Source organism: Scyliorhinus torazame, chromosome 17 (genome assembly GCF_047496885.1).
Source record: "Scyliorhinus torazame isolate Kashiwa2021f chromosome 17, sScyTor2.1, whole genome shotgun sequence".
NCBI classification, from domain to species: Eukaryota; Metazoa; Chordata; class Chondrichthyes; order Carcharhiniformes; family Scyliorhinidae; genus Scyliorhinus; species Scyliorhinus torazame.
The window spans coordinates 142,944,426-143,016,514 of NC_092723.1; the positions used below are offsets into that span (position 1 = coordinate 142,944,426).

The window sequence follows — 72,089 nt, forward strand, 5'->3', positions numbered from 1 at the left end:
AAAAGAAAAAGGAGGCATTTGTCAGGGCTAAAAGGCTGGGAACAGACGAAGCCTGTGTGGAATATAAGGAAAGTAGGAAGAAACTTAAGCAAGGAGTCCGGAGGGCTAGAAGGGGTCACGAAAAGTCATTGGCAAATAGGGTTAAGAAAAATCCCAAGTCTTTTTACACGTACATAAAAAGCAAGTGGGTAGCCATGGAAAGGGTTGGCCCACTGAAGGATAGGCAAGGGAATCTATGTGTGGAGCCAGAGGAAATGGGCGAGGTACTAAATGAATACTTTGCATCAGTATTCACCAAAAAGAAGGAATTGGTAGATGTTCAGTCTGGAGAAGGGTGTGTAGATAGCCTGGGTCACATTGAGATCCAAAAAGACGAGGTGTTGGGCGTCTTAAAAAATATTAAGGTAGATAAGTCCCCAGGGTCTGATGGGATCTACCCCATAATACTGAAGGAGGCTGGAGAGGAAATTGCTGAGGCCTTGACAGAAATCTTTGGATCCCATCAGGTGATGTCCCGGAGGACTGGAGAATAGCCAATGTTGTTCCTCTATTTAAGAAGGGTAGCAAGGATAATCCAGGGAACTACAGGCTGGTGAGCCTTACTTCAGTGGTAGGGAAATTACTGGAGAGAATTCTTTGAGACAGGATCTACTCCCATTTGGAAGCAAATGGACGTATTAGTGAGAGGCAGCATGGTTTTGTGAAGGGGAGGTTGTGTTTCACTAACTTGATAGAGTTTTTCGAGGAGGTCACAAAGATGATTGGTGCAGATAGGGTAGTGGATGTTGTCAATATGGACTTCAGTAAGGCCTTTGACAAGGTCCCTCATGGTAGACTAGTACAAAAGGTGAAGTCACACGGGATCAGGGGTGAGCTGGCAAGGTGGATACAGAACTGGCTAGGTCATAGAAGGCAGAGAGTAGCAATGGAAGGATGCTTTTATAATTGGAGGGCTGTGACCAGTGGTGTTCCGCAGGGATCAGTGCTGGGACCTTTGCTGTTTGTAGTATATATAAATGATTTGGAGGAAAATGTAACTGGTCTGATTAGTAAGTTTGCAGACGACACAAAGGTTAGTGGAATTGCGGATAGCGATGAGGACTGTCAGAGGATACAGCAGGATTTAGATTGTTTGGAGACTTGGGCGGAGAGATGGCAGATGGAGTTTAATCCAGACAAATGTGAGGTAATGCATTTTGGAAGGTCTAATGCAGGTAGGGAATATACAGTGAATGGTAGAACCCTCAAGAGTATTGAAAGTCAGAGAGATCTAGGAGTACAGGTCCACAGGTTACTGAAAGGGGCAACACAGGTGGAGAAGGTAGTCAAGAAGGCATACGGCATGCATGCCTTCATTGGCCGGGGCATTGAGTATAAGAATTGGCAAGTCATGTTGCAGCTATATAGAACCTTAGTTCGGCCACACTTGGAGTATAGTGTTCAATTCTGGTCGCCACACTACCAGAAGGATGTGGAGGCTTTAGAGAGGGTGCAGAAGAGATTTACCAGAATGTTGCCTGGTATGGAGGGCATTAGCTATGAGGAGCAGTTGAATAAACTCGGTTTGTTCTCACTGGAACGACGGAGGTTGAGGGCCGACCTGATAGAGGTCTACAATATTATCAGGGGCATAGACAGAGTGGATAGTCAGAGGCTTTTCCCCAGGGTAGAAGGGTCAATTACTAGGGGGCATTGGTTTAAGGTGAGAGGGGCAACGTTTAGTGTAGATGTACGAGGCAAGTTTTTTACACAGAAGGTAGTGGGTGCCTGGAACTCGTTACCGGAGGAGGTGTTGGAAGCAGGGACGATAGTGACATTTAATGGGCATCTTGACAAATACATGAATAGGATGGGAATAGAGGGATACGGACCCAGGAAGTGTAGAAGATTGTAGTTTAGTCGGGCAGGATGGTCGGCACGGGCTTGGATGGCCGAAGGGCCTGTTCCTGTGCTGTACATTTCTTTGTTCTTTGTTCTTTGTTCTTATCCACCCTTTATGAGCATTTATATCTCTCGAGCGGGAACATGGTGTGCATGCCATGCGTAGCTTTGTATCATGGCCAACAGACGCACAGAACTTCCTTTAATCTCCCACTCTGACTATGAGGCCCACAGAGCACTAGAACTTCTGTTAATTTCTCATCCTGACCTCTTGGCATATAACTGTCTTTCACTCAGCTCTCTGGCTCTTTAATGATTGACCACAAGACTGTTTCCCTCCTTCCCCCCCTTCCCCACCCCCATGAGTCTCTGCAGACTGATTCTTCTTGTGCAAGCCTTCACTCTGCACACACCATTCAAGAGTCTCTGTGAAAACCTCCCCTCTTGTTTCACACTAAATGCTCCACCACCCCCTCCTGTTGCACTGTAGAGCCTGTGAGGATCTCTTCCCTTTCATGCAAATCAAATCCCATCCACTCCTTTCTGCATTCGATCTCCAACCCTTTTAAACGCAAGATCACTTTTCGAATCTAAATGCAGCACAAGATCTGCTCTTAAAAATTTGACTTATCTAAAAACCCCAAAATAACACTCACCTATTCCTCGTGTGACACCCATGCTTGCACATTATCAGTGAGTGCTGTGAAGTCTGGATCATACTTTGAGATGGTCAGTCACATACAGTCCATCAGATGGGCATTTGTGAGGCAAGTGTGATACTTGGACTTGATGCTTTTCATCACAGAGGTATGTGGAGCCAAAGTAGGCCTCACCTACAATGCACAGGATGTCAAAAGAGGGAATTTCTCTCTGTCTACAGGTCCCCAAAAGTCGTTGTCCCTTGACCTAGCTTTCAGACCTCTGTCATTTTGCATGGTGATGATTTCCATGTCAAGTCCACTGCTTGGTTCAAGCACCTGATGAAATTGCGCTGTCAGTTCTCCAATGTCCACTTGAAGAAAAGGATTTGAGACAAACGTAATGATTTGTTCCATCTTGTCTAACTCCTGAAATTGTCTGTTGAATTCCTCTTCCGATTTGTTCAGGTGGTGACGAAATTTGTTTGGATGGAACTCTTTCCATTTGACCTGTTGTTGGATTTTCTCCAGATTTGGGAAGTGCTCAGTAATTTTGCTCCTTAACTGAGAGGACCACAAGCCTAATTTCAATTTGGACACATTCACGGCTGTCGACGAAGTATGGCGGCGCTGGACGCTGTCCGTACGCCCTCTCTCTCTCTCAGCAGCCACCGCGCCAGGTTCACGATTTGTGAGAGCACACATGGACCGCGCCGTTGGGAACTCGGCCCATCGGAGGCGGAGCATCGCGGCTGGCCCCACTAATGATATGCGAACGGTGTTGCAACTACGCGCGGCATGCGTCACATTGACAGCGTTTTCGAGGTTGCGGAGCACCGGGATTCAGCGTCGAACTGGCGCCTGCCGCGATTTCAGCGTCGGGGCCTATTCTTCACCCGATCGCACGCCCCGATTTCAGCGTCGGCTAACGGAGAATCCCGCCCCTCATTTCTTCATTGAAGATAGGTGACAATTTCAGGAATCAGTTCGAAAAATATCTGGAGGACCTTTCCTTGACTTAAGCACCTCACATCTGCATGAGGGATTAGTTCACCGTAGGTGGCATCAAGCTCGTGAAGTAACGATTTGAGCAAGCGATGTGGCACGATTGAACTGCCGAACTTGATAACAACTGTCATTGCATGAGAAATGTCAATAGCCCTTGCTCGCTAGCACTTGTTTGACAAAGGAGGGGAATTCAGGAACATTTCTGTGAAGTGCAACAAAGCCTCCATTGACACCCAGCATTGACGGCTTACCATCGGTTGTGCTTGAAACCAAATGCTGGGTTCTCCGGGGCTATATCCGGAGGATCCGTTTTACGTGGGAAAAATCGGCGCGACCCCAGCACCGATCTCCCGACCGGTGAGGGGCTAGCAACCACGCCACGTAAAACGCACAGACTTCCTGATATAAACGCGGAGAATTGCCGGGTCCGTGGCCGCGCATGCACACAGCGACAACCTGCAGCGGTCGCGCCATACAATATGGTGCCAGCCGCACGTGGACCCTACCTGCCAGATAGTACCCCCCTAGACACCCTCTCACCACCCCTGGCCACCCCCCACCAGTCTCCCCAGCCCCCACAGAAGTGCCCAGCCAACAGCACGGCTCCCGTCTGACTGTGGTGGCATTGGGCACAGTCCGCGGCCGCCACGCTGGGTTCACAACCACTGAAAGCACTCGTGCCCCACGCGGTCGGGAACTCGGCCCATCAAGGGCGGAGCATCGGGGGAGGGCCTTCAGGTAACATCCTGAGACCATACCAACGGCATGCGGCGTACTCCTCGATGATGCTGTTTTGGAGGGGACGGAGCATCCAAAAACAGGCGGCGCCCCCGATTCGGTTGTAAAAAGGGATTCTCCGCACAATCGCCAATCATGAAATCAGCATCGGCAAACGGAGAATCAGGCCCCAGGTTCTTCATCGCAATGTTTTGCTCAATCACATGCCTTTTGAATTTGTTGTAGACATCCTCGCCTCTTCTCTTTGAGTGACAAAGAAGTGGGATAGCCCTCCTTTGTTGCTGAGTCTTTGAATGTCTTGCAAATTAAAATAGTCAGCTGGACCGTATCCGTCAAGTCTACTGATTCATCAAACTGCAATGGGAAACGGTCAAAGTCTGATAGGTCCTAGTATATTTGCTGAGACATGTTCTTGGACAACAAGTCCACCCTTCTGGCGACTGTTAACACGCCAAGCGACATGCTCTTGATGGCTGTCATCATTTCATCTTTGCTGTTCAAGTTTTTAAACAACGTGTCAACAACACCCATCATCGCCTCCTTGATAATTTTGCCATTGGCGAATGGTTTCTTATGTTTTGCCAGCAGATGGCAAATGCAAAAGAAGCCTCTTTACTCACCTTGCCTTTCGTTACAGGTTTTGAAAAGAGTGAATGTTGAGCTTTACCTCCCCAACTTTCTTCATCCGAGTTGTGCTGTTTAAAGGGAAATTTTCTTGAAATTTTGCATGCAATGTCTTGTGATGCCATTCAAAATTACCTCCTTTACAACATAGAACATAGAACATTACAGCGCAGTACAGGCCCTTCGGCCCTCGATGTTGTGCCGACCTGTGAAACCACTCTAAAGCCCATCTACACTATTCCCTAATTGCCCATATGTCTATCCAATGACCATTTGAATGCCCTTAGTGTTGGCGAGGCCCTTACTGTTGCAGGCAGGGCATTCCACGCCCTTACTACTCTCTGAGTAAAGAACCTACCTCTGACATCTGCCCTATATCTATCTCCCTTCAATTTAAAGCTATGTCCCCTCGTGCTAGACATCACCATCTGAGGAAAAAGGCTCTCACTGTCCACCCTATCTAATCCTCTGATCATCTTTTATGCCTCAATTAAGACACCTCTTAACCTTCTTCTCTCTAACAAAAACAGCCTCAAGTCCCTCAGCCTTCCCTCATAAGACCTTCCCTCCATACCAGGCAACATCTGGTAAATCTCCTCTGCACCCTTTCCAATGCTTCCACATCCTTCCTATAATGCGGCGACCAGAATTGCACGCAATACTCCAAATGAGGCCGCACCAGAGTTTTGTACAGCTGCAACATGACCTCATGGCTCCAAAACTCAATCCCTCTACCAATAAACGCTAACACACCATACACCTTCTTAACAACCCTCTCAACTTTCAGGGATCTATGTACATGGACACCGAGATCTCTCTGCTCATCCACACTACCAAGAATCTTACCATTAGCCCAGTACTCTGTCTTCCTGTTATTCCTTCCAAAATGAATCACCTCACACTTTTCTGCATTAAACTCCATTTGCCACCTCTCAGTCCAGTGCTTATCTATGTCCCTCTGTAACTTGTAACATCCTTCCGCACTGTCCACAACTCCACACAACTTTAGTGTCATCTGCAAATTTACTCACCCATCCTTCTACGCCCTCCTCCAGGTCATTTATAAAAATGACAAACAGCAGTGGCCCCAAAGCAGATCCTTGTGGTTCACCACTAGGAACTGGACTCCAGTCTGAACATTTCCCATCAATCACCACTCTTTGTCTTCTTCCAGCTAGCCAATTTCTGATCCAAACTGCTAAATCACCCTGAATCCCATGCCTCCGTATTTTCTGCAGTAACTCTCGAGCACCCTAAATGAACCTTCATGTCTCATCTTTACATAAGCCTCCTTCTTCCTCTTGACAAGTGTTTCGACTGCTTTAGTAAACCACGGTTCCCTCGCTCGACCACTTCCTCCCTGCCTGACAGGTACATACTTATCAAGGATACGCAGTAGCTGTTCCTTGAACAAGCTCCACATTTCCATTGTGCCTATCCCCTGCAAGTTTTCCTCTCCATCCGATGCATCCTAAGTCTTGCCTTATCGCATCATAATTGCCTTTCCCCAAGATATAACTCTTGCCCTGCGGTATATACCTATCCCTTTCCATCACTAAAGTAAACGTAATCGAATTGTGGTCACTATCACCAAAGTGCTCACCTACCTCCAAATCTAACACCTGTCCTGGTTCATTACCCAGTACCAAATCCAATATGGCCTCGCCTCTCGTTGGCCTATCTACATACTGTGTCAGGAAACCCTCCTGCACACATTGGACAAAAACAGACCCATCTAAAGTACTCGAACTATAGCGTTTCCAGTCAATATTTGGAAAGTTAAAGTCCCCCATAACCACTACCCTGTTGCTTTCGCTCCTATCCAGAACCATCTTTGCAATCCTTTCCTCTACATCTCTGGAACTTTTTGGAGGCCTATAGAAAACTCCTAATAGGGTGACCTCTCCTTTCCTGTTTCTAACCTCAGCCCATACTACCTCAGTAGACGAGTCCTCATCAAACATCCTTTCTGCCACCGTAATACTGTCCTTGACTAACAATGCCACCCCTCCCCCTCTTTTACCACCTTCCCTGAGCTTACTGAAATATCTAAACCCCGGCACCTGCAACAACCATTCCTGTCCCTGCTCTATCCATGTCTCCGAAATGGCCACAACATCGAAGTCCCAGGTACCAACCAAGTTCATCCGGATGCTCCTGGCATTGAAGAAGACACACTTTAAACCACCTTCCTGCCTGCTGGTACACTCCTGCAACTTTGAAACCTTACTCATGACCTCACGACTCTCAACCTCCTGTATGCTGGAGCTACAATTCAAGTTCCCAAGCCCCTGCTGAACTAGTTTAACCCCCCCAAAGAGCATTAGCAAATTTCCCCCCCAGGATATTGGTACCCCTTTGGTCTAGGTGTAGACCATCCCGTTTGTAGAGGTCCCACCGACCCCAGAATGAGCCCCAATTATCCAGAAATCTGAAACCCTCCCTCCTGCACCATTCCTGTAGCCACGTGTTCAACTCCTCTCTCCCTATTCCCCGTCTCGCTAGCACGTGGCACGGGTAACAACCCAGAGATAATAACTCTGTTTGTCCTAGATCTAAGTTTCCACCCTAGCTCCCTGAATTCCTGCCTTACATCCCTATCCCTTTTCCTACCTCTGTCTTTGGTACCTTTGTGGACCACGATTTGGGGCTGCTCCCAACTCCCCCCTACTCAAGGCTTCAATCTGTTGGCAAATGAGACAAATAGTCTTGCCTTTGACATTATTCAAAACACATTTGTTTTTCCATTCCTGGTGAAAATGATAGGTTTTTGCCTTCTTGGAGGCCTCTGACTCCTCGCTCATCATTTTATCTTCAACCGGCTTATTCCAAGTTTTGGTGCCTGCACATATCTCTTTGCCGGAGTCCTGCATATTTTTGACGTTGTTTCGCTCATTATTACGAGAAATCCTGAGTCTTGTACAATTGGGTGCAGTTTGGTAGGCAATGGCAATCAATAATTCGAGACCCCAGGATCGACCTGCTGATTGTAATTGACTATTTGAGACCACTGCCCTTTTGTGCCTGCATTCTGCTGCTATGTGTCAGGCTCCAGCTTCCCCTCCAAGCCACAACCCTCAAGATCCCCTCAGAGCTACACATCATTCTGACTTGGAATTATATTGCCATTCCTTCAATGTCATTGGATCAAAATCCTGAAATTCCATTTCTAACAGCACAGTGGGTGTCTCTGCAACAGATAGACTGCAGTGGTTGAAGAAGATTGCTCACCGCCATCTTCTCAAGGGCAATTGGGGATGCGCAATGAATTCTGGCCTTGCCAGTGACACTCACGTCCATGAAGGAATTAAAAGAATTGGCCTGAATTTTCAGGATGGCGAGCACTCAGCACCGGCCATCCTGAGAGTCGGACGGGAATGTGTCCTGTTGACACGGACATGCCCGCTGCCATTTTACACTTTGTTCCCTTAACCGGCTCTGCTCTACAGTGGGCAATCTCAGCATCTCCCATCTCTCCACAGACCCAGCCACTCTGGTAAAATCATGTTTGTTTTGATGTACCCTGCAGCTTTGTCATCTCATTGGTTTTAATATAGACTCGGGACTGCTTCAAGGACATCAACCAAACTTTCCTTGAATCCACACTTGGGTTGCCAGGCAACAAAATGCAACAACTCAATAATGTGAGTGGAACAGTGGCGAACTTGATATCACACTGAAAGCAAAGCACATATCCATTGTAACGATCCAATTGTGTTATTTTATTGTGAAACTCGGGCTAAAGCCCATGGTGCAGGTACCTTCTGAGATTAGTACAAAAGTTGAGGTAAATCATTGACATCAGGCTTGGACTCACAGCCTGGTAGTTTGGAAGAGCAATGGTAGATTGAGGGCTACCATCGATTTCAGGTCTTGAATAACCGAACAGGCGCTGGAGTGTGGCGACTAAAGGGTTTTTCACAGTAACTTCATTGCAACGTTAATATAAGCCTACCTCTGACACTAATAAAGATTATTATTATAATGAGCTTAAATCGGAGATGGTTTGGCTGATTCTTGATTGCAGTTTGCAAAAGCAGTCAACCTGCTTTGAATGAAGGGGAAGAAACAGGGTGGTGCACAGTGTGTGTGATATCAAGGCCCAAATGATTTAATGTCAGCTTGGCATTTTCCATTCTGCGTCTCGGACAGTCATTGAAGCCTGACTTGGTATCTGCTTGACTTACTGTCTGAGTCTTTTATTTTTGGTTTCAGATTCCCAGCACTAGCCACTGTTTGGTCTAATGCTTTTTAAAAAAAATTCCAATTCAGGGCAATTTAGCGAGGTCAATCCACCTATCCCGCACATCTTTGGGTTCTGGGGGTGAGACAGGGAGAATGTGCAAACTTCACATGGAAAGTGACCCGGGTCCGGGATCGAGCCCAGGTCCTCGGGGCCTTGAGGCAGCAGCGCGAACCACTGCGCCACCGTGCCGCCCCCTGTTTGCTCTAATGATATTGTGGGTCTTGCTAACACACTGGTAACTGACAGGTTCATTCGCTTGTCTTTCATTCGTATTTTGGAAACAGTGTCTGTGTGATATAATTCTGCTCTGCAGAACCAGGAAAAACAATTTATTGAAAGTATTTTTCGTGTAAGGACACACTTCATAGCACACGACATGTCTTTTACAGCAATGGAAGGATTGAGATGATGCCTGTGGAGCAAGCAAATATTACTGAGGCTTTGCCGCAAGACTTGTCCCTTACTACATAAATAAGCTAATTTTCTCCCCAGTTAAAGAGGAAGGTTCAGTATTATTGACAATTTCATCTCTGATTTTTAGATAATAAAGAGTTATGATCATAATAATTTATTTATTTGAGTGCAAAATATCTCAGTGAATTTCATACAGCAAATGCAGGGGCAATCGTGCCTGATTTGTAACAACAATGGATCAGAAACAGCAATGAGAGGAAAAGCCTTTGGTGGTATTGGTTGGGGAGGAATGTTAACCTGGACTCGGAGTGAACCCTCTGCTCTTATTCAAATGGCGCCACAGAATCTGCTGGGGGCCAGCAACTTTCCTGGAGGATTGTATGGCTGGAGGAGTTTATAGATGTCATGATATGCAGACACACACATAATGAAATACAGACAAGCAGCTAATGGACACAGAGAACAGGACATGACCAATAAGCAGGCAGGACACTCAGGGGTGGGATCTGACTATAAAAGACACGAGACACTCACATTCCGCCTCCTTCCACTGATGAACATCTAGAGAGTCGGTCAAGGGTGTTGTTACAATCCCACACCTCCACCACGTGGCTAAGAGCCAGTCTGGTTCAGTCAGACAGAGTAACCACACTTAAGTTAGCAGAGAGTCGAACTCACAGAGAACTGTGCTAACTGTGCTATTAGTTCAATAAACCTGATTGAACTAACTTCAAGGTCTGGAGTATCTTTCTGATCTATGCTGCATCCAGTTGCAGCCAGTGTTAGACCAGTGTACCTAACACGACATGATACCAGGAGACTACTAATTTAAGGTGGCTTACCTCAGTCCGTTCCGTGACGACCAACAAATGTATCCCGGCACCATGGAGAAGATTCAGGCTCCTCACCAGCTCAGGACCTCTGGCAATCTCAGTGCCACCTGGCGGATATTCAAGCAAATGTTTCTGCTGTACATCGAAGCCTCAGACCTCGAGGGTGCGTCTGCTTCAAGAAAGATCATGCTTCTCCTCTCAACAGCGGGTGATCAAGCCATCGAACTCTTCAACTCGTTTAACTTCACCAAAGGCCAGGGCAAGACAAAGTTTCAGACCACCCTGGACAAGTTCGATAGTCACTGTGAAGTGGACACCAATGAAATCTTCAAGTGCTACATATTCAAACAACGTCTTCAAGGTGAAGATGAATCTTTCAATGCCTTCTTAACTAGCCTCCGCCTGCTAGCGCTGTCCTGCAATTTTGGTGATATTGCTGACTCCATGATCAGAGACCAAATCGTGTTTGGAGTTCACTGTGATCCTCTGAGAAAGCAGCTCTTAAAAATCAAGCATATGACCCTGCCAGTCGCGATTGAAACATGTACAGTGCATGAGCACGCAAAAAAATCGCTATTCCCAATACAAATCGGCTGAAAATGAGTAACTTGCCTCCCACGAGGCAGTGAATGTGCAGGCCATCTCCTGGATGCAGCGCCTCAGCATTGAAGACAGTGGCCATCTTGCACGCTTTTCCCGGACCCCCACGCATGCGCGATGTGAACGGGATAACGAAACGGCCGACACCCACACTGTGCAGGTGCAGACGTCTGCCGACCGCACTGCGCATGTGCGACAACGTACACCGCGTCACAGCGCCGACGTCATGACGTGCCCGAACTGTGGCAACGCCCACTTAAAAGGACACTGCCCTGCAAGAGGCAGGCGATGTTTAAACTGCGGGAAGCCTGGACACTTAGCAGCCTTGTGCAGGTCTTCACCATCAGTCAGAGGCCAGCGTTCCCAATTCCGACAACGGCGCGTTCAGAGTGTGAAACGACGATTACAGGATTCTGATCCTGGCAGCACAACGGATCCAGAGGGCGAGTGCCTGGAGTCAGCCTACCGAGTGGGCAGTATTACCTCACGTGAACATACCACACCCAACTCATCTCGCATTCAGTCCATCCTCGCTGTGGATTCTGCGGACGAATGGCGTGCGGAGATGCAGGTCAACCACTGCTCCATCCAGTTCAAGCTGGACACAGGTGCTTCTGCCAACCTCCTCTCACAGGCAGACTTCAAACGCATCAAGAAACCTCCCCAAGGTCCTTCCAGTAGCCTGCCAGCTCCTGGACTATAACGGTAATGCCATCACGGCACTGGGGTCCTGCCACCTACTCGTCTCCAACCGGAGTACCCATGCACGGCTAAGGTTTGAAATTGTCAAGCCGGACAGGGCATCCCTACTGGGCGCGCATGCCTGCAAAAATCTAAACCTGGTGCAGCGGGTTTATTCAACGACATCCTCAACGTGGATCTTCAAGCTGGCATTGATGACATCCTCGCTCAGTATCCAGATGTGTTTGACTGGATGGGCACTTTGCCGTATCGGTACAAGATCCTACTGCGATTTGATGCCAAGCCAGTGGTCCAAGCACCACGCCGGGTCACGGCCCTGCTGAAGGAGCGCCTGAAGGAACAGCTCAAGGAGCTGCAGCAGCAGGGGACCATTTCCAGGGTAACCGAACCGACTGACTGGGTCAGCTCGTTGGTGGTGGTTAAAAAACCCTCTGGAGACCTGCGCATCTGCATTGATCCCAAGGATCTCAACCAGAATATAATGCGTGAACACTACCTCATCCAGAAGCAGGAGGAACTCACCAGTGAGGTGGCACATGCATGTTTTTTCACCAAGTTAGATGTCACATGGATTCTGGCAAATCCAGCTGGATGAGTCCAGCAGAAGGCTCTGCACCTTCAACACACCGTTTGGGAGGTCCTGCGATAACCGTATGCCATTCGGCACCATCTCGGCATTGGAGATATTTCATCGCATCATGGAGCAGATGATGGAGGGCATCGAAGGGGTTCGTGTGTACGTGGACGACGTCATCATATGGTCCACGACCCCTGAGGAGCATGTTTCCCGTCTCCAGCAAGTTATTCGCCGTGTCCACGCCAATGGCCTGAAGCTGAATGGGGCCAAATGTTGCTTTGGCATGACGACACTCAAGTTCCTAGGAGACCAGGGGTGAAATTCTCCGGTATCGGTGCGATGTCCGCCGACTGGCGCCCAAAATGGCGCAAATCAGTCGGGCATCGCGCCACCCCAAAGGTGCGGAATGCTCCGCATCTTTGGGGGCCGAGCCCCAACCTTGAGGGGCTAGGCCCGCGCCGGCCGAATTTCCGCCCCGCCAGCTGGCGGAAAAGGCCTTTGGTGCCCCGCCAGCTGGCGCGGAAATGACATCTCCGGGCGGCGCATGCGCGGGTTCGTCAGCGGCCGCTGACGGCATACCCGTGCATGCGGAGTGGAGGGAGTCTCTTCCGCCTCCGCCATGGTGGAGATCGTGGCGGAGGCGGAAGGGAAAGAGTGCCCCCACGGCACAGGCCCGCCCGCAGATCGGTGGGCCCCGATCGCGGGCCAGGCCACCGTGGGGGCACCCCCCGGGGCCAGATCGCCCTGCGCCCCCCCCAGGACCCCGGAGCCCGCCTGCGCCGCCTTGTCCCTCCGGTAAGGTAGGTGGTTTAATTTACGCCGGCGGGACAGGCATTTTAGCGGCGGGACTTCGGCCCATCCGGGCCGGAGAATCACTGGGGGAGGGGGGCCCGCCAACCGGCGCGGCGCGATTCCCGCCCCCGCCGAATAGCCGGTGGTGAGGAATTCGGCGACCGGCGGGGGCGGGATTTTTCCCACATAAAACGGCACGGATCTTCCGGACATAGCCTGAAAATCGGAGAATCCAGCCCCATGAAGGGTTTTGAATACAGGTTGAGAGTTTTAATTTTGAGACTTTGCTAGGTTGGATGTCTATAACTGCAATGTCACTGCTGACAGTGGATAAGCGAGGGATAATTTGTTTTCATGTAATACATTGCTATTTGTGGAATGCCAGTTGGCACTCAGGGAGTTAATGAAGGATAACTGAGAGCCATGATTGGCATGGGGTTTTCTGTGACATTATCTCTGCTGGCAAAGCAATTTCATTCTCTCGGCAGGTGGCAAACTGTGGAAAACAAAAAATGCATCTACTTATCAAGGTACTGCTGGATATCTCGCAATAATGCTGTGAGCATGTCAAAATATTTCTGGAGCATTAAGCGTAGCCTTGTGCTTACTGTTTGTGAAAGAATATTTCAGAATTAGTTTCGTTTCAATCATTTATTTTTGTTAAGTGCTTCCAGAGTCTGCGAGGCGCTAGCTCTTGTGAATAAAATATTGGCCCCTTACGAGAATTGAGAGATGCTTTTGCTGCCAAGGATGCGATAATTCATGCAAGGCAATAAAAATAAATTAATAATTAAACAAAATAAGTTACTGCATTCTGCTGTGTTCCAGACAGTAGCTGCAAGTAATGCAGCTCAAGCGAAACAACACTGTAGGAGGAGCCACTCTACTCTGAAATCGGCATGTAGGCAACTTTGTATCAGCACATTTATATTGTCAAAGGTGCCATCCTTTGGGTGAGCCTTTAGATCTTGACCTGTTCCACTGGTTCAGGAGCTATTCAAGGAAGGACAAGATGTTGTCCTGATGTCATGGCCAACAATTTTCCTTCAGCCAGTGCTGTCAGAAGGGCACTAGCTGTTTCTGGGTCTTGTAGAAAGCGAAATGGCTTTTGTCTCGGTGACATACTTCAAAGTTGTTCATTAAATTTAAAGTGTTTTGAGGCTTTGGTGGGAGACGTCACAAGACATGAGGTAGGTGCAAGTCTTTCTTCCTTTACATTTCACTCTTCATCCAGTACTGTTAGTATTGGGGACAGTGCTGCGTGTTGCAACCCTGATACCTTTCACCGACATCGACAAAATACACATGCCATTAAAAAAAGATATAACTAGCTCGTATCTGAGTCCCATATGGATAATCCACCATATATAGATTCAGTGTGATTTACCACAAACATCTGTATATCCCATTCAGAAATTAGCTCGAACCTAAGCCAGCAACAGAGAAAAGATTCAGGTGCTCTTGGTGACTGGAAGAATTTATTCAGTCATCCATTACTTCATGGCTAATAATAACTATCGATTTTTCATTTAACAGATGACACAAATGTAGGGGGGGGGTGAAATGTAAAGAAAGTGAGACAGAGCATGTGTTAGGGTCTAATCGATCAAATATCCTGTCAGTACATAGCCATGGAATACAGAGGCACAGCTCGCAGTAAACTACTGAACACATCCCAGGCTTGGTTTTTCCTTATTAAGGATTGTTTAAGAGGAGAAATGATAAGATTCAAGATGGATTCCGAGATTGTAGACCTGTGCAAGGTTGATGCCGGGATTGCAGACCTATGCAAAATGGATTCCGGGATTGCAGACCTATGCAACTAGGATTCCGGGATTACAGACATATGTAAGGTGGATGCCAGGATTACAGACATATGTAAGGTGGATGCCAGGATTACAGACATATGTAAGGTGGATGCCAGGATTACAGACCTATGCAACGTGGATTCTGGGATTACAGACCTATGAAAGGTGGATGCCATTATTACAGACCTATGCAAGGTTGATGCCGGGATTGCAGACATATGCAAGATGGATTCCAGGATTGCAGATCTATGCAACGTGGATTCCGGGATTACAGATCTATGCAACGTTGATGCTGGGATTGCAGACCTCTGCAAGGTGGATGCCAGAATTGCAGACCTATGCAAGGTGGATGTTGGGATTACAGACCTATGCAAGGTGGATTCCAGGATTACAGACCTAGACAAGGTGGATGCTGGGATTACAGACCTATGCAAGGTGGATGCAGGATTACAGATCTATATAAGGTAGATGCCAGGATTGCAGACCTAAACAAAGTGCATGCCGGAATTATAGATCTATGCAAGGTGGATTCTGGGATTGCAGACCTATGCAAGGTGGATTCCGGGATTACAGACCTGTGCAACGTGGATTCCGGGATTACAGACCTGTGCAACGTGGATGCCTGGATTACAGACCAATGCAAGGTGAATAGCTGGATTACAGACCTATGCAAGGTGGATTCCGGGATTGCAGACCTATGTAAGGTGGATTCCGGGATTACAGACCTATGCAAGGTGGATTCCGGGATTACAGACCTGTGCAAGGTGGATTCCGGGATTACAGACCTGTGCAAGGTGGATTCCGGGATTACAGACCTATGCAAGGTGGATTCCGGGATTACAGACCTGTGCAAGGTGGATTCCGGGATTACAGACCTGTGCAACGTGGATTCCGGGATTGCAGACCTATGCAAGGTGGATGCCTGGATGACAGACCTATGCAAGGTGGATTCTGGGACTACAGACCTGTGCAAGGTGGATTCCGGGATTGCAGACCTATGCAAGGTGGATTCCAGGATTACAGACCTATGCAAGGTGGATTCTGGGATTACAGACCTATGCAAGGTGGATTCCGGGATTACAGACCTATGCAAGGTGGATTCCGGGATTACAGACCTTTGCAAGGTGGATTCCGGGATTGCAAACCTGTGCAAGGTGGATGCCTGGATGACAGACCTATGCAAGGTGGATTCTGGGTTTACAGACCTGTGCAAGGTGGATTCTGGGATTACAGACCTATGCAAGGTGGATTCCGGGATTACAGACCTATGCAAGGTGGATTCCGGGATTACAGACCTTTGCAAGGTGGATTCCGGGATTGCAGACCTATGCAAGGTGGATGCCTGGATGACAGACCTGTGCAAGGTGGATTCTGGGTTTACAGACCTATGCAAGGTGGATTCCGGGATTGCAGACCTATGCAAGGTGGATGCCTGGATGACAGACCTGTGCAAGGTGGATTCTGGGATTACAGACCTTTGCAAGGTGGATTCCGGGATTGCAGACCTGTGCAAGGCGGATGCCTGGATGACAGACCAGTGCAAGGTGGATTCCGGGATTACAGACCTATGCAAGGTGGATTCTGGGATTACAGACCTATGCAAGGTGGATGCCTGGATGACAGACCTGTGCAAGGTGGATTCTGGTATTACAGACATATGCAAGGCGGATGCCTGTATGACAGACCTGTGCAAGGTGGATTCCGGGATTACAGACCTATGCAACGTGGATTCTGGGATTACAGACCTATGCAAGGTGGATGCCTGAATGACAGGCCTGTGCAAGGTGGATTCTGGGATTACAGACCTATGCAAGGTGGATGCCTGGATGACAGACCTGTGCAAGGTGGATTCCGGGATTACAGACCTATGCAAGATGGATTCCGGGATTGCAGACCTATGCAACGTGGATTCCGGGATTACAGACCTATGCAACGTTGATGCTGGGATTGCAGACCTCTGCAAGGTGGATGCCAGAATTGCAAACCTATGCAAGGTTGATGTTGGGATTACAGACCTATGCAATGTGGATTCCGGGATTACAGACCTAGACAAGGTGGATGCTGGGATTACAGACCTATGCAAGGTGGATGCAGGATTACAGACCTATGCAAGGTGGATGCAGGGATTACAGACCTGTGCAAGGTGGATTCCGGGATTACAGACCTGTGCAACGTGGATGCCTGGATTACAGACCTATGCAAGGTGAATAGCTGGATTACAGACCTATGCAAGGTGAATAGCTGGATTACAGACCTATGCAAGGTGGATTCCGGGATTGCAGACCTATGCAAGGTGGATTCCGGGATTACAGACCTGTGAAATGTGGATGGCTGGATTACAGACCTATGAAAAGTGGATTCCAGGATTATAGATCGATGCAAGGTTGTTGAGAGGGGTATGATGGGAGGGTGGGGGGGTGTTGAAGGAGGAGGGGGTGAAGGGAGGGTTGACGGTCGCCTGGGGGATGCTCCCTTGGGGAAGGGGGGGGGGAAATTGGTGTTTACTCACTCGTGTTACCCGGTGTAGGTCACTGACCTTCTTCCTGCACTGGAGGCCAGTGCTCCGGGGCACACTGCCCGAGCAGACTGCTGCCGCCACCTCGTCCCAGGCAGCACTGGCTGCCTTGTGGCACAACCTCCAGGACCCTCGGGGGAACAGGACATCCCTCCTGGCCTTCACTGCATCCAGGAGCCTCCCCAGGTCAGCGTCCCCGAATCTTGGGGCCGGTCTCCTCGGCGCCATTGTTGCGAGCTGGCTGGGGTTGGCTGAGCAAGTGCAGTTTAAATGCTGCTCGACCTTGATAGCGGGGGGCTAGTGAGTACGGTCTCGGCGAATCAGCTGGCGAGCCGGCATTGGGGACATTGAATAACGTTGGTGGCCTCCCTGGGCCGGGCGCTGGGAAACTCGCGACGTTTCCCGCTCGCTAGAACACTCGGAGGTTTTTCCAGAGAATCACGCCCGAAGTGTTGACGGTGGAGCAGGATTCATGGACTTTCACGACAGCAAACCTGGTGCCACCCCTGGATCGATTCCGCTACTGTTAAGCGGCGAGCACAAGCGCCACGTGGAACATGGATTCTAATGAGAAACGGTGCCGGATTCGTCGGATTCGCGATTGACACTCAGGAGGCTGACAAGTTGCAGCCGCACATACACACTTCACTCCCCACACACACCATCCCAGACAACATGATGGCAGTGAGGAGAGCAGCTCCCGATTTCCCCGACGGTGAGCTCGAGACCCTCCTGGACGCCGTGGAGGAGAGGAGGGTGACCCTGTGTCCCTGCCCGGGAAGGAGGCTGCCAGCCGCAGACATTCGCCGTGCCTGGGGGCAGGTGGCAGAGGCCGTCAGCGCCGTGGGCAAAGTAGTCCGGACTGGCCAGCAGTGCCAGAAAAAACTGCACAACCTCCTCAGAGCGGCCAGGGTGAATAGGCAGGACTGTGCCCTGGCACTAACCCCCATCCCACTCCGCCATAACCCAACTCCCACACACACGGAGGGCGGCCGAACCCCCACCCTGCCCCACAGGCCGGTACCCATACCGACCGGCATGGCCGGGTGCCCTGGCCACTGAGGCCACGGGTTGCCCACCCCCTGGGTTGCATGCGTCGGACTGTCCAATATCATCAATTTCTGTTTTTCCGCACCCCTCCCAGGAGAAGCCCGCTGGGAGAGGGAGAAAACAGGAGGGGGACCACGAGACCTGCGGCCCCCTCACCATAGCCCATCACAGGACCCTGGATGTGGTCAGCGGCCTGGAGAAAAGGAGTACCCCAAGGTGGAGCTCGGCCGCGGGCGAGAAAGTGGGACTTAGTTGCGGTTTCCCATGAACCTCACCCCATCACCACCCTCACCCCATATCACCCTCACTCCATCACCACCCTCACCCCACATCACCCTCACTCCATCACCACCCTCACCCCACATCACCCTCACTCCATCACCACCCTCACCCCACATCACCCTCACTCCATCACCACCCTCACCCCACATCACCCTCACTCCATCACCACCCTCACCCCACATCACCCTCACTCCATCACCACCCTCACCCCACATCACCCTCACTCTACACCACCCCCTCACCCTACACCATGCCCATACCACCACCTCGCACCCATACGCCCACCCCAACCCCCCAGGCCCGTATCATACAGGACCTGCTGGAGAAGAGGGGGGTCCATCTGGCGTCCCCCGCCCCAGCCAGTGCCACAGCCAGAGCTCCCCACGTGAGCCCAGCACCAACGCAGAAAGCAGCTTGGGCACCAGCCCTCCGCCAGAGACTCAGGAGAATCCGGAGCTCGAGCCGGAAGATGATTTTCCATCACAGCTGTCTCCTACACCCTCCACCATCCCGGAGACACTAACCTCGGTTGGGCACTTTAGTCAAGAGGCTCCTGGGACACTAGCTGGTGCTCACCACACAGTTGTCCCGGTACAGCAGGTTTTGGTAGGAACACCGAGGTGGTGGACGGTTGGATGCAGGCCGACCCCAGAGACTAGCTCCGTCCAGACGGGTCTCGAGCTTCTGAAACAGACAGTACCTTCTATAGCGGAGATGCAGTCACAAAGTCAAGGACTACATCAGGGGTTGGCGGTGAGCATTCAGTACCTGCATGTGCAGTTGGAGGAGTCCAGCCGTGTGCAGCAGCAGGAGGTGGTGCCGACCATGCTTGCCATCCAGACCAACACTGCACGGGTGACGTCCACGGCAGAGGCATTGGGGGCGATGGTTTCAGCTATGGATCAGCTATGTCCAAGGCCTGGGGCATTCTGTGCAGGTGCTGGACGAGGCCCAGGACGGAGTTGCCACCTCACAGGCAACCATGTCCCAGAGCCACCTGGACATCGCAGCGGCACTCCTGTGCGTGGCCCAGTCACAGCAGGCCATGGCTGGGAACGTCGGCGGAATTGGCCAGGCACAGAGGGAGATGGCGCAGTCACTGGCTGATGTGACTCAAACCCAGAAGGCGGTGGCACAGTCAATGGGTGATGTGACGCAGTCCCAGACAGGGATGGTCCACTCCCTGTGTTCCGTGGCCGCGAGCATGCAGACCCTGGTCGAGACCAGAGCGGCCCCACCCCCCCCACCCACCAACCCCCACAGCCGGCGGGGCCAGTGTCCGGCTCGGCAGCCCACAGTCGCTCCTCTCTGTGACCTACCTCCTGTCTCTCTCTCCTTCATCAGCCACGATGCCAATTTCACGATTTTTGAAAGCATAAGTGAACCGCGCTGTTGGTAACTCGGCCATCAGAAGATGAGAATCGCGGAGGCTCTGGAGAATACCAGGTCGGGCCCACTAATAATATGCAAATGATGTTTACTGTACGTGCGTTTCCAGTACACATTGCTGAAGAGGTGACGTAGAATCGCGATTTGTCGTCAAATCAGTGCCCGCGGCGCCGGAACCTATTCTCCACCCAATTTCGGGGTCGGCAAATGGGGAATCCCACCCATCCACGGGCAATGTCACCACCCGCCCACCCCCACATCGACACTACCCCACACCCCCCAAGTGAGGAAACACCGCTCAGGCGTCCCCGCGGGTCCGCCCTCTTCAGGCCCCTCCAAACCCCTTTACGAAACCCCCCCCCCAACTTTACGGACGCCCCTACTTGGCTGCCTTGCACTCCCCGACCCTTCAAAACCCGCTCCACCCTTATTTGATGGGAATGGCCCCCCTTGCCCTCGACCCTTGGCAAAGCCACCCTGACATTTGGACATCCTTGCACTGCCATCCTGGCACCCAAGCAGTGCTCCTACTGGCTTGGCAGTGCCATCTGGGCACCTTGGCAGTGTCATGATGGGCAGTTCAAGATGCTATCTCGGCAGCGCCAAGGTGCCCGCAATCCAGGGGGAGGGCCAGATGGCCACCCTGCACTTACCCTTAACACCCAGTGGTCTCCGATGGTCTGAGGGGAACCCCCCGGGTGCCGTTCCTCCTGCTCCACGTTTGTGTGGACCAGCACTGCTCGGCGCCCGGTTGCAGCCTCCCTGGTGAGGCCGAAGAATCGAGGGAAGCCGGTGGATCCCACGAAGGTAGGTCCGAAGTAGGTTTACGACCTACTTCTGCGAGTGTCATTTAGTCCCACCCATCTGGGGCGGGCTTCCAACTACAACTCGCAGGACTCCGCAGAATCTCGCGGGGAGCGGAGATGTCAGGAGGCTCGCCGGGAGCCTCTCCCGGCATTCCCCGGCCGAGTTGTGCTCTCGCTTGAGCGCACCGCGGCCGGAGAATCGCACCGAAAGCCAAGGTCGGACAATTGCATTCTTTCTGAAGAAGAATCATATTGAACAAAACGCTAACTCTGTTTGCCTCTCCACTGAAGCTGCCAGACCTGCTGAGTTTATCTCGCATTATCTGTTTTTATTCCAGATTTCCAGCATTCATAGTATCGTGCTTTTATTTGTATCATCTGACGATTCACCTGAGGTTAAAGATAAATAACCCTGAGATACAATCAAGAAATGGAGCGGACTTCTTTTATATGCATTTCCAAACCGTATTTGGTCAGTTCCCAAATAAGAAACTTGCAGCAAAGGAAATAGTGCATGGCCTTAAGGGAATAGTCGGGCTGGATTCTCTGGCTCCCTCGCCGCGTGTTTCTCAACAACAGGCCATTCCCTGGTGGCGGGATCCTATACTCACGCCGTTTGTCAGTGGGATTTCCCATTGAAGCCGCCCCACACCAGCTGGAAACCCGCGGACGGGGGCGCTCTGCTGGCGTAAAGTGAATCGCAACAGTTGGAGCATTCCGGCCACGATATATGGATGGAAAAATGGTTGGGGAAAGGTGAAAGGAAGTTCCTCAGATAAGAAAGATGTGGTAAGGAATGCTGCATCGGGGTCTGGTTTTGGGGGCTGCCGATTTCAGTGTCATGCGAGAGTGCCTTTAAGAAATGGATGTGTAAGCAATGTACCTTTAAGAAAACAGTGATGTCAGAGAGTGGGTGGAGCTCAGCTCAGTTCAGCCATTTTGCAGGTTTTTAGTTTCAGTTTAAAAAGCAGTGGGGTGTGTCTGTGTGTTTCCAGAGGGCTGCAGGTTTGGAGGACAAGAGCTTGTGAGTGTCTGTGTTTTGCAGTGAGCTGGATTTGCTGTGAGATCTCTGCCATTCTACAGAAAAAATATATATCCTTTAACCTGATGTGACACTGTTTAAAGGTGCTAAGTCTCTTGGAAGTTTGAAGGAACATTTTAAGGAGTTATTTACTGTTGCAATATTTTCTAAGTTAAATTTGAAGGAAAGGGTGTTAAGAGATCCAATGTTTATTTAAGATGTTAAGTTGAGTTCATGGAATAAACAGTGTTTTGTGTTTAAAAACTCACATGTCCATAATTGAAATACCATACCTAGGGAACAAGCCGCGTGCTGGGAAAAGCAACAAATTCATTAAAAGGAGAGGTTGGTTGAACTCCATGATACATTTTGGGGTTCTGAAAACACCTCGCCCATAACAATTAGGGGCTCGAGGGGGATAAAAGTCTATCTATTGGATTGGCTTTTGTGAACTTAAAGACAGTGAAGGATTGTTGCTTTTCCGGTGTGGTATTTTAGTTTAAGTGGGGAGAGTGTTGTGAACAATGGCTCTTTCAGAGGCTCAGAAGTTTTTGGGGGTGGAGAACGTCACACGCAGTACTTTACAGACAGAAACGAAAAGCAGACTGTTAGATTTGGCAAGAACATTGCAGTTAACATTACCTGACAAAATGCAAAAAGGTGACGTAATTATGGCGGTGGTTAAGCATTTAAAGTTGCTTGAGATAGAGTTTTGCTCATTGGAAATGGCAAAAATTCAGTTGCAAATTAAACAAATGGAACATGAGAAAGAATTAAAGTGGTTGGAATACGAGAGTGAGAGAGAGGAAAAAGAAAGAGAAAGAGAGAGAGAGGAAAAAGAAAAGGAGAGAGAAGAAAGGAGAAAAGAAAGAATAGTCCTAGCAGAACAAAAAGAAAAAGAAAGGGAGATACAGATCAGGGAAAAAGATAAAGAGAGGGAGTTTGAACTTCAGAAAATGGCCATGAAACATGACAATCAGTTAAAATTGGCAGAAGTAAAGGGAAACGTACAGTTGGATGATCGTGATGAGGATAGTGAGAAAGAGCGTCATAGTCGAAGGCTTGGTGGGAGTCTATTTAAATATGTCCAAGCATTGCCAAGGTTTGATGAGAAGGAAGTGGAAGCCTTTTTCATTTCATTTGAGAGGGTCGCTAAACAAATGAAATGGCCACATGACATGTGGGTATTACTGATTTAAACAAAGCTTGTAGGTAGAGCTAGTGAAGTGTTTGCATCATTACCGGTGGAGGTATCTGGAACGTATGAGGAGGTGAAGAAATCCATCTTCAGTGCATATGAGCTGGTGCCTGAAGCTTACAGACAAAGGTTTAGAAATTTAAGGAAAGAATTTGGTCAGACATACATGGAGTCTGAAAGGATCAAACAGAGTAATTTTGATAGGTGGATAAGGGCTTTGAAAATAGACCAAACGTATGAAGCTCTCAGAGAAATTATACTTTCGGAGGAGTTTTAAAATTCAATTCCTGAAGTAGTGAGAACTCATAGCCACCAGAAGCCACGGAGGAGGCTAAACTGAAGATGAGTGTGCAGGCCCCGGCGAGGGGGAACTCATATGGAAGAACAGAGGGTTAAAACTGCGAGATTAGCAATGCAAATGGCAGATGATTATGAATTAGTTCAGAAATCATAGCTTGGTTTCCGACATCAGAGGGATAGAAACTGGGGACATGAGAAATACTCAAGTGGTAAAGGTAAAGGTGATCTGATGGGAGACAATAAAGAGAGTGTATCTCAGATTTTAAAAATCCAGGAGGGTGGAAAAGAAATGAAAAGTTTCAGATGTTTTCACTGTAATAAACTAGGCCATGTAAAGTCACAGTGTTGGTGGTTGAAGAAAAACACTGGGAAGGCTGATGTGACAAAACAGGATGAGACAGTGGGGTTTGTTAGAGTGGTAAAGGAAAGCCCAAGGGAAGCGAAGGAGGTCCAAACGATCGTACAGCCTATTCAAGAAGTAATTGTTAAGAAGGTGCCAGATGTAGTTTGGGAAGAATGTTGCCAGAAACGGTGGTTATATGTGGAATTCAGGGTGAGAGGAGTAGCGTTCCATTATATAAGGTATTGTTGGAAAGTCCAGTGAAGAGTGGTGAAGTGGTAGTAGGAGTAATAGATAAACTATCTTGTCCAGGAATACAGTTTATCTTGGGTAATGATATAGCTGGATCACAGGTGGGAGTGATGCCTACTGTGGTTGATAAGCCAGTGGAATATCAGTCAACTGAAGTGTTGCAGGACGAATATCCTGGGATTTTTCTGGATTGTGTAGTAACAAGGTCGCAAAGTCATAGGTTAAGACAAGAGGAGAAATCAAAGAGTGAAGATGAAGTTGAAGTGCAATTATCAGAACCGATTTTTGATCAGATGGTTGAAAAAGAACAAGAACAGGTGGAGGATGAGGCGGATATTTTTAGTTCAGGAAAATTGGCGAAGTTACAACAGAAAGATGTAGAAATAAAACGGAATTATCAGAAAGCCTATATGGAAGAGGAACCTGAGAGTATACGAGAGTGTTATTACCGTAAAAATGATGTCTTGATGAGAAATGGAGACCTGTACATATGCAGGCGGATGAAAAGTGGGCAGAAGTTCATCAAGTAGTATTGCCGGTAGGCTATAGAAAGGTGATGTTGCGAGTTGCACATGAGGTACCAGTGGGAGGTCATTTGGGAATAAGGAAAACTCAAGCTAATCGAGAAACATTTTTATTGGCCTGGACTACGTAAAGATGTAGTTAAATTTTGTCAATCATGTCACACATATCAAGTGATAGGTAAACCTCAAGCAGTGATAAAGCCAGCACCCTTAATACCCATTCCAGCATTTGAGGAACCTTTTACAAGGGTCCTAATTGATTGTGAAGGACCGCTTCCTAAAACAAAAAGTGGGAATCAATATCTTTTGACTATAATGGATGTGGTCTACTAGGTTTCCAGAGGCCATTCCAGTACGTAATATTACAGCTAAAAGGATTGTGGAGGAGTTACTTCAATTCTTTACTCGATATGAACTACCCACGGAAATTCAATCGGATCAAGGAACGAATTTTACTTCAAAGTTATTCAAAGACGTTATGGATAGCTTAGGAATAAAGCAATTTAAATCAACTGCGTACCACCCAGAATCGCAGGGAGCGTTAGAAAGGTGGCATCAGACATTAAAGACAATGTTGAGGGCGTATTGTCAAGAGTATCCAGAGGATTGGGATAAAGGAATCCCATTCGTATTGTTTGCAATTTGGGATGCACCTAATGGGTCTGCCAAATTCAGTCCTTTTGAACTAATTTTTGGTCATGAGGTAAAAGGACCACTTAAATTGATTAAGAAAAAATTGGTGGGTGAGAAATCCGAAATTACACTATTGGATTACCTGTCAAATTTTAGGGAACGATTAAACAGAGCAGGTGAATTGGCTAGACAACATTTGAAAGTTGCACAGAATGTGATGAAACGGGTAGCAGATAAGAAATCCAAAATCCAGTGGCGGAGGTGCGAGAGCAAGGGGAGGCGCTGAAGGAAGTGGAGGAGACGATATTGCAGCACGGTGATCACCTTGCCTCGATGGAGAAGGAGATGCGGAAGGTGCTGGACATTAACAAGGATCTGCGAGGATTAATGGAAGACCTGGAAAACAGATCCAGGCGGCAGAATTTGATGGGGCTGCCCGAAGGAGTTGAAGGACCGAGGCCAACTGAATATTTTGCCGCGATGCTGGCGAAACTATTGGGGGAGGGGGAGGATCCCTCCCGATATGAACTGGATCGGGCTCATCGGTCGTGGAGGCCTGTGCCAAAGGCGAGTGAGCCGCCAAGGGTAGTGGCTCTGTGCTTCCCTAGGTACAGTGTGAAGGAGAAGGTCCTGAGCTGGGCCAAGCAGAAGCGGGTGGTGCAGTGTGCTGGAGCTGATATACGTTCAGGACTTTACGGTGGAGCTGGCGAGGAGGCGGGATGCCTTCAACCGGGGAAGAGGGCACTGTACATTAGCAAGGTGCAGTGCGGCATTGTATATCCAGCGAAGCTGAGGGTGACTTACAAGTTCAAGGACTTTTATTTTGGAACGGCGGAAGCAGCGGAGGAGTTTGCGAAGGCAGAAGGACTGTGGCAGAACTGAGAAATTGAGAAATGTCCATGTGCCGATGTAACCTCATGACTGTATTTTCTTCTTTGTTGTTTCACTGCGTGCGGGTGTATGGGCTGAATGAGCCAATGTTGTATATATTTGGACAAGGGAAGTGATGGGATTTTCACTCGAAATGAGGGCTCTTTGGGGTGTAAGTGGATATGCGGGGTTTATGTGCTAAAAGGGGATTTCTGGGCTTTCCTAGGGCCAGGCAAGGGGGAAAGGGACCCGGGCAGGGGCCTCCACGCTGGCCGGTTTAAGCCGGCCAGTGAACAGGAGTGAGGTGGGGGGAGGGGCTGCGGCCATCGGAGCCTGGCAGAACAGGGTCCGAGTGGTCTAGCCGGGGTGGAAAGTTGGGGGGAAGGAACCGAGGTTGGGGGGAGGAGTTTTACAAGAGGCAGTGGGCGGGAGGAGTTGGAGACTGAGGGGGGGGAGGGGGGGTGGCGGGGGGTGGGTGGGGGGGGGGTACAACTCTTGGCTATCATGTACGGTACTCTTTCAGTGGTTGGAGGGCGTTGAGTGTGGGGGGGGGGGGGGGAGTGGACTCTATAGGTCAATGGTGACCATGGGTGGTCCTGAACTCCTTTTTCTTTTTCTCCTTTTTTTTTTGTTGCCACCGTGGGAGGGTTTGGTTTATTGGATGCATATATTGACAGGTGGGCCGTTGTTTGGGGTGTTGGGAGGATGGGATCGTTGGTATTGTGAAGGGGATTGATTTTGTATTTGTTACCGTTTGCTGTTTGTGGGTGGGGTGTAAATTTTGTAGGAAAATGTGAAAATGGAGAATAAAAACATTTTTTGAAAAAAACCTAGGTTTTGTGGACCGCATCAGATTGAAAGGAAATCAAGTGGGGTGAATTATGTGGTAAAAACACCAGCTAGAAGAAAGACTCACCGAGTGTGTCATGTGACTATGCTTAAAAGGTACTTTGAAAGGGAAGGAGAGGAAAAGGAGGTTTTAATGATTCTCACTCAAAGTGACGAACCAAATCCAGATGACTGTGAATTTGACATACCTCAAATTAAATTGGAAAATGAGGATGTTCTTAAAAATTGGGATGAATTGTTAAGTTACCTTCCAGAGGAAAAACAAACTGACCTGAAAGAGTTATTATATCACATGGGCAAGTTTGTAGAGATAAATTAGGAAGTACTAAAATGGCTATACATGATGTAGATGTGGGAAATGCTGTTCCTATCAAACAACATCCATATAGACTTAATCCTTTAAAATTGGCACAGGTTAACAGAGAGATTCAGAGTATGCTGAAGAATGGCATAATTGAAGTGGGTTGCAGCCAATGGAGCTCACCCATAGTGATGGTACCTAAACCAGATGGTACCCAACGGTTGTGTGTGGACTATAGAAAGGTGAATGCTGTTACAAGAATGGACTCTTATCCTGTCCCACCATTGAAGGATTGCATGGAGAAAGTGGGACAATCTGCTTTTATTTCCAAATTCATGACATGGAAAGAACATTTAAAACATTGTATGAAGTTCTTCGGTCGACTTCAGGTGGCGGGTTTGGTGATGAACCTAGCCGATGTTGCATATATTTGGACAAGGGAAGTGATGGGACTTTCACTCGAAATGAGGGCTCTTTGGGGTGTAGGTGGATTTGCGGGGTTTGTGTGCTAAAAGGGGATTTCTGGGCTGTCCTCGGGCCGGGCAAGGGGGAAAGGGACCCAGGCGGGGGCCTCCACGCTGGCCGGTTTATGCATCCACTAAAATGAATTTGGAGAAGCCCGAATCACTTTCCTAGCTGAGTTTCCGTTATCCTCAAGAGAAAGGGAAATAATGCAATTTCTTAGCATGAGTGGATTTGATCGAACATTTGTGCAAAAGTTTTGTGACGTGATTACTCCACTGATGGAATTGCTGAAGAACCGTTAAAAAATTCAATGGACAGCGGACTTTCAAATGGCATTTGACTGCCTGAAAGCTGTGATCACCAATGTTCCTGTATTGGATCATTGCAAGGGTCTCTGTGGTCAGATTGAACTAGAGTATCTGATTCGAAAGAGAATTGCCAAGGAGTAGAGGAATGGATGGATCGTGCAGAGACTTTGTTCAAAGAGACTGTCAATCGAGAAGGATTTCAGTTGGAGGAAGAAGAACAAAGAAAAGTGGACTATATTATTATACCTGTTTGCATTTGTTGTTTTTTTTTTAAAACGCAAAGGTATATTTACTGTGTACATTTCTTAGTGGATGGTGCAAAAGTGAAAAATGATACCATCTTGAAGTTGATGGTTTGTTTGTTTTTCTTGGGGGGAGGTGTCATGCAAGAGTGCCTTGAAGAAATGGATGTGTAAGCAATGTACCTTTAAGAAAACAGTGATGTCAGAGAGTGGGGGGAGCTCAGCTCAGTTCAGCTGTTTTGCAGGTTTTTAGTTTCAGTTTAAAAAGCAGTGGTGTGTGTCTGTGTGTTTCCAGAGGGCTGCAGGTTTGGAGGAAAAGAGCTTGTGAGTGTCTGTGTTTTGCAGTGAACTGGATATTCTGGGAGATCTCAGCCATTCTACAGAAAATATATATATTTCCTTTAACGTGATGTGATACTGTATAAAGGTGTCAAGTGGGCAGCACGGTAGCATTGTGGATAGCACAATTGCTTCACAGCTCCAGGGTCCCAGGTTCGATTCCAGCTTGGGTCACTGTCTGTGCGGAGTCTGCACATCCTCCCCGTGTGTGCATGGGTTTCCTCCGGGTGCTCCGGTTTCCTCCCACAGTCCAAAGATGTGCAGGTTAGGTGGATTGGCCATGATAAATTGCCCTTAGTGTCCAAAATTGCCCTTAGTGTTGGGTGGGGTTACTGGGTGATGGGGATAGGGTGGAGGTGTTGACCTTGGGTAGGGTGCTCTTTCCAAGAGCCAGTGCAGACTCGATGGGCCGAACGGCCTCCTTCTGCACTGTAAATTCTATGATAATCTGTGATGAATTCTATGATAATCTATGATAGTCTCTTGGAAGTTTGAAGGAACATTTTAAGTAGTTATTTGCTGTTGCAATATTTTCTGAGCTACCTTTGAAGTAAGGGGTGTTAAGAGATCCAATGTTTATTTGAGATGTTAAGTTGAGTTCATGGAATAAACAGTGTTTTGTGTTTAAAAACCCACGTGTCCATAATTGTAATCCCACACCTTGGTAAAAAGCAACTAGGAAAAGCAACAAATCCATTAAAGGGGGAGGTTGGTTGAACTCCATGATACATTTTGGAGTTCTGAAAACGCCCCGCCCATAACATCAGCAATAATTTGGAATTGGAATCAATTTCCAAGTTGGCTGATGGCACTTGATACATTGGCGGGGATTATCTGCACCCCCCCCTCCCCACCGTGGCGGGTTTTCTGGCGGCGGAGGATGTTTGCCACCGGCTGCTGTTGAGATCCTGAGGTCCCACTCAAGTCAATGGCCATTTGAGTTGCTTGCTGGCCGTGCCACCGGGAACCACTGCGGGGTTCAGCTTGGGGCCTTCAGCGGGGCCTTCAGCAGGACCAAAAGATCCCACAGGCAGGAAGGACTGGAAAATCCCAGCCATTATGGTAAAGACAGTGAAAGATTCAGTAGGACCTTTCTGAATAGAATTCCTCTCTAATGCTTTCATCCTTTGCCACACATTGGGAAAGATGTGAAGGCATGAGAGAGTGCAGAAGAGGCTCGATAAAATATCTCCAGGAATGAAGATCTTCGTGACACGGAGAGATTGAAGTTGAGACTGATTTCATTGGAAGAAAGAAGGTTGAGAGGAGATAGGATAGAGGTACGCAAAGTCCTGAGAGGTCTGGATAGAGTAAATAGGAAAAAATGTTCTCATTGGTGGAAGAATCGAGAACAGGAGGGGAGAGATTTAACTTAAGGGGCAAAAGAAGAAATGGAGATATGAAGAAAAAGATATTCATGCGGCCAGTTGATGGGATCTGGAATTCTCTGCTTAAGAGTATAGTGGAGGCAGGTTCAATCAAGGCATTCAGAGGGAATTGAATTATTATCTGAAAAGAAAGAATGTGCAGGGTTGCAGGGAATGGCAGGACGTAAATAATAATAATAATAATCAGCGCTTATTGTCACAAGTAGGCTTCAATGGAGTTACTGTGAGAAGCCCCTAATCGCCACATTCCGGCACCTGTTCGAGGAGACCGGTACGTGAATTGAACCCGTGCTGCTGGCCTTGTTCTGCATTACAAGCCAGCTGTGTAGCCCGCTGTGCTAAACCAGGCCCTAATAATAAATTGCTTCTTCGGCTAGCCAGCGTAGACATGGTACATTGACTGACTTCCTTCTGTGATGTGAGCATTCTGTGGCACAAATAGGCAAGTGGAATAGGAAAGCAGAAAGCAGTTGTAGATCACATCAATATGTAATTAAATATTTTGTAAATGCGAATATTGAAAGAAAATATGCAGGGGGGGGGGTTATAAGATCAAGTGGGGTGTCAGTCGCCTACTTGTCTCCAGTGGTATTTTACCAGTGGCAGGGTTGGTGCTGGGCTCTCCACCCATCTTTGGGCCAGTTGAGGCACTTAAGTGACCAATTAAGGGCCACTTAAGAACTCCTCCCACCACTTCTGGTATTTTACCAATGCCTATGCCATGTGGCGAGGTTGCCAGAGTATTGGCAGCCTACCTGCAGGCTCAGGGTGGTGGTGCCATCCTGTTCAACCACACTATGCCCCATGCAGTTGGAAGGGGCGCCCCGGCTGAATTCCATCTCCCCCCCCCACCCCCCCCCCCCCCCCCCCGATTCCTGACCAATCCCCCTCACCGGGGCCTGCACACTCATCTTCAGTTGAGCCTCCTCCATGGCTTCTGGTGGCGCTGCTAAGACTGGACGTTTGCCAGCGATCCGTTTGGCAGGTATCTCCTGGAGGCGGGACTTCATCCCACGTGGTGGTGGAAGCCATGACTTTGAGCAATTACAAAGAACAAAGAATAAAGTACAAAGAAAAGTACAGCACAGGAACAGGCCCTTCGACCGTCCAAGTCTGCGCCGACCATGCTGCCCGTCTAAACTAAAATCTTCTACACTTCCGGGGTCCGTATCCCTCTATTCCCATCCTATTCATGTATTTGTCAAGATGCCCCTTAAACGTCACTATCGTCCCTGTTTCCACCACCTCCTCCGGCAGCGAGTTCCAGGCACCCACTACCCTCTGTGTAAAAAACTTGCCTCGTACATGTGGTGATGTGCATCAATGTAAATACATGTAGGCTAGCTAGACACTAGATGGAACACCAGTTACATCACACACACACACTCAACCAATAGATCAGATAGATAGGATACAACCAATGGACATTCACGATACACAAGGAGGTGACACGACCACAGGGGAGGCATTACACCAACCCATATATAAAGGACACCACACACATGATCTGCCTCTTTCCAGTGGAGACAGTCAGTGAGAACAGACACAGGGTTGATTCAATATTACACCCACCACGTGGATTGCAGCAACTGGTTAGTCAGTCTGGGTAGCTATAGTAGGATTAGCAGTAGTGTCGAACCCGAACAATAGAAGTGTAAATAGTTTAATAAACGTGTTGAAGTTTTCTCCACATCTGGAGCTTCCTTTGTCAAGTGCACCACAAGGAAGCTGCTTATGTTACACCTACAACATAACAAATCAGTACATCTCCTCTAAACCTTGCCCCTTGCACCTTAAACCTATGCCTCCTAGTAATTGACCCTTCTACCCTGGGAAAATGTCTCTGACTATCCACTCTGTCTATGCCCCTCACAATTTTGTAGACCTCTATCAGGTTGCCCGTCAACCTCCTTCGTTCCAGTGAGAACAAACCAAGTTTATTCAACCGCTCCTCATAGCTAATGCCCTCCATACCATGCAACATCCTGGCAAATCTTTTCTGCACCCTCTCTAAAGCCGCCACATCCTTCTGGTAGTGTGGCGACCAGAATTGAACACTATACTCCAAGTGTGGCCTAACTAAGGTTCTATACAGCTGCAACATGACTTGCCAATTCTTATACTCAACGCCCTGGCCAATGAAGGCAAGCATGCCATATGCCTTCTGGACTACCTTCTCCACCTGTGTTGCCCCTTTCAGTGACCTGTGGACCTGTACACCAAGAGCTCTCTGACTGTCAATATTCTTGAGGGTTCTACCATTCACTGTATATTCCCTACCTGTATTAGACCTTCGAAAAAGCATTACCTCACATTTTTCCTGATTAAACGCCACCTGCCATCTCGCCGCCCAAGTCTCCAAATGATCTAAATCCTGCTGTATCCTCTGACAGTCCTCATCACTATCCGCAATTCCACTAACCTTTGTGTCGTCCGCAAACTTACTAATCAGACCAGTTACATTTTCCTCCAAATCATTTATATAGACTACAAACAGCAAAGGTCCCAGCACTGATCACTGCGGAACACCACTAGTCACAGCCCTCCAATCAGAAAAGCATCCTTCCATTGCTACTCTCTGCCTTCTATGACCGAGCCAGGGTTCAGGGAGTAAGTAGTAGAGTGAGCTTAGACAGAATGGGATACTAAAGGTTATTGGAAGTGAACAGGAGAGAGGCTCGGGGGGTTGTTAAGGTATTTGAGGAGTGTGTTGGGGGAAGTGAAATATAGAAAGAGACAAGTTTGATGAGTTGAAAGGTCTACGTTTGTGCCATGAAACGTTCCATGAAGTTTTCCTTCCCCAACACTGACAGCTCTCAGGGTCAACCAATGTTGTTTGGAAATAGAATGTAGGAGGGAGGAAAGGCTGAGGAGTCCCTAATTACTGGGTTCTGGCAACTGGAAGGTTAATAGAAACAAACCCAATTCAGGAGACAGTGAGGATTGTTAAACAATTGTTCTAGCTCTGGCACAGTGCGTTCTGTCTTGTTCTGGTGGGTTGCATCTTGCATTAGTTATTTGTTAATGACAGACAATTCCAAAGGATACCTTCTGGGCATCTTCTATCATAAGGTATCAATAACTGAAAAAAGTAAATATATACCAGCACATCATTATTAGTAGGCCTCAGGCTTTCTTTTTTTGTTACTTTGCAACAGAGATGCACCATTCTCTCTAAAAGAGATATTCTGAATGTACAGATTTTGCAGTATATTGCAGATAAATGCAAGGTGCGGGGGGGGGGGGGGGGGGGGCGGTGAAGGGAGAGGTTGAGAGAGGAATGCAGACCGTAAAAGAGTGGGAAGGGGCTGAGTTCTACTGTGGGCTTCAGAACCCTAATGGTGGGGTGAAAAGCCGGTGCCAAGCTCACACATGCCAGCAGCAGAATTGTGATTTTCCCACAGGTAAAATTGGGGTTCTGCTGTCCAATTAAGAACAGGGGTAAAGTGAGTCCTGATGAGGCTAGTTGGAGACCTCAGGATGCTTCAGAATAGAGGTGTGCACAGGCAGGTAAGTAAACATTCAAGTTCAGAGTGGGCAAGACAATGGGTCACGCTGATCACAGGACAAGTCTCTCCTGGAGACCACTGGGGCTGGAGGGGCTGACTTCCCGCAGCCCCCTCTTTGGACCATGGATCCTGCAGATTTAATGGCACCCTGATCTGTGCTAGGGAACCACCTTAAGAAGCTGGCAGTCACATCGTTGCCAAAATGGCAGCAATCTCATAAAATGGCATTTAGTTGTGCAAATATGCTGCCCACTTCTAATGTGGGCCACTGATCCGTTTCAAAGCCCTCTTCCCCCGCTGGGAGTGCCCCCAAATTGGCCTCCCGCCCCGCGGCATTCACCAGAAATACCTTGCTCTTCCCAACATAGGGTGGAGGTGCAAGCTTGTGTAGGTTGCTCTTTCCAAGGTCTGGTGCAAACTCGATGGGCAGAATGGCCTCCTGCTGCACTGTAAATTCCATACTCTCTAACAGTCTCATGATTCTGCCCGTACTCTCCAGCAGGTCCGACACAAGCAACAACAGGTCATCTGTGTTCAAAGCACCCGGTGCCCCTCTCCCCCTCACCCCCCTCACAATCCCTCGGCACTCAGAAGACCACCAAAGGTCCTTTGCCAAGGGTTCAATCGCCAATGCGAATAACAGCAGCAACAGCGGGCACCCCTGTCTCATGCCCCTATGCAATCCAAAACCCGGTGAACCCATCTCGTTCATGCGCACGCTTGCCACTGGGGACACGTACACCAGACGTACCCACAAATTTCGGTCCAAACCCAAACCTTCCCAGAACTCCAAACAAGTACCTCCACTCCACCCGATCAAAGGCGTTCTCTGCATTCATAGAAACAATAATCTCCAGCACTCACCCCTCTGATGTAGTCATAACCACATTAAACAGCCTCCAGATGTTGGTAGCGAGCTGCCTACCTTTTACAAAACCCATTTTATCCTCAGACGCCACCCTGGCACACATCACTCCATCCTCCCCGCCAACAACTTTGCCAATACTTTCATGTCCATATTCAACAACGAGATGGGCCTGAACAACCCACACTCCAGCAAATCCTTCCCTTCTTTGGGATCAGTGTAACCAACGCCTGTGTCAATGTCCTGGCAAGTCTCCCCTCTCCACTGCCTCACTAAACATCCCCAGCAAGTGAGGTGACAACTCTGTCGCAAACACCTTATAAAACTTCGCCTTGCCCGACTGCATTCCCCTGATACTGTCTGTCACGTCCCTCAGCACCAGTGGCTCCTCCAATGCCTGCCTCTTCTCTTACGCCAACTCTGGGAACTCCAAATCATCCCAAACCGTTCCATAACCCTCTACTCTCCACCCGACTTGGCCTTATACAACCGCTCATAATACCCCCTGAATACCTCGTTTATCCTCCCCAGTTCCGACACCACCTCCCTATTTTCTGCCCGCACCCTTAGAATTTCCCTAGATACCACCTGCTGCCCCAGCTGATAGGCCAAGGTGTGGCTCGCCTTCTCTCAGTGCTCACACTGCACCCCCTTCACCCTCCGCAGCTGCCCCACCACTTTGCCCGTCGTCAACCTATCAAACTGCCCCTGCAACCTCGTCCTCCCTGCCAACAACTCCTTTAGTGAGGGCGCCCAGGTATCTCCTATCCACCTCGACCATCTCAGCCGTTAATGCTCCTCCCTCCTCTTCCCACCCCTGTGATATTTGAACGAGATAATCTCCACTCGAACCGCCGCTCCCTCGAACCACCGCCTTCAATACGACTCAGAACAGAGCCACCGATCCCTCCCTGTTCTGATTGAGCTCTGCATAATCCCCAATCGCCTGCCTCACTTTTTCACAAAACCACCTTATCCACCAAGAGACCCGAATCTACGCTCCACCCCGTCTGTGTGGAGCTGGAACTTTCTCCCTTACCTCACCTCCGTTCACTAGCTTGCTAGCATGACAACACCCACCCAAAGGCCCCCCTTGCACACTCCTCCCCCCACCCGTCCCCCCTTAACCTGCACAACTGTCCCCTTACCCCCATGAATACCGACAAAACCATCAACCCCACCCAAAGGGCCCCGTCATACACACCCCTTACATGAAAAAGATAGGGGGTTAGGAGGCCCGGTCTGATGTGTTGGGTGCTCTGGATCCCACATACAGGCCACCAACACTTAAAATAGTACAACACTATTTTATTAAGTTAGAAACTGTTGAACATACTTTCACTGTGGGTTAACACGATGTTAGATTAAACTAAAGACCTATGCCTGTCCTAACCAGTCTATGCACTCAGCACATGGTGAAGAACTGTGCTGTACGCTGTAAACTCTGTCCTTCTGAGAAGCTGCATCCTGAATGAGCGGGAACTCTGGTGCCCTCTGTCTATATAGCGAGTGTGCTCTAACTGGTGATTGGCTGCGGTGTTGTGCGTGTTGATTGGTCTCGCTGTGTGTCCATCAGTGTGTGTCTGCACCATGATATACTGGTGTATTTTATGACACGGTCAAGAGGTCAAGGGTGCTTGCGCATCTTAAAAGTTTGAAAGCCGATGTAGCAATGCTGCAGGAGACTCACTTGAGGGTGAAGGACCAGGTGAGACTTAAAAAGGGCTGGGTTAGTCAGGTGTTTCACTCTGGACTTGACAGAAGGGCTCGAGGAGTAGCGGTAATGGTCAGCAAAAGAGTACGCTTCCAGATGGAGAAGGTGGTGGCAGATCAGGGGGGTAGATTTGTGATTGTGAGAGGGGCGCTGGAGGGGAGGTTAGTGGCGCTGTTAAGTGTATATGGCCCCAATTGGGACGATGTGGGATTCGCAAAGAAGGTGTTTGGGGCCATCCCGACTTGGACACACACAAACTGATAGTGAGGGGGGACTGGAACTTGGTGCAGGAGCCAAGATTGGACAGATCACGGCCGCGCTCGCTGGTCCCATCAGGGGGGGCAAAGGCATTGGCTGGGCTAATGGTGGAAATGGGAGGGGTGGACCCTTGGAGGTTTCTGCACCCGAGGGAGCGGGAGTACTCATTTTTCTCAGCGGTCCATAAGGTATAATCGTGGATCGACTTTTTTGTGGTGGGGAAGGCTTTGCTGGCTGGAGTCAAGGGGTCGGAATACTCTGCAATTGCAGTATCAGATCACGCTCCACATTGGGTGGATATGGTGCTGGAGAAGGGCGCAGAGGCTGGGGTGGAAACTGGATGTGGGACTTTTGGGGAACCAAGTGTTCTGTGAGAAAATTGAAAAGGTAATTAAGGAATATGTAGGTTTCAATTGTACGGGTGAGGTGTTGAAGGCGGTCCTCTGGGAGGCTCTAAATGTGGTGGTGAGGGGGGAGGTGATTTTGTTTAAGGCCAGGGTGGACAAAGAGGAGAAGTTGGAGCGGCAGAGGGTAATAGATGAGATGTTGGAGGTAGATTGGAGTTATGCAGAGGATGGGGACCCAGCAAAGCTGGAAAAGAGGAAGGAACTACAGGCGAGCTTCGACCGACTGTCCACCAGGAAGGCGGTGCGTCAACCGAGACGAGCAAGGGGTGCAGTTTACGAACTCAGTCAGCTCCGGAGGGAAGCAGCGGTAAGGGAAATTGTGCAGGTGAGGGATAGGGCAGGGAAGTTGCTGGTGGCTCCGAATCAGATTAACAAGGTTTCTGAGGAATTTTATGAGAGGTTGTACAGGTCAGAGCCAGCTGGGGGAGACCGTGAGACGCAGGAATTTCTAGATGGGTTGGAGTACCCGAGGTAGTATGGGTTGAAGTCAGAAATAGGAAAGGAGCAGTCACCTTGTTAGGAGTTTTCTTTCGGCCCCCCAATAGTAGCAGAGATGTGGAGGAACAGATTGGGAAACAGATTTTGGAAAGGTGCAGAAGTCATAGGGTAGTAGTCATGGGCGACTTTAACTTCCCAAATATTGAGTGGAAACTCTTTAGATCAAATAGTTTGGATGGGGTGGTGTTTGTGCAGTGTGTCCAGGAAGCTTTTCTAACACAGTATGTAGATTGTCCGACCAGAGGAGGGGCAATATTGGATTTAGTACTTGGTAATGAACCAGGGCAAGTGATAGATTTGTTAGTGGGGGAGCATTTTGGAGATAGTGACCACAATTCTGTGACTTTCACTTTATAGAACATAGAACATAGAACAATACAGCGCAGTACAGGCCCTTCGGCCCACGATGTTGCACCGAAACAAAAGCCATCCAACCTACACTATGCCATTATCATCCATATGTTTATCCAATAAACTTTTAAATGCCCTCAATGTTGGCGAGTTCACCACTGTAGCAGGTAGGGCATTCCACGGCCTCACTACTCTTTGCGTAAAGAACCTACCTCTGACCTCTGTCCTATATCTATTACCCCTCAGTTTAAAGTTATGTCCCCTCGTGCCAGCCATATCCATCCGCGGGAGAAGGCTCTCACTGTCCACCCTATCCCACCCCCTGATCATTTTGTATGCCTCTATTAAGTCTCCTCTTAACCTTCTTCTCTCCAACGAAAACAACCTCAAGTCCATCAGCCTTTCCTCATAAGAATTTCCCTCCATACCAGGCAACATCCTGGTAAATCTCCTCTGCACCCGCTCCAAAGCCTCCACGTCCTTCCTATAATGCGGTGACCAGAACTGTACGCAATACTCCAAATGCGGCCGTACCAGAGTTCTGTACAGCTGCAACATGACCTCCCGACTCCGGAACTCATTCCCTCTACCAATAAAGGCCAACACTCCATAGGCCTTCTTCACAACCCTATCAACCTGGGTGGCAACTTTCAGGGATCTATGTACATGGACACCTAGATCCCTCTGCTCATCCACACTTTCAAGAACTTTACCATTAGCCAAATATTCCGCATTCCTGTTATTCCTTCCAAAGTGAATCACCTCACACTTCTCTACATTAAACTCCATTTGCCACCTCTCGGCCCAGCTCTGCAGCTTATCTATATCCCTCTGTAATCTGCTACATCCTTCCACACTATCGACAACACCACCGACTTTAGTATCGTCTGCAAATTTACTCACCCACCCTTCTGCGCCTTCCTCTAGGTCATTGATAAAAATGATAAACAGCAACGGCCCCAGAACAGATCCTTGTGGTACTCCACTTGTGACTGTACTCCATTCTGAACATTTCCCATCAACCACCACCCTCTGTCTTCTTTCAGCTAGCCAATTTCTGATCCACATCTCTAAATCACCCTCAATCCCCAGCCTCCGTATTTTTTGCAATAGCCTACCGTGGGGAACCTTATCAAACGCTTTGCTGAAATCCATATACACCACATCAACTGCTCTACCCTCGTCTACCTGTTCAATCACCTTCTCAAAGAACTCAATAAGGTTTGTGAGGCATGACCTACCCTTCACAAAGCCATGCTGACTATCCCTGATCATATTATTCCTATCTAGATGATTATAAATCTTGTCTCTTATAATCCCCTCCAAGACTTTACCCACTACAGACGTGAGGCTCACCGGCCTATAGTTGCCGGGGTTGTCTCTGCTCCCCTTTTTGAACAAAGGGACCACATTTGCTGTCCTCCAGTCCTCTGGCACTATTCCTGTAGCCAATGATGACATAAAAATCAAAGCCAAAGGTCCAGCAATCTCTTCCCTGGCCTCCCAGAGAATCCTAGGATAAATCCCATCAGGTCCCGGGGACTTATCTATTTTCAGCCTGTCCAGATTTGCCAACACCTCTTCCCTACGTACCTCAATGCCATCTATTCTATTAGCCTGGGGCTCAGCATTCTCCTCCACAACATTATCTTTTTCCTGAGTGAATACTGACGAAAAATATTCATTTAGTATCTCGCCTATCTCTTCAGACTCCACACACAATTTCCCATCCCTGTCCTTGACTGGTCCTACTCTTTCCCTAGTCATTCGCTTATTCCTGACATACCTATAGAAAGCTTTTGGGTTTTCCTTGATCCTTCCTGCCAAATACTTCTCATGTCCCCTCCTTGCTCGTCTTAGCTCTCTCTTTAGATCCTTCCTCGCTACCTTGTAACTATCCATCGCCCCAACCGAAACTTCACACTTCATCTTCACATAGGCCTCCTTCTTCCTCTTAACAAGAGATTCCACTTCCTTGGTAAATCACGGTTCCCTCGCTCGACGCCTTCCTCCCTGTCTGACCGGTACATACTTATCAAGAACACGCAGTAGCTGATCCTTGAACAAGCCCCACTTATCCAGTGTGCCCAACACTTGCAGCCTACTTCTCCACCTTATCCCCCCCAAGTCACGTCTAATGGCATCATAATTGCCCTTCCCCCAGCTATAACTCTTGCCCTGCGGTGTATACTTATCCCTTTCCATCATTAACGTAAACGTCACCGAATTGTGGTCACTGTCCCCAAAGTGCTCTCCTACCTCCAAATCCAACACCTGGCCTGGTTCATTACCCAAAACCAAATCCAACGTGGCCTCGCCTCTTGTTGGCCTGTCAACATATTGTTTCAGGAAACCCTCCTGCACACACTGTACAAAAAACGACCCATCTATTGTACTCGAACTATATCTTTTCCAGTCAATATTTGGAAAGTTAAAATCTCCCATAATAACTACCCTGTTACTTTCGCTCATATCCAGAATCATCTTCACCATCCTTTCCTCTACATCCCTAGAACTATTAGGAGGCCTATAAAAAACTCCCAACAGGGTGACCTCTCCTTTCCTGTTTCTAACTTCAGCCCATACTACCTTGGCAGAAGAGTCCCCATCTAGCATCCTCTCCGCCACCGTAATACTGCTCTTGACTAGCAGCGCCACACCTCCCCCTCTTTTGCCTCCTTCTCTGAGCTTACTAAAACACCTAAACCCCGGAACCTGCAACATCCATTCCTGTCCCTGCTCTATCCATGTCTCCGAAATGGCCACAACATCGAAGTCCCAGGTACCAACCCACGCTGCCAGTTCCCCTACCTTGTTTCGTATACTCCTGGCATTGAAGTAGACACACTTCAAACCACCTACCTGAACACTGGCCCCCTCCTGCGATGTCAAATCTGTGCTCCTGACCTCTATACTCTCATTCTCCCTTACCCTAAAACTACAATCCAGGTTCCCATGCCCCTGCTGCATTAGTTTAAACCCCCCCAAAGAGCACTAACAAATCTCCCCCCCAGGATATTTGTGCCCCTCAGGTTCAGATGTAGACCATCCTGTCTGTAGAGGTCCCACCTTCCCCAGAAAGAGCCCCAGTTATCCAAAAATCTGAATCCCTCCCGCCTGCACCATCCCTGTAGCCAATTGTTTAAATGCTCTCTCTCCTTATTCCTCATCTCACTATCACGTGGCACGGGCAACAACCCAGAGATAACAACTCTGTTTGTTCTAGTTCTGAGCTTCCATCCTAGCTCCCTGAAAGCCTGCCTGACATCCTTGTCCCCTTTCCTACCTATGTCGTTGGTGCCAATGTGGACCACGACTTGGGGCTGCTCCCCCTCCCCCCTAAGGACCCGGAAAACACGATCCGAGACATCATGTACCCTTGCACCTGGGAGGCAACATACCAAACGTGAGTCTCTCACGCTCCCACAAAATCTCCTATCTGTGCCCCTGACTATAGAGTCCCCAATTACTAATGCTCTGCTCCTCTCCCCCCTTCCCTTCTGAGCAACAGGGACAGACTCCGTGCCAGAGGCCCGTACCCCATGGCTTACCCCTGGTAAGTCCCCCCCCCCACAAGTATCCAAAGCGGTATACTTGTTTCTCAGGGGTACGACCGCAGGGGATCCCTGCACTGACTGTTTTTTCCCAGTCCCTCTTACAGTTACCCACCTATCTCCAATCTTTGGTGTAACTAATTCCCTGAAGCTGCTATCTATGACCCCTTCTGCCTCCCGAATGATCCGAAGTTCTTCCAACTCCAGCTCCAGTTCCCTAACTCGGTCTTGGAGGAGCTGGAGATGGCAGCACTTCCTGCAGGTAAAATCAGCAGGGACACTAACTGCATCCCTCACCTCAAACATCCTGCAGGAGGAACATTGCACTCCCTTCCCTGCCATTCCTCCAACCTTCGACCAAGATCTGGCTAAAAAATAATAAGAATATAATAAAATATGGTACTTACCTCAGACCAATGGGTTTTATTATTAGGTTAGAGGAGGAGGGCGGGTGGGAGACACTACACGTGTAGTGTCTCGGGTTTCCTCTCCACCAGAATTTATTGGGGAGGGTCTTCCCAGACGTCCGCGGGTCGACTTCCTGTTCCCGCCTAAAAAACTAATTTAAAATTAAAAAAAAAAGAAAAATTCTCAGCTCCTGCTGAAATTGACTAACCAGCCAGCTGTTCTCACGCCGCCGAAATCGACTGGCCTGCCCCTGCAAAGACAAGTGCTTTTAAAGGTTGACTTACCTCCCAGCAACCTCCTTCCGCAATGCTCCCGCTGAAACTGACTCACCACTCACCAGCTGTTCTCACGCCTCCGAAATCGACTGGCCTGCCCCTGCAAAGACAAGTGCTTTTAAAGGTTGACTTACCTCCCAGCAACCTCCTTCCGCAATGCTCCCGCTGAAACTGACTCACCACTCACCAGCTGTTCTCACGCCGCCGAAATCGACTGGCCTGCCCCTGCAAAGACAAGTGCTTTTAAAGGTTGACTTACCTCCCAGCAACCTCCTTCCGCAATGCTCCCGCTGAAACTGACTCACCACTCACCAGCTGTTCTCACGCCGCCGAAATCGACTGGCCTGCCCCTGCAAAGACAAGTGCTTTTAAAGGTTGACTTACCTCCCAGCAACCTCCTTCCGCAATGCTCCCGCTGAAACTGACTCACCACTCACCAGCTGTTCTCACGCCGCCGAAATCGACTGGCCTGCCCCTGCAAAGACAAGTGCTTTTAAAGGTTGACTTACCTCCCAGCAACCTCCTTCCGCAATGCTCTGCTGAAACTGACTCACCACTCACCAGCTGTTCTCACGCCGCCGAAATCGACTGGCCTGCCCCTGCAAAGACAAGTGCTTTTAAAGGTTGACTTACCTCCCAGCAACCTCCTTCCGCAATGCTCCCGCTGAAACTGACTCACCACTCACCAGCTGTTCTCACGCCGCCGAAATCGACTTTAGTAATGGAGAGGGATAGGTACGTGCAACAGGGCAAGGTTTACAATTGGGGGAAGGGTAAATACGATGTTGTCAGACAAGAATTGAAGTGCATAAGTTGGGAACATAGGCTGGCAGGGAAGGACACAAGTGAAATGTGGAACTTGTTCAAGGAACAGGTGCTACGTGTCCTTGATATGTATGTCCCTGTCAGGCAGGGAAGAGATGGTCGAGCGAGGGAACCATGGTTGACAAGAGAGGTTGAATGCCTTGTTAAGAGGAAAAAGGAGACTTATGTAAGGCTGAGGAAACAAGGTTCAGACAGGGCATTGGAGGGATACAAGATAGCCAGGAGGGAACTGAAGAAAGGGATTAGGAGAGCTAAGAGAGGGCATGAACAATCTTTGGCGGGTAGGATCAAGGAAAACCCAAGGCCTTTTACATATATGTGAGAAATATGAGAATGACTAGAGCGAGGGTATGTCCGATCAAGGACAGTAGCGGGAGATTGTGTATTGAGTCTGAAGAGATAGGAGAGGTCTTGAACGAGTACTTTTCTTCTGTATTTACAAATGAGAGGGGCGATATTGTTGGAGAGGACAGTGTGAAACAGATTGGTAAGCTCGAGGAAATACTTGTTAGGAAGGAAGATGTGTTGGGCATTTTGAAAAACTTGAGGATAGACAAATCCCCCGGGCCTGACGGGATATATCCAAGGATTCTATGGGAAGCAAGAGATGGAATTGCAGAGCCGTTGGCAATGATCTTTTCGTCCTCACTGTCAACAGGGGTGGTACCAGGGGATTTGGAGGCAGTTTCGCCAACACTTTGGGTTGGGGGCAGGGTCAAGGGAAATGCCTATTCGGGGGAACCACAGATTTGAGCCAGGGAAGTGGGATGTAAATTTTCGGAAATGGGAGAAGGGGATTCAGATGACCCTTTGTCAAAGCTTTGACAAAGGGTCATGTGGACTCAAAATGTTCGCTCTTTTTTCTCCCTACAGAAGCTTTGACAAAGAGTCATCTGGACTCGAAACGTTAGCTCTTTTCTCTCCCTACAGATGCTGCCAGACCTGCTGAGAGATTCCAGCATCCACAGTGATTAGCTTTACCCTTCAAGTCCGAGCTGCCCTATGTGCAACCGCTCCCTCCATGGCCTCCACCTGCATTATATAGGAAGTCTTTCCCTATATTATTGGCTCCAACTTTCACCACGCTGTCAATCCTGGTTCTGCCTCTACTCAAATCCTCAATACAAATGGATACTAAAAATGCAATCATGCACACACACACATATGCAAACAACCCCTCGTTTGGCCTTGAGTGCCCTGTCACTTCTCTAATCCATGCCATCTTTCCAGGAAATCCATGTTTGAATTCCTCCAATCAAGTTTCTGCCCCTGACACAGTCCTGAATTAACTCTTATCAAAGTTACAAGTTACATTCTATGTGACTGCGAAAAGGACAAACAATCTCTCCACAACCTTCTTATCCCACCTGCAGCCTTTGGCCAGGTTGACCATACCTTTCTTCTGCAATGCCTCGCCACCATCATCCAACTTGATGAAACTTCACTGCCTGTTTCCATTTTTATCCATCTGATGTTTTATTTGTTCAATGGTTCACCCATTGAATCCAGAGGATACGATGGAATCATTGTTAATAGAATTTCTCTGATGCTCTGTGTGTCACAGATACCCAGTCCAGGTCTCACTGCAGTACAGAGATATGTCCTCTCCTTCCTGAAGTTAGCTTCACAAACATTCAGGCAAAACTCCTGGAAAATTAATCCTGATGGACCGGACGTGTGGCTGGAATTTTCCGGCCGTTCACGCCGGCGGGGTCTTCCGGCCGCACTGACGGTGATCCTCCGCCGCGGGTTTCCCAGCGGCAAGGGGTGCATTCAATGGGACATCCCATTGTCAACAGCAGGACCAGAAGATCCTGCCAGCGACCAATGGCGGGCTGCCTCTGCCACTCCAAAACACGCGGCAGGATGCCCGGAAAGTCCCCGCCCACTGTGTCTGACTGACCAGAAACCGTCTTCCCCACCAGGTCCTGTTTCTTCTACTCTCAAATGGTTAAGGTTTATGGGAAGTAAAAAGAAAATGCTTCAAAGTCACTCCGAAGCTCTCCTAGAAGCACGGCAGTACTGGCGTTAATGACAAAGAAGAGCTTGCTACCAGTCATTCGGAATGGCAACAAATATTTGTCAAAGCTGCACCATGCTTCGAGTTACAAAGTTGAGCGGGATTCTCCCATCTCATCTGTGGCGGGACCGTTTGGGGACGAGAATGGAAAATGTGACATTCCAGCGAAAACTCCATTCACTTTCAGTAGCAGCCGAAAGTCCTCGCCGCGAGCCAGGTGGGAGAATTTCGGCCAATGTGCTAATAATGAGGCGGAGCAGCGGCAGAGAAGGAAACAAAATGAAACAAATCTTGCACATTGAATCCCACTACCTCAAGCTGATGACCTGCTCCATTTGCCCGAAGGTCAGTGGGCCGAGACGTTTTGTTTCCTCTGAACATGAGTATTCCAGCGCACGCCTGGCTGGCATCCCACATTCTACCCTCAGTAAATTTGAGGGGTTATCTAAAACTGTTAGAGGGTGGTGAATTTGTGGAACTCGTTGTCCCATAGTGCAGTGGAGTCTGAGTCATTAAATGGTTTCAAGAAGGAGATAGATACATTTCTGAATTTTGAAATGGGTCAAAGTGATTTGGGGAACAGGTAGAGAGGTGGATTTGGGCCCAGGAAGAGATCAGCCATGATCTGATTGAATGAGAGAGCAGGCTCAAAGGGGTCAATTGTCTACTTCTGCTCCTAATTCCCATGTTCCTATGTTCCTGTTGTTTCTGTCCTTACACACAACAAATCATTTTCACCCCTCATCACCTCTGTACTCGATATCCCATCACCCTTGCCTCCCAGTTAAGCAACCTTAAAATTCTGGGGCGAAATTCTCCCCCAACGGCGCGATGTCCGCTGACTGGCGCCAAAAACGGCGCCAATCAGACGGGCATCGCGCCGGCCCAAAGGTGCGGAATGCTCCGCATCTTTGGGGGCCGAGCCCCAACATTGAGGGGCTAGGCTGGCACCGGAGGGATTTCCGCCCCGCCAGCTGGCGGAAATGGAGTTTGTTGCCCCGCCAGCTGGCGTGGAAATGCGGCGCATGCGCGGGAGCGTCAGCGGCCGCCGACAGTTTCCCGCGCATGCGCAGTGGGGAGAGTCTCTTCCACCTCCGCCATGGTGGAGGCCCTGGCGGAGGCAGAAGGGAAAGAGTGCCCCCACGGCACAGGCCCGCCCGCGGATCAGTGGGCCCCGATCGCGGGCCAGGCCACCATGGGGGCACCCCCCGGGGTCAGATCACCCCGCTCCCCCCCCAGGACCCCGGAGCCCGCCCACGCCGCCTGGTCCCGCCGGTAAATACCAGCTTTGATTTACGCCGGCGGGACAGGCAATTTCTGGGCGGGACTTCGGCCCATCCGGGCCAGAGAATTGAGCGGGGGGTCCCGCCAACCGGCGCGGCCTGATTCCCGCCCCCGCCCAATCTCCGGTACCGGAGACTTCGGCGGAGGCGGGGGCGGGATTCACGGCGGCCAACGGCGATTCTCCAACCCGGCGGGGGGTCGGAGAATGATGCCCCTGATCCTTGTTCTCAAATCCCTCCATGGCTTTGACCTCCCTATCTCTGTAAAATTCCCTAAAACTCCAGGATATATGGACTCATCTTATTTTGACCTCTTGAACATCCCTGATTTGAATTATTCTACCGCTGGTGGTAATGCCATCAGTTGTTTCGGTTGTAAACTCTGGAATTCCCTAAACCTCTCCATCTTTCTACTTCTCTTTCCCCCTTTTAAATGCTCCATCAAACCGATCTGTCACAAGTGTTTTGCTATCTGCTCTAATATCTCCCTGTGTGGCTCAGTGTGAAGTTTAGCTTATAGTGCTTCGCTGAAGCACCTGGGAAGTTTTATTATGTATAAATACAGGAGATTGCTATTTTACAATTACACATACATACAAAAGCACATTCACACGTACACTAAAGCAAACATACACAAATACTAACAAATGGGAGTAAACACACATGCAACCTTACATGTACAAACACATGCACACAAAACAAGCACACACATACAAACACACATGTACAAAACACAAATACAAACATATACATATATAAAAGAAATACACAGACAGATATAAACACATGCAAATACAAACAGGTACACATTTGCAAATTCACAAATGCAAATGTACACACATTCAAATACATACATGTAAAGCTAAAACACACACAAATACAAAATATAAATGCACACACATACAAACACAATTGTGCAAACTTATAAATTCAAACATACACACTCAAACAGATAGATATACAAACATTTGTACACACTCAAATAGAGATACAAATACACAAATTTACCATAGTAAATACTTACATACAAAATCACACACACAGACAGCCAAACACTCATACAGACACTGTGAGACTGTCTGCTCAGAAAGTGAAAACACACCCATGAAAAGCTCGAACTCTGTCAATGAATCATTCCCATTGATTCAAACTTCACATTTTAAACTCTTCAAAAGAAAGCTGTTTTCGTTGCAGAATCCGTTGGCTGACTTGACAGGATGCCTTCAAGGAGTTCTTAAATTTTTAATACAATGCTCACAGATCTCTCCTCGTGCTGTTAAAGTCGCAAGATCCTTCTAGAACATGAATCTCACCTCAACATCAGGAGAATTCTCAGGCTTCTGGGCTCATATTATTAGTTTATTGCAACAAATCTCATTCATAGAAAAGTAAGCTGAAAACCTCTCATTGAATTTGCAGTTATTGATTTTTCGCCCTGCTATATTATACCAGACATATCAATCTTTTCAAATCTCTTTGTTGTCTGTCTTAAAATGACTTAACTCTTCCACTGCCTTTCAGTTTTTGCTTACCTTTTTTTGTCTTTTAGATCATTTTGACAAGATACTGGCTACTACACAATAAACTATGTCCTTGTATCAGTCGTGTCTACAAGACATTGGAGTGAATGGTTTATTTTTACTGACTGTATGGTTTCTATTTACTGACTGTACTCTGCAATAAGGCACTAAGACATGCACAAGCCGTACAATACCAGATGGGAACAATTTGTTCCTTTTTTACCTAGTGTGTCCTCTGCATGTACAGGAGCTATCAGTGAGTCACAATGGTGTCATACCTACCACACAAGAGTAAGTTGTATATTTTTCATATTGTGCGCTGTAAATGGGCAATAGCTGATGCTTAGACATAGACCATTCAGTCCATCAGGAGCTGGGGCGGAGGGGGGGGGGGGAGAGAGAGAGGAGGTGGGGAGCAGGGGTTGTGTGTGTGTGGGGGGGGGGGGGGGGTTGCATGCGGATTAGGTGTAAGTTGACACTTGTTCTCCTTTGGCTGTGAGCTGTTTCTGCCTTAAGGTGAAAGTGGAAAGTTTCAATGCTTGTGTGCCAGGTCAGAAAACCCAGGTCAGGTGTAGAGACCATTGCCTAACAGTGCAGAGAACAGCCTACAGGCCAAGTGGCCATTCCACCGTTTACCCATGTGTTCGGCTGTGAATAAAGAAAATATTTGGTGCAGTGGAGGAAGAAAGTGATGCAAAGAAGAGTGTCGCACCTGTTGAGGCAAAGGAGCAGAAACCAGGAAATATTTTATTCTGGTTACAGGGAAGGGTCTTCTCCTGTTCCCTTGTTTGCCCTGGAATTTATCAGCCCACATTTCTATAAATATCAAATTAATTTTGTCCCAGATTAGTAGTGTCTCTAAACATTTTGCCCAATCGACATTTAACCGACTGACCTGTAGTTACCAGATTTATCCATCTTCCCTGTTTTAAATAGATGTCCTCTGACGTTATCCCGATATTCAAGGAGGATTGGGAGATTATGACCAGAACCTCTGCAAATCACTTTGCTACTTCCTTCATTAACTGAGGATGCATGTCATTGGATTGGTCACTTTAACGTTGAGGGTTGCTAACCTTAGGAGTACCTCCTCTTTATATTTGTCCTATCCAACATCTCTACTACTTCCTCATTTACAGGTACCTTAACAACATCCTCTTTATTGAAGACAGAGCCCAAGTATTATTTAGTACCTTAAGTGTGCCATCTACCTCTAACACTATTGGTCCCTAGTTGGGCCCACCATTCCTTGACTACCTTTTTACTTTTTACATGTTTATAAGAGACTTTGGGTGACCTTTGTTTTTAGCCACTACTCTATTCTCTCTCTTTGCCTGTTTTATTGCCTTTCTTACATCATCTCTGTACTTTCCCATGAGGACGTTGGTCCCAAATCTGTGCAACCGATCAACCATGAACAAGACCCTCCTATAGAATTGCTGTCAGTACTCCAGGAAGTTCCTTCTCCCGCACCCGTTCTCTAGCCACCCATTAACGTGTTAATCCTACTATTCCTCTGCTCAGTGACATGTTGCACTTGGAGTAATCCAGCAATATTTGAGATCCTGGGCGTCATTCTCCGACCCCCCGCCGGGTCGGAGAATGGCCGTTGGCCGCCGTGAATCCCGCCCCCGCCCCCGCCGAAGTCTCCGAAGGGAGAAAAGTCGGCGGGGCGTTAATGGCGCCGCTGCCGCGGAGAATGTCACGGGTCTGCGCAAGGCAGCCGATTTTCGGCCTGCCGATATTCTCCCTTCCGGATGGGCCGAAGTCCCGTCGACGTGATGACCGTTCACGTCGACGTGAATCAAACCTCCTTTTCATCGGCGTGACCCGGTGCTCCAGGCTCACGCCGACCAGCGAGGAGGTGAGTGACGGCCTGGGGGGTTGGCTCTGGGCAGGAAATGGCGTGGCCGCAGACTGATTGCCTGAGGAGAGGTGTGTCTCGGCTTGTGTGTGTGTGTGTGCGGCCGTGGGGGGGGGGGGGGGGAGGGGGGGTGGTTAGAGTAGGTTGGGCTCCGGGGGAGTGCCGGGAGGGGGTCCGTGCCGGGGTGGAGGTTGGGGGGGGGGGTCCGTGCCGGGGTGGAGGTTGGGGGTTGGGGGGGGGGTCCGTGCTGGGGTGGAGGTTGGGGGTTGGGGGGGGGGGTCCGTGCTGGGGTGGAGGTTGGGGAGGGGGTCCGTGCCGGGATGGAGGTTGGGGGTTGGGGGGGGGTCCGTGCTGGGGTGGAGGTTGGGGAGGGGGTCCGTGCCGGGATGGAGGTTGGGGGTTGGGGGGGGGTCCGTGCTGGGGTGGAGGTTGGGGAGGGGGTCCGTGCCGGGATGGAGGTTGGGGGTTGGGGGGGGGGGGGTCCGTGCTGGGGTGGAGGTTGGGGAGGGGGTCCGTGCCGGGATGGAGGTTGGGGGTTGGGGGGGGTCCGTGCTGGGGTGGAGGTTGGGGAGGGGGTCCGTGCCGGGATGGAGGTTGGGGGTTGGGGGGGGGGTCCGTGCTGGGGTGGAGGTTGGGGAGGGGGTCCGTGCCGGGGTGGAGGTTGGGGGTTGGGGGGGGGTCCGTGCTGGGGTGGAGGTTGGGGAGGGGGTCCGTGCCGGGATGGAGGTTGGGGGTTGGGGGGGGGGTCCGTGCTGGGGTGGAGGTTGGGGAGGGGGTCCGTGCCGGGGTGGAGGTTGGGGAGGGGGTCCGTGCCGGGGTGGAGGTTGGGGGGGGGCGTGCCGGGGTGGAGGTTGGGGAGGGGGTCCGTGCCGGGGTGGAGGTTGGGGGGGGTCCGTGCCGTGGTGGAGGTTGGGGGGGGGGGTCCGTGCCGGGGTGGAGGTTGGGGGTTGGGGGGGGGTCCGTGCTGGGGTGGAGGTTGGGGAGGGGGTCCGTGCCGGGGTGGAGGTTGGGGGTTGGGGGGGGGTCCGTGCTGGGGTGGAGGTTGGGGAGGGGGTCCGTGCCGGGATGGAGGTTGGGGGTTGGGGGGGGGGGGGGTCCGTGCTGGGGTGGAGGTTGGGGAGGGGGTCCGTGCCGGGGTGGAGGTTGGGGAGGGGGTCCGTGCCGGGGTGGAGGTTGGGGGGGGGCGTGCCGGGGTGGAGGTTGGGGAGGGGGTCCGTGCCGGGGTGGAGGTTGGGGGGGGTCCGTGCCGTGGTGGAGGTTGGGGGGGGGGGTCCGTGCCGGGGTGGAGGTTGGGGGTTGGTCCGTGCTGGGGTGGGTGATGGGAGGGCAAATGAGTTGGTCCACCTGGCCAGGTGCCAGCCTCCAACAGTTGGACCCATGCGGTCCATGCCACCTGGCTGGGGGGAGGAGGGGATATGGGCAATGATGACATGTCGTCGTTCCCCTCCCCCCCAACAGGCCGTCATGTTTTCAGACCATCGAGCGATGTTGGCCGCCGTGGTGGCAGCCGCTCATGTCTATGTTGCCCTGGATGAGGAGGAGGAGGAGGAGGAGCGTGCCAGAGAGGCGGCGCAGGCTGCCGCAGAGGGGCAGGCGGCAGCCGCCCAGGCTGGAGGGACACCTGACCGACAGGACGAGGAGGGGGAGGAGGATGTCGCGGCCCCACGGCAACGGAGGCACCCGAGGGCGCCCCGTGTGTACCGGCCCCGGCAGTCATACCAGGACCTCACGGACCGGGAATGCAGGAGGAGACTCCAGATGAGCCGGGAAACCGTGGCACACATCTGCCACCTGCTGGCACACCTGTCACCGCGTGGCACTGGCGGGGGACACCCTCTCCCCGTGTCCGTCAAGGTTACGGTGGCCCTGAACTTTTATGCAACGGGGTCATTCCAGGCACCGAGTGGGGACCTGGCCGGCATATCGCAGACATCGGTGCATCGGTGCATCCGGGCAATGACAGATGCCCTTTATGCCATGGCGCACCGCTACATCCGCTTCCCCGTGGACCGGGCCAGCCAAGATGCCCGGGCCGTGGGCTTCTCTGCCATTGCCGGGTTCCCCATGGTCCAGGGCGCGATCGATGGGATGCACGTCGCCGTGCGGCCACCTGCAGATAACAGGGCCGTGTTCACTAATAGGAAGGGGACCTATTCGATGAACGTACAGGTGGTCTGCGACCACCGCATGATGATCCTGCACGTCTGCGCCCGTCACCCAGGCAGTGTACACGACTCATTCGTGTTGTCGCGGTCATCCATCCCCGGCATGTACGAGGGACGCCATCCCCGGCTGAGGGGCTGGTTGCTGGGCGACAGGGGCTACCCATTGCGATCGTGGCTGATGACGCCTATACGGAGGCCACGCAATGAGGCGGAGAACCGCTACAATGATGCCCATGTAGCGACAAGGGGAGTGATCGAGAGGTGCTTTGGCGTGCTGAAGATGCGTTTCAGGTGCCTGGACCTCTCTGGGGGCGCCATCCAGTATCGGTCAGATAGGGTCGGCCGCATCATTGTGGTGTGCTGCGTCCTGCACAACATAGCCCAGCAGAGGGGCGATGTGCCGCAGGCAGAGGAGGGCGGAGAGGAGGAGCAGCAGGAAGAGGCCCAGTCCTCCCCAGATGAGGGGGATGGGGGCAATGGTCAGGGCAGACGGGGTAGACACAGACGGGTGGCTGTCCACCGTTACCGGCTGGCCCAGCGGGCACGGGACAGACTGATAGCCGCCCGCTTCACTGACTAGATGGGCGTGGGAATCGGGTAGTTTGGCCACAGACCGCACACCATGACAACAGCCGACCACCCACACCCCCCACCCATCCACCCACCCAGCACCCTCACCCCCCTCCCCAACCCCACACACCCCACCCGCATGCACACCACCCCCCCACCCCCAATTGCCGATCCACCGGCGGCACAATCGGCCGGGCTCACCCAGTTGCGGGTGGACGCGTGTCTATCGCAGGCCATGGAGAATGATGACAACCCGCCTCCGATGAGCTCCTGGCTCTACATCGTTGGACTATGTCTGACCCATGGCCACAGTACCACCATCCACCCGGACCATCCCTGCATGCGGCTGTGACACTGCAGCGCACGGTCCCGTCCTCTGCCCGGGGGATGTTGATGGCGGCCCAGGGGGAAGGGGGCAGACTCACCTGGGGCTGAGGTAAGACCACCCCTCACACACACACTTGCGCTCAACGTACATGACACCCCCCGCACACTTTGGACAGAGCACAAAGGCAGCTTCGGTAGGTGTAACATTGACTTTAATAACCAAAGGAGTTCATGCACGTGCCCTAGCGCCTAAAACTCATCTGTGCCCTGCACCCATGCCAACTTACTCAGTGTCTAATTGTTTGGCCTTACGGGCCCTTTGACTACGTCTACGTGGTTCCCCAGACGGTACAGCAGAACTGGAGGTGGACTCCTGTGATTCCTGCCCTCTGACACTGGATCCCTTTGGCGGCCGTTTCCTGGGGCGTCCTGGCCTAGATGGGCCAGGCTGCGGCCCGGGCGACTGGGATGGCGAGCTGCCAGCCTGTCCTGCCCGTTGCCCACCCGATGCACCTGGGACGGAAGGGGGGGAGTCCGAGGTGTCGCGGTGTACCGGGACCTCCCCTACAGAGGGAGCCGGGACGGACCACACCACCTCCTCCTCCCTCGGGGTGCCCGATGGCCCCCAGGCCTCTACATGGGTGGGGGATGCGAACGGACTGGCCATCCGACGCGCCCCCGACATCTGGCGCTGCCAGTCCTGGAGGCCCGTGCTGGTATCGACAGGGGTCTGCAGGTTTACAGCCATGGAGCCCAGGGGGTTGTCGAACCCTGTCTGCGACAGTGCGACGCCAGCTCGCACATGGCCACTGGCGCCGATGCCCTCAGCGATGGTCTGCAGAGACTGGGCCATGGCCTGCAGAGACTGGGCTATGACCTGCTGAGACTGGGCCATGGCCTGCTGAGACTGGGCCATGGCCTGCTGAGACTGGGCTATGGCGTGCTGAGACTGGGCTATGGCGTTGAGCGCCTCTGCCATCTGGCGCTGGCACTGGCTCATGGCCTCCTGTGAGAGTGCAGCCATTTCCTGGGCCACAGACGCCGCCTGCACGGAAGGCCCCAGGCCTCGCAAACCGTTCCCCATGTCTGACACCGTCGCACCCATTGCCTCCACCGCGGACGCCACCCGTGCGGTGTCAGCCTGGGTGGCACGCATGACCGGGACCACTCCCAGCTCCTGGACGCGGGTGGACTCCTCCACCTGTGACCGCAGCCGCCGCAAGCCACCCGTCACCCTATTCGCTCGTCTCCGTGTCAGTGGTTGCATCGGATCTATGTGTGGGTGTGGTAACTGCAGGAACCCGGGATCCATCTGGGCGGCAGATGTTCGCTTGGCCTGGGCTGCCCTCCGACCGCCCGGTCCCTCTGCTGCTCCTACCTCCACCTGCTATACCGGGACGGCTGTGTTGTGCGCACCAGTGAGTGTACCAGACGCCTCATCACTAAAGTGCCCAACCGTGGTGAGTGTTTCTGCGATGGTGGAGGGTGTTGGTGACAGCAGTGGCGTTGTGTCGTGCTCTTCGTCCCACTCTGAGTCCATGGCACTTTGGGGTGGGGGTTCGTCTCCACCCATCCACTCTGAGTCACTGTCCGGTATTTCGTCTTCCCGGGTAGGGGTGTCCTGGGTAGTGCTGTCCCGGGTAGTGCTGTCCCGGGTAGTGCTGTCCCGGGTAGGGGTGTCCTGGGTAGTGGTGTCCCGGGTAGGGGTGTCCTGGATAGTGGTGTCCTGGGTAGTGGTGTCCTGGCTCGGGTGTGACGGGGGCCTGTGGCTGCCCCCCTCATCGCTGGGTGGTCGCTCCCGCACGTGACGGGGGTGTCGTCTCCCTGTTGCTCCAGGTCTCTCCGTCTCCCGTGGTGTGCGATGGGCATCCTGCGGGCGTCGCATGCTGGAGGGTGCGGGTCTCTCCGTCTCCCGTGGTCTCCGAGGGGCATCCTGCGGGCGTCGCATGCTGGAGGGTGCGGGTCTCTCCGTCTCCCGTGGTCTCCGAGGGGCATCCTGCGGCGGTCTGCATCTGCGGGGATGGGTGCCTGGACGTTGGGTCCTGTGATACACAATGAAGCATGCATGGTTAGACATCAGGCAGTGATCAGGTGATACGGGAGAGGGGGATATAGGGGAGGGGGGATATGGGGACGGGCTGTTGGTGGCTCACTTGCTCGTGGGGCCCCGACCTCTGCATCAGCAACCTCCCGGTCATCAGGTCCGCCAGCCAGTTCCAGGGCCCTTTCCTCGTGTACGGTCAGTGGCCTCTCATCAGCGGGCCCTCCTCCAGTCCTCACATGCTCCCTATTGTTGTGTGCGCGCTTCTCCTGGGGGGGGGGGTGGTGGCAGGGGTAAAAGGCAACAGTATTAGGCAGGTATATGAATGCACGCCATCGGTTGCGCGTGCATTGCAGAGGTGAAGGTTAGGGCTGGATTCACTTGGGGATATGGGGGATATGGGGAGAGGGGATATGGGGGAGGGAGGGATATGGGGAGGGGGATATGGGGGAGGGGGGATATGGGGGATATGGGGAGGGGGGATATGGGGAATATGGGGGAGGGGGGATATGGGGGAGGGGGGATATGGGGGGGATATGGGGGAGGGGGGATATGGGGGTTATGGGGGAGGGGGGATATGGGGGAGGGGGGAATATGGGGGATATGGGGGAGGGGGGATATGGGGGATATGGGGGAGGTGGGATATGGGGAGGGAGGAATATGGGGGATATGGGGAGGGGGGATATGGGGGATATGGGGGAGGGGGGATATGGGGGAGGGGGGATATGGGGGAGGGGGGAATATGGGGGATATGGGGGAGGGGGGATATGGGGGATATGGGGGAGGTGGGATATGGGGGATATGGGGGAGGTGGGATATGGGGGAGGGAGGAATATGGGGGATATGGGGAGGGGGGATATGGGGGATATGGGGGATGGGGGATATGGGGGAGGGGGATATGGGGAGGCGGAATATGGGGGATATGGGGGAGGGGGATATGGGGGATATGGGGGAGGGGGGATATGGGGAGGGGGATATGGGGGAGGGGGATATGGGGGAGGGGGGGATATGGGGAGGGGGGATATCGGGTATATGGGGGAGGGGGAATATGGGGGTTATGGGGGAGGGGGGATATGGGGGAGGGGGGAATATGGGGGATATGGGGGAGGGGGGATATGGGGGAGGGGGAATATGGGGGATATGGGGGAGGGGGGATATGGGGGATATGGGGGAGGTGGGATATGGGGGAGGGAGGAATATGGGGGATATGGGGAGGGGGGATATGGGGGATATGGGGGAGGGGGATATGGGGGAGGGAGGATATGGGGGAGGGGGGATATGGGGAGGGGGATATGGGGGAGGGGGAATATGGGGGATATGGGGGAGGGGGGGATATGGGGAGGGGGGATATCGGGTATATGGGGGAGGGGGAATATGGGGGTTATGGGGGAGGGGGGATATGGGGGAGGGGGGAATATGGGGGATATGGGGGAGGGGGGATATGGGGGAGGGGGAATATGGGGGATATGGGGGAGGGGGGATATGGGGGATATGGGGGAGGTGGGATATGGGGGAGGGAGGAATATGGGGGATATGGGGAGGGGGGATATGGGGGATATGGGGGAGGGGGATATGGGGGAGGGAGGATATGGGGAGGGGGGATATGGGGGAGGGGGATATGGGGGAGGGGGAATATGGGGGATATGGGGGAGGGGGGATATGGGGGATATGGGGAGGGGGGATATGGGGAGCGGGGGATATGGGGGAGGGGGGAATATGGGGGATATGGGGGAGGGGGAATATGGGGGATATGGTGGAGGGGGGATATGGGGGATATGGGGGAGGGGGGATATGGGGGATATGGGGGAGGGGGGATATGGGGGAGGGAGGAATATGGGGGATATGGGGAGGGGGGATATGGGGGAGGGGGGATATGGGGGAGGGGGATATGGGGGAGGGGGGAATATGGGGGCTATGGGGGAGGGGGGATATGGGGGATATGCGGGAGGGGGATATGGGGGAGGGGGAATATGGGGGATATGGGGGAGGGGGGATATGGGGGATATGGGGGATATGGGGGAGGGGGGGTATGGGGGGGGGAATATGGGGGATATGGGGGAGGGGGGATATGGGAGATATGGGGAGGGGGATATGGGGGAGGGGGGAATATGGGGGATATGGGGGAGGGGGGATATGGGAGATATGGGGGAGGGGGGATATGGGGGAGGGGGGATATGGGGGATATGGGGGAGGGGGGATATGGGGGAGGGGGGGATATGGGGGAGGGGGGGATTTGGGGGAGAGGGGATATGGGGGATATGGGGGAGGCTCACCCTGCCTGCTCTGACGAGATCGTTCACCTTCTTGTGGCACTGGGTGCCTGTCCGTGGTGTTAGGGCCACAGCGTTGATGGCCTCAGCCACCTCCCTCCACAGACGCCGGCTGTGGCGTGGGGCAACTCTGCGGCCGTGCCCGGGATACAGGGCGTCCCTCCTCTGCTCCACCGCATCCAGGAGCGCCTCCACATCGCGTGACTCGAACCTCGGGGCTGAGCGACGGCCAGCCATCAAGTCGGGTGTTGCGGTCGGCTGTTCCGGTCGGGTGGGGGGGAGCTGCGCGGCCTTATGAGCCGTCACGCCGTGCAGCGCGTATGACGCTGCATGGCGTGAACCACTGCGCAAGCGCGGATCCCGTTACGTCGCTGCTAGCCCATTTCGGGCCGCAGACTATCGGCCCATTTTTATGACGTGACGCAAGTGGGATTTGCGCCGTTTTTTGCGCCGATCGGCGGAGTTTCCGCCGATAACGGAGAATTTCGCCCCCTGTTCTTTTCAGTTTCCTCTCAATTTCTCAAAATTCTGCCCGCAGAACTTTATTATTTTCCTTCAAATGTCATTCATTTCCACATGGACAACTCTTACAGACAATGGGTGTGATCTAACAGCCGCGTTGCGCCTGGTGCAGGTACATGCAAGCCGGTTAGATCGCGGGACAGGCCAAAATCGGGACCCCGTGTCGGACGCTGATCGGTTTCCGATCTAACCGGCACGCTCCCGTTGAATCCTGCCGGGCGTGGCGAGGTACCAATTAACACCAATTGAGGGCAATCTTCATGTCATTAACCACGCCCTATCTTTTGATCTCCTAGGATCTAACCGGCTCTCCAGGGGGAAGTCCTTCAGCACTCCTATTTAGAAATGGGAACCTAGCGCAATGACTGCTGTGGGGATTAGAGGAGGTGAGTAGCCATTTTTGGAACCAGGCATGCAGCCCAGGGGCACTGGAGTGGGGGGGGGATCCTCAGGTGGGGATGGGCTTGGTCGGGGGGCCATTGGTTGGGGGGGGCGCCCCTGGGCTGGGGGAGGTGAGGGGCTCAGTGCCCACGTGTCCTACAGGACACCCCCCAGATTGTGTATACGCATAACAGGGGCAACTACAACTGCTGCCCTTTTACCACCGAACACCTCCAGGACAGGGCCCAGTTCGTGGTTATATGCTGCCAGTCCCTTTAACTCCCTCTGACTGTGAGCAGCCTCTGGCTGCACAGCTGAAAGCCATTGCTAATTGGGGACTGGCAATGTTAGTTATGTGAGCACTTCACAGCTGTCAAGTGCATTCCCGTGGGTACATGTACCATGTTGCAGATGAGTGTTATTACCTAGTATTCCAATCAAACCATGAGGCCTGGACACTCTGCCTGAACCCTGGAGGCGTCAGCACCACAGGGGCAGCAGCCTCCAATCAAGCGCTCTGGGCTTCAGCACTGGGGATATCCCCACTACCAGAGGGGAAGTGTGTGGACCAGGGGAGGGTACCTGAGCTCGGTCCCCCTAATGTTCCCGACAGGTCCCCCTAATGTTCGTCTCCAATTACTTATTGATGCAACAATATGGATGGTATTGTAGACACTGCAGCGGCAGCCCTCACGGTGCTGGTGGCCGTCCAGCCGGCCAGAAGCTGGAGAAGGTGGCAGCCCATATGCAGGGGGCCGCCGCACACACTGCAGACCGAGTCACCCCTCAGGCCGTGAGAGACCCAGAGGGGAAAGCCATCAACAGCCCAAGGTGTACAGGTGTCATTGGTCGTTTGAGGAGATGTCGGACAGAATGTGCCGCAGGAGGCTAGGCCTCAACAAGGAGACATTGCGGCACCTGTGCAATGCTCTTGCAGACTTGGAACCCCAGGAAGGCGGGTGATACCCATTCCCGGTGACCATGGAGGTCACGGCATCTATGAACCTTTATGTCACCGTGTTGTTTCAGGACTCAAACTTGTGTGGCATATCACAACCTACAGCCCAAAAATACATCTGTGAGGATTCCGAAGTCCGACACCCCACCGCCATTCTGGGCCCTTTCCCGCCTATTGTGGGCTAGCTTCTGCGAGGACAAAGAGAGGGCACTGTTAGCCACACGCCTTGTGCATCAAGGGGGTGGTCTATGGCGGGCAACATTTGTAGGCACCACTGCTGGGCATATGTAAGTTGTGCTGGTGGGTGCCAAGGTGTGCTGGCGCGCAGGCATGGTATTATGCTGGGGGGGGAGGGGAGCCGGTGGTGTGAAGTGCCACCTTCAACCCATGGGGTGGAGGGGGTGGTTTCAGGGGGATGGCAGGCGGGACTGAGGCCAGGGGGCTGATGTCAACTTACCTGTATGGCCCTGTGGAGCCCATTGGTCTTCTTCCTATACTGAACTGAAGTGCTCCCGGTCAAGCTGCTGAACTAATGGCTGCTGGTCCTCTGACCCCCTCGTGGAAACAGGGCATCGCGTCTCGACTTCAAGGCATCCAGCAACCTGGCCAGGTCGGCATTCCCAAAGTGTGGAGCAGGCCTCTGTGGTGGCATGGCAATGTGTTCGGAGGGAGCGGTTTGTGTGCTGATACCCTTGTTAATGAGGAGCTGCCAGGCACGCCCAGGTGAATCAGCAGGTGGGATGGCCATTTCCACCATGAAGCCCATGGGGGATCATTTCTGACCCGAATTGATTTAAATACCGGCCGGCTGCTGTCTCGCCAGATCTGCCATTGGGAAGCACCTGGGAAGTCATGCCTGCTATTGTACTTAGTGCTTCTCCCTTTAGATTGCGCCCAATGAAAGTTACCATCAATCCAACGTGTTAATTTGGAACACACTCACCTCTTGTGTTTGAACATTGTGGGTCAAGTCCCAATCTAGGCACTTGAGCACAGAAATCTAGGCTGATACTTTAGTCGTACTAAGGGAGTGCTGCATTGTCAGAAGTGTCACCTTGATGGTAAACCGAGGTTCAGCTGCTCTCTTGAGTGTATGCAAAAGATTCCATGGCATTTTTGAAGAAGAGCAGGTAGATACCCATGGTGTCCTGATTGATATTAATCCCTCAATCAACATCACAAAAAGCAGATTACCTGGTCATTATCACAAGGATGTTCGTAAAAGTTTTCAATAACTCCACTTCAAAAATATTTAATTGGCTATAAAGTGTTTTGGGATATCCTGAGGTCAAGGAAGATATATACATATAAATGCAAGTCTTTTTTTTCTTTTTAATTCCATCAGGGCTGAATTTGAACCTAGGCCCTAAAGGGCATAACGAGCATGCCAACTGTGTCACCACCCAGTCCTTTGGGGAATGAAGCATTTCATTATCTTCTGAATAAATACTTGATTGCTAAAAATGCTAATTATGCTAATGTTTTATTTATTGATGGATTTACATTATCTGAAATATTCATCAGGTTCCTATACCTTAGAGAATTGTATAAAGACTCAAGATGATACAATTGTTTCACAAAACATGCACAATTTCTAATAAGAACAGAATTGCAAACTACCAAGCCCCTCCCCATGACCTCGCATTGCGCAGATTACGAAGGACCATGGACGGGATTCCCCGTTGCCCGATGCTGATACTGTAATCGGCGATCGGGCGGAGAATCCCTGTTTACGACCGAAACGGGGGCGGCGCCTGTTTTCGGATGCTCCACCCCCTCCAAAATGGTGTCATCGAGGAGTACGCCGCACAATCTCAGGACAGCTTCAGGACGTTACCTGAAGGCCCTCCCCCGATGCTTCACCCCCAATGGGCCGAGTTCCCGATGGCGCGGTGGATATGTGTCTCAGTTTTCGCGAACCCAGCACCGCCACAATCGGGTTTGAGCCGTGCTGCTGGCAGGGGGGGGCTTCGGCGAGAGCTGGGGGGACTGGTGGGGGTTGGCTCGGGGGTGGAGAGGAGGTGGCCAAGAGGGCACTATCTGGCAGGTCAAGTCCATGCGCGGCCGGTGCCATGTTGTACGGCACGACCACTGCAGGTCACCGCCGTGCGCATGCGCGACCACGGATCCGGCAATTCTCCAGGCATTTATGTTGGGAAGGCCATGTGTTGTACGTGGCGCGGCTGCTCGTCCCTCACCGGCTGGAGCATTGGTACACGGCGACACCAACCTTTTCGTCGTAAAATCAGACACTTCGCCTGGACATAGCCTCAAAATTGGAGAATCCAGCCCCATAACTCTTTCTCAGTCCCAGTGCACAAATTTCCAGTCGACCAAACCCAGTCTCTTCCATTCCAATCGTTTCAAATGGACCAAACCTCTTCTCCTTTCATACCCAGTGTGCTGAGACCCAATGATCCAACTTCCTTCCCTTTACTCCTATTGAGCAAAATTTAAAACTGGCACTGAGTACAAAATGCTGATAAAATTGTGACATCTTTTGAGACGGTGCAATGCGCTTTCAGAATCTGCACACAGCAGTCACTGGCTGCCAAAATCCACCCACATCCAATGGCACATTTTAAAATATTAATTATTGTTTTGAGATAAATGAACTGTGATTTTATGTTGTTTGCTTTTCTACTTAACCATTCGGCAGCCTATTAAAGAATTGTTTGTCGAATATTGTCATTTTACAAATGTTAATCAATGTTTGAGATGGCTTTTGGTGCCTCCTCAATGGTACTCAGCGAGTAAGTGATTCAGTGCATATCCAAGATTGGGAACATACTGCATCCGAAGGTGGATCTCACCAACACCCTCCTAATCCCTTACTTATGCATGATTAGCATATTTTTCCCATTATCACCTTTCTCTCCCCAAAATGCCGGTATTGCTGGAATTCTAGTTATACGGATGTTACTAGCCATTCAGCACCTTACTCTGGTAAGCCAATCATATAAGCGAATGTGGAAAAAATTCTGGTGGTATCAGATGTGATTTTGAGCAGAAATCAATCAAATACATTTTCCAATTTGGGTTAATGGGGGTGGGGGGTGGAACGATGGCTGACATGTCCCTCTTTCCCAACTCCAGTCTGAGGCCAATTTCAATGTCCTTGCGCTTCCCAAGTTGGGGTCGACCAGTTCAGCACAGGCAAGGAACCAACTAAGGGGGCTGGGTTCTCTGATTCTGGCGCTACATCCCCACGCCGGCGTGGGAACGGTGAAGTTTTATGCCAGAAAAACTGGCACAAAACGGCCACCGATTCCCCGTTTTGCTGGGGGCTAGCAGGACAGCAGTGTAGAGCACCCGGCTCCACCTGCCGATACGCCCCAGAGAATTGGCGTGCTACGTGGCCGCGGCATGCTACATGGCAAAGGCCACTCGCGGTCCCCGCTCGCAAAATAATGCCCCTACCTTTGGCCACCTCACGCGCCCTGGACCACCGCCACCCCCCCACAGTGCCCCCAGCCCCGAATAATGTTGCCCCTGCCCGCCGATCGGCCCTCCCCTGACTGTCGCAGCGCTGGACTGAGTCCGCAGCCGCCATGCTGAGTTCCCGATGGATGAGACCATGAGAGACCCACGCCGAGGGTACCTCAGCCAGTCGGGAGTGGAGCATCTGGGGGTGGGCCTCAGGCAATGTCCTGAGGCCGTCGATACGTCGCATGCCGCTTTGGAGGGGGTGGAGTGTCGTGAAAGCGGCGCCGCCCCCAATTTGGTCGGAGACTTGAATTCTCCGGCCACTCGGCGAACACAATTTCGGAGTCGGCGACCGGAGAATCCAGTCCAGGATCTTTTGGTCCTACCCTTTTCCCATCTCACCACATGATAGCATAATGACCATTGTCTTTATTATCTTTGCTCCATTCCTGGAGTTGAGGCCAATATCTAACACTCCCTATGTTGCTTGTCACATCTGTGTCACTCTTTTCTGTTTATATTTCTATCTCCTTTGTTTCTGCATCAAAGAAGATGACCAATGTCATAATATCCACTCATGTATATAATGAGAGGCAGACAGTCAGTGATTGACACACAGAATGACCAGTAAGCACACAGCACAGTGCAGCCAATCACCAGAGAGGACACTACCACTATAAAGCCAGAAGGCATTAGGTTGCCTGCTCTCTCTGGACCCAGCCACTGAGACAGTCAGAGTCCACAAGCTAGCAAGTGCAAACACCATGCGGTAGCTAGTAAGTCTGGTCAGGCTACTACAAGGTCTCTAGTCAGTTCAGTATAGTGTCGACCCACAGCTGAATATGTATATCAGTTCTATCATTGAATAAAACAGTGTTGGATCTTCTCCAGTGTTAGATGTCTGTTTCTAGCTTCCCTGCATCAAGTGCAGTCCACATCAAACCTACCTGCCTAACACATCGACAAACATATTCTTTAACTGAAGATTCTCTGATGGATCACAGCCAGTGCATGAATATTTGGATGTAGGACAGAATGCAGTTTTTGGAGTACTGCCAATTGTCTAAGAGCTTATCTCTTCTGTAGTTTTTCCACTAAAAATCTGGAATTTGCCTCATCCACATGCAATGTTGCATTTTGAAGGTATATGAAAAACTTTCATCCAGGAATCTGGGGCGAAATTCTCCGGAAACGGCGCGATGTCCGCCGACTGGCGCCAAAACGGCGCAAATCAGTCGGGCATCGCGCCGCCCCAAAGGTGCGGAATGCTCCGCATCATTGGGGGCCGAGCCCCAACCTTAAGGGGCTAGGACGGCGCGGACGAATTTCCGCCCCACCAACTGGCGGAAAAGGCCTTTGGTGCCCCGCCAGCTGGCGTGGAAATGGCATCTCCGGGCGGCGCATGCGCGGGAGCGTCAGCGGCCGCTGACGGCATTCCCGCGCATACGCAGTGGAGGGAGTCTCTTCCGCCTCCGCCATGGTGGAGACCGTGGCGGAGGCGGGAGTGAAAGAGTGCCCCCACGGCACAGGCCCGCCCGCGGATCGGTGAGCCCCGATCGCGGGCCAGGCCACTGTGGGGGCACCCCCCGGGGCCAGATCGCCCCGCGCCCCCCCCCCCCCCAGGACCCCGGAGCCCGCCCGCGCCGCCTTGTCCCGCCGGTAAGGTAGGTGGTTTAATCTACGCCGGCGGGACAGGCATTTTAGCGGCGGGACTTCGGCCCATCTGGGCCGGAGAATCGCGCGGGGGGGGGGGCCCGCCAACTGGCACGGCGCGATTCCCGCCCCCGCCGAATCTCCGGTGCCGGAGACTTCGGCAGCCGGCGGGGCCAGGATTCACGCCAGCCCCCGGCGATTCTCCAACCCGGCGGGGGGTCGGAGAATCTCGCCCCTGTTATTTATTGAACTGGGCAACGAATATGTTGCAAAGTGGTAATACCTCATTGTGGATTACTCATTTCATGTTTAATTGCATTGTTCAAGTTTAGCTGATGGGTGGCACAGTGGTTAGCACTGCTGCCTCACAGCACCAGGGACTGGGGTATAATTCCAGCCTTGTTCACTGTCTGTGTGGAGTTTGTACGTTCTCCTTGTGTCTGTGTGGGTTTGCTCCGGATGCTCCGGTTTCCTCCCACTGTCCAAAGATGTGTGGGTTAGGTGGATTGGCCGTGCTAAATTGCCCCTTCGTGTCCAGGTTAGGTTATGGGGGTTGCAGGGGTAGGGCGGGTTGGATGGGTGAGTGGACATGTGAAGGGTGCTCCTTCGAAGGGTCGGTGCAGACCCGATGGACCAAATGGCCTTCTGTTGCACTGTAGAGATTCTATGATTCATAGATATTATGCCATTGAGCTGCATTTGTTGTGACAGACTGAGCCAGGTTATAGTGTCATCTGTGTAGATAATAACAGGAGCTCCTGAAGTAAGGAGCACTGCAATTGTTTGAAAGAACCAAGTGTAGACTAAAGGGTTAACAGATGTGTGACGTGGATGCGATGAAGTACTGACACCAGTCAGTCATGAGGTTGGAGCCATACCTAAGAGTTACGTAACCTGTTTAGATGTAGTACAATAAACAAGTGTTAAGCAGATGCTAGTGCATGTCTACAGTCTGTCTCAGAACCAAGTCCCACACCCATGTTCTAAGACAGAAGGACCCAATCTCAGAACATGGTGGCAGTAATGGAGGCATTGATGTAAACAACACAGAGGAACCACAGAGTGAATAACCCTTTGAAAGCAACTTGAGAAATTTTGGCAGTGGAAGGAAGCACGCTGTAGAGTGGTAATGATGACCCTACCGAGTGAACAGTCCCTGCCCTTGCATTGCCTGTGTGATCGCCTCAAGGGCTCGCAGAGGCCAGCAGTGGGAATTATGGAAATACCATTTTCTCTGGAACTGAACAGTGTCAGGTCTTCATGAAAAAGAGCCAAAGCTTCAAGTTAGTTCCTTTCTTTCTGCAGTAGGTCCAGTAGCCGACAACAATCTCTCAAGGCAGGGTGTCCACCACAGATTTAGATTCCATTATTAATGCTTTGACACCTATTTTAACTTGAAACAAAACTTAGTGATTGAAAGAGCACATTTAACTAACGCTCACAACAACCTGGGGAATCGATTTAATTATTCCTAACTGACCAATATTGCCAGGCTAGCTCTTGTGGATATGGGGCACTCTAGGATGATCTAATCCATGATCGCATAATAATCATGGATGTTCAGGATGAGAAATTATCCAGCGTTCTGCAGACCATGGACGATCATACTTTGGATCAAGCCGCCCAGTATTTCATAGAATTTCATAGAATGTACAGTGCAGAAGGAGGCCATTCGGCCCATCGAGTCTGCACCGGCTTGGAAAGAGCACCCATGAGGCAGGCCAAGCTTAGAACGTTTAACAGAGCTATTATCCATGGTTCCACCAAGGCTTCACAGGACTACACAGATTGGTTGGACTCACGGGCAGCGTTCCACCCATATGAAAGCTTACCAAACAAACCAAAAGTACGGGTGACTCCATGTCAGCAGCCTGAGATGCTTGCAATATGGTGCGAAAACCCAACATAGACACCAAGACTGCCGCGACTGGAGCACAGAATTGTTCCAGTGTCGCAAAACGAGGCATTTCATAGATTTCATAGAATTTACAGTGCAGAAGGAGGCCATTCGGCCCATCGAGTCTGCACCGGCTCTTGGAAAGAGCACCCTACCCAAGATCAACACCTCCACCCTATCCCCATAACCCAGTAACCCCACCCAACATGAAGGGCAATTTTGGAACTAAAGGCAACTTATCATGGCCAATCCACCTAACCAGCACATCTTTGGACTGTGGGTGGAAACCGGAGCACCCGGAGGAAACCCACGCACACACGGGGAGGATGTGCAGACTCCGCACAGACAGTGACCCAAGCCGGAATTGAACTTGGGACCCTGGAGCTGTGAAGCAATTGTGCTAACCACAATGCTACCGTGCTGAGCTTTTGCAAATCCAGCAATTTGAACAAAGTCGCAGATGAGTGAGTACTTACAAAACACATTCCTTCCAATAAATAGGAAACCCCCAAAACAATGGCCCTTTCATATTTCCGAGCGGAATTTTACAGTCTTAATCCAGACTACTGGTCAGTCACAGTACAAATTCAAGACTTGGATGTTTCTTTTAAAATTGATATTTGAGCACCTGTTAACATATTAGCAGATTGCCTCGACTGGCTTCAGCCGATGTCCCTTTCTCCATCAGACGTCAAATTACAAGTTCCAGGCAGCATTAACCTTACAATTAAATGCAAGATTATTGCTCGGCTTAGCTACAAGAGACAATATAGCATTGATTCTCTCTCTATGCTTCACAATCAACATACATCCCTATTGAGTGGTGATGTTGGCATACCTCTATATAGTCAGCAGAAAGCTCCTTTCTTTTACAGAGGCACCATCCACGCAGCTCAGGGCTTACAAGGTAGTTTTGCACCTCTCAGTTCTTCATGAAGTAAGGCTAGAGGTGGAGAATACAGAAGACAGTGCAATTGATGGTGACCATCCCCATGAAGACCTGAATTAGCTCTTCCTAGAGGATGATGGGGAAGAATCCCTTACAGTACTGAGTGACCTCTGGGATTGAGGTCCTAGAGAATGATTCACCTTTCCTATTTAGAAGCAGCTTATGACTTCTCTGTTGTCCATTTATAGGAATGAGCTGTACTTTTAGTGGCTGGGTAGAAGGCAGATTGTGGTTCCACTAAATGCACCTGTGCATTTCCTACTTTATCTCTTGTTCATGTTTTTGCAGCACAGTAGCATAGTGGTTAGCACCGTGGCTTCACAGCGCCAGGATCCCAGGTTCTATTTCCTGCTGGGTCACTGTCTGTGCGGAGTCTGCACGTTCTCCCCGTGTCTGTGTGGGTTTCCTCCGGGTGCTCCGGTTTCCTCCCACAGTCCAAAGACGTGCAGGTTAGGTAGATTGGCCATGCTAAATTGCCCTTAGTGTCCAAAAAGGTTAGGAGGGGTTATTGGGTAAGGGGGATAGGGTGGAAGCGAGGGCTTAAGTGGGTCGGTGCAGACTCGATGGGCTGAATGGCCTCCTTCTGCACTGTATGTTCTGTGTTCTATATTCCATATGTTCTTCCAAAGTGAATTCTTTGCCTACGTTCAAGTTAGAGTCCATATAGAATCACACTGTTAGAGAGCTGGTACTTTCCCAGGGGGAAGTTAATTGGCACTCATACTTCAGTCTCAGCAAAAAGTTTTCTTCTCTTCAGAGTTGACGGTCAGCACCGAGGCTGTAGCAGAATCACCTCTGAAGCTGCAGAATCCTGCTCAGTAGTTCAGTTACCCACTGAGGTTTGTAGCTCTGGTCTGCTGGAGGGTGCAGACTGCTGTGATGGTTCAACAGGTGCAATGTCATTATTATAGTCATCATCCTTGCCCCTCTGCGACTGGAGCTGGAGCTAGGTAGGGATTTGGGATCTGGTCTAATCTCCTCTTTGCTGCCACCTGTAATGGAAAGATGAGAAAATGAGTGATTGCATGGCCTGCCTCCAACATAACACTGAGCGCGGGTCTTGGGTTTCTATGTGAAGACATTAAGCATGATTCCTCACTGCATGGCTGGGGGAGGCGGAAATCACCATCTCCACATTCACGGTCTCAATCCTCGCGCGCCAGCTCAGAAGCCCGATCTTCGAATGGTGTGAGGGAGAGAAGATTGGGCATGCCCCCTTCTGTCTTTTCTTTCTCGTGCCTGCTGTGCATTAACTTGTCCTGCTCAAGGAGAAACGATGCTTTGAGAGTAATTGGGATACAGCTGGCGTTCACATGCTGCCAATATTCACCACCAATCCACTGTGTCACATGAAAGATGCACTGCAGCTAATCCACAAGGTGTCTTCGATAGCACCCTCCAAAAGTACAAGCTCCAGCAACGAGGAGGACAAGGCCAACAGAGGCCTGGCATTAACAGTGAAGGCTGTTGCCAAGAACACCAACAGCACCTTTACCAGTGCAATTCTTCACCATTTTCTCCAGCACCCACAAACTGCTCCAAGCCTCCATCTAGTTAAGTCCCGACATATGCGTGGCACATTGGTCCAGACATGTTCAGGACCAGCATGAAATCCTGCTGGCGTGGTGGCTGATTTGATGGGTGTTCTTTGAATCCAGACAATGAGATACAAAATGGCTTCCTGACGGTCTCTGGCAGGAATTGCGACACGTCATTTCTCCCGCTACGATGGACAGGACAGCAAGTTCCTGTCATGATATTCAGGTAAACATCATGGTGCAAACATACATACATACTGATGGACAGATCAACGGACCAATCAATACACACACAACACCACAGCCAATCACAGGCAAGAGCATACACACTATAAAACGGGGAACACGACACTTCCCGCTCATTCCAGCAGGAGACAGCTAAGGGCACAGAGCTCACAGCAAGCCACTCAGACATCCACCATGTGCTGAGTGCCACTCCAAGATAGTGTTAGGGATAGGTCCACAGATTCAAGGGTAATGAACGAACCACAGTAACCAGTTTACCATTGTAAATATTGATAGTAATAAAACTGAATTGTCCCATCCGCAACCGTGTTGGTTTGTCTGTGTAGCAGAGCACCCAACACGACATAGTACCAGGATTAGAACCCGGTAACTGTGAGACCTACCTACGAATCCGCCGTCCTGCGCCATGGACACCGTCAGCACGCCGCAGCCGTTACAAATCGCTGGAAACGTCGGCGTCAATTGGAAGCTGTTCAAACAGCGCTTCCAGTTCTTCCTGGAAACCACCAAAAGGGAGAGCGCTTCGGACACCAGAAAAATCGCCCTCCTCCTCTCCACGGCAGGGCAACATGCCATCCATGTCTACAACTCCCTGGTGTTCGTGGAAGGTGAGGACACAACGAAGTACAAGACGGTCCTTCTCAAACTCGAGCAACACTTCAGCGTCGAGGTAAATGAGAGTTTCGAGAGGTATCTCTTCCAGCAGCGCCTGCAGGGTAAGGATGAGCCCTTTCAATCTTTCCTTACACACCTCCGAATCCTCGCGCAGTCCTGCGGTTACGACACCACCTCCGATTCAATGATTCGGGACCAGATTGTTTTTGGGGTTACATTGGGCACCCTACGCCAGCAGCTCCTCAAAATTAAAGGCCTCACCCTAGCCTCCGCAATCGAAGCCCGTGTCCTTCATGAAAACGCAACCAGCCGCTACTCCCAATTTCAAGCAGCTGAATCGGCGCGGCAGGGGTCCTACGCGCCCGAATCGGCAAGGCAGGCATCCTACGAGGCTGAACGGGTCCAGGCGATTGAGTTCCTCCTGGCCCGCGGCCCGGATGAGGGCGGCCATTTTGCGCGCTTTCCGCGGCCTCTCGCGTTTGTGCACGCCAAAAAAGACGTTGACGCAGAGGGACGTAATGCGCAGTGGTGCAACGAACACCATGACGTCACGATTTGCGGCAACTGCGGAGCCGCACATTTAAAGCGGCAATGTCCGGCAAAAAACCGACAATGCCTCCGCTGTGGCAAGATGGGCCACCAAGCTGCCTGCTGTCGAGCAGCTCAACCTGCCAATGCTCCCCAATTCCGACAACCTCGCAGGGACGTGTGGACCATTCAGCCTCCGTACTACGAGTCGTGCCCAGACGACATCCAAACCAGTGACACAGACGACTGGGACGTCTTCCGTGTTGCGGTCTTTGATAGGAACCGGATGTCTCCAGGCAGGACCCACCAGCCGATGCCAGTGAACAGCGTCAATCCGGGTGATGAATGGTGTGCCACCCTAACGGTCAACCGATCATCGATAACATTCCGTCTGGACACTGGCGCCTCCGCCAACCTAACAGCATGGTCAGCTTTCTACGCCTTGAAGATCAGACCACCAATTCGGCCATCCCGTTGCAAGATTGTCGACTACAATGGAAACGTTATCCCGGCCATGGGATCCTGCCAGCTCCAGGTGATGCACAACACATACACGGCCACACTGTCCTTCGAAATAGTCGGATCATCAAAGGACTCCCTGCTAGGCGCACAGGCATGCAAGGTTCTCCACCTCGTGCAGCGGGTCCACGCTCTGTTTCCAGAAGGCACATCAGACTTCCCGGATGCAGAATTCAGGGCACAGCTCCAATCGCTCCTCGCCCACAACCAGGAGGCCTTCGAGGGCTTGGGCACACTGCCCTATACCTACAGAATACGACTCAAACCGGACGCCACCCCGGTCATTCACGCACCTCGCTGGGTCCCAGCGCCACTCAAAGGCCGCCTCAAGCAGCAGCTGCAGGATCTCCAGGACCAAGGGGTGCTATCCTGGGTCACGGAGCCCACGCCATGGGTCAGCTCCATGGTGTGTGTTAAGAAGCCCTCTGGCGAACTCTGGATCTGCATTGACCCGAAAGACCTGAACAACAACATAATGAGGGAACACTACCCCATACCCAAACGGGAAGAGATCACGAGTGAAATGGCCCGGGCTAAAATCTTTACAAAGCTGGATGCCTCAAAGGGTTTTTGGCAGATCCAACTGGACCAGACCAGCAGGAAGCTGTGCACCTTCAACACTCCTTTCGGCAGGTTCTGCTATAACAGAATGCCGTTTGGCATCATCTCGGCATCCGAGGTCTTTCACAGGATCATGGAACAGATGATGGAGGGCATCGAAGGGGTGCGTGTCTACGTTGACGACATCATCATCTGGTCCACCACACCACAGGAGCACATCAATTGTCTCCAGCGCGTCTTTGCTCGGATACGAGAGCACGGCCTGCGCCTCAACCGAGCCAAGTGTTCTTTCGGCCAAACCGAGCTGAAGTTTCTGGGGGGCCACATATCCCGGTCAGGGGTCCGTCCGGATGCAGAAAAGGTGAGCGCCATTACAGCCATGCCGCAGCCGGCAGACAAGAAAGCAGTGCTACGCTTCCTAGGCATGGTCAACTTCCTGGGGAAGTTCATTCCCAACCTTGCCTCCCACACGATGGCTCTTCGCCACCTAGTCAAGAAGTCCACGGAGTTCCAGTGGCTGCCCGCACACCAGAAGGAATGGGAGGAGCTCAAAATTAAGCTCACCACAGCCCCGGTACTGGCGTTTTTCGACACATCTCGTGACACTAAAATTTCGACTGATGCCAGCCAGTCCGGCATTGGGGCAGTACTCCTACAGCGGGATGACACTGCGTCATGGGCCCCGGTCGCCTATGCCTCGCGGGCCATGACCCCCACAGAACAACACTACGCGCAGATCGAAAAGGAGTGCCTGGGTTTGCTATCCGGAATAGACAAGTTCCATGACTACGTGTATGGTCTCCCCCAGTTTACCGTTGAGACTGACCATCGCCCCCTGGTCAGCATCATACATAAGGACCTGAACGAGATGACCCCTCGCCTCCAGCGCATACTACTCAAACTCAGGAGGTACAACTTCCAACTGGTCTACACCCTGGGAAAGGACCTTATCATTGTGGATGCCCTATCTAGAGCAGTGAGCACACTGCCCGACTCGGAGGGGTTCGTCTGTCAGGTCGAGGCGCAAGTGGCCTTCACATCAGCAAATCAGCCAGCCGATGACTCCAGTCTGGCCCGTATTCGCCGGGAGACTGCGGCTGACCCCCTTCTACAACAGGTGATGCACCACATGACGGGAGGGTGGCTCAAAGGGCAGTGCCCGCAGTTCTACAATGTTCGGGACGACCTGGCCGTCATTGATGGTGTCCTCCTAAAGCTGGACCGGATTGTGATTCCGCACAGCATGCACAAGCTGGTCCTCGACCAACTGCACGAAGGCCATCTGGGGGTCGAGAAGTGCAGACGGAGGGCCCGAGAGGCGGTATACTGGCCGGGCATCAGTGATGACATTGCCAATATGGTGCTCAACTGCCCCACCTGCCAAAGGTTTCAACCGGCGGAGCCTCCTGAGACGCTTCAGCCCCATGAGCTGGTGACGTCCCCCTGGGCGAAGGTGGGTGTGGACCTTTTTCATGCGCTTGGCAGGGACTATGTAATCATCATTGATTGCTTTTCCAACTACCCAGAGGCCATACGCCTCCACGATTTGACATCGTCCGCTGTCATCAGGGCTTGCAAAGATACCTTCGCTCGCCACGGCCTTCCGATGACTGTCATGTCGGACAATGGGCCCTGTTTT

At 51.2% G+C, this 72,089-nt stretch overlaps 1 long non-coding RNA gene across 1 annotated transcript; it reads left to right on the plus strand.

Moving 5' to 3' along the window:
• The first annotated feature begins 14,054 nt into the window (after positions 1–14,054).
• LOC140393584 (uncharacterized) lies at positions 14,055–60,066 on the plus strand. The gene is made up of 3 exons (XR_011935679.1): positions 14,055–14,243; positions 57,476–57,565; positions 59,864–60,066. It is a non-coding gene; the product is annotated as an uncharacterized lncRNA (long non-coding RNA).
• Positions 60,067–72,089: the final 12,023 nt, after the last annotated feature.